General features: G+C 44.1%; 2 protein-coding genes across 5 annotated transcripts; both read right to left on the reverse strand.

The window, feature by feature from the left end:
• Window positions 1-1,125: 1,125 nt before the first annotated feature.
• LOC112642573 (nuclear autoantigenic sperm protein) lies at window positions 1,126-41,319 on the reverse strand. Of its 3 annotated transcripts, none has more exons than XM_025420272.3 (16): window positions 41,040-41,319; window positions 40,722-40,819; window positions 21,532-21,582; window positions 19,338-19,448; window positions 14,798-14,878; window positions 13,017-13,126; window positions 11,099-12,115; window positions 5,279-5,358; window positions 4,764-4,849; window positions 4,581-4,654; window positions 3,743-3,931; window positions 3,457-3,623; window positions 2,792-2,848; window positions 2,625-2,702; window positions 1,812-1,940; window positions 1,126-1,314 (listed from the first exon to the last, which is right to left on the reverse strand). In XM_025420272.3, exons 2-16 carry the CDS (start codon window positions 40,778-40,780, stop codon window positions 1,234-1,236), a joined length of 2,370 nt encoding a protein of 789 aa, XP_025276057.1. In that variant the 5' UTR covers window positions 40,781-40,819; window positions 41,040-41,319; the 3' UTR covers window positions 1,126-1,233. The 3 variants fall into 3 exon arrangements, with proteins under 3 accessions (XP_025276057.1, XP_035554816.1, XP_025276058.1); XM_035698923.2 differs by having other exon boundaries at window positions 40,722-40,857; window positions 41,040-41,310; XM_025420273.3 differs by lacking the exons at window positions 11,099-12,115; window positions 41,040-41,319 and having other exon boundaries at window positions 40,722-40,906.
• Window positions 41,320-51,769: 10,450 nt separating this feature from the next.
• On the reverse strand, window positions 51,770-68,289 carry AKR1A1 (aldo-keto reductase family 1 member A1). 2 transcript variants are annotated; one of them, XM_035698925.2, is made up of 9 exons: window positions 67,865-68,289; window positions 58,184-58,273; window positions 54,939-55,058; window positions 54,617-54,768; window positions 53,795-53,990; window positions 53,119-53,318; window positions 52,790-52,862; window positions 52,562-52,648; window positions 51,770-51,926 (listed from the first exon to the last, which is right to left on the reverse strand). In XM_035698925.2, exons 2-9 carry the CDS (start codon window positions 58,265-58,267, stop codon window positions 51,861-51,863), a joined length of 978 nt encoding a protein of 325 aa, XP_035554818.1. In that variant the 5' UTR covers window positions 58,268-58,273; window positions 67,865-68,289; the 3' UTR covers window positions 51,770-51,860. The 2 variants fall into 2 exon arrangements, with proteins under 2 accessions (XP_035554818.1, XP_035554819.1); XM_035698926.2 differs by lacking the exon at window positions 58,184-58,273 and having other exon boundaries at window positions 67,865-68,282.
• Between the last annotated feature and the right edge of the window lie 2,134 nt (window positions 68,290-70,423).

A 70,423-nucleotide genomic window follows, 5' to 3' on the forward strand; every position in this document is an offset into this window, starting at 1 on the left:
TTTTTTGTTTTTTGTTTTGTTGTAACGGGTTCTTAAACTAAGGGTCACGGGGGCAGAAGCAGTTCAGGCAAGAGGGGTCTCCCACTAGCCTTGCACCCTGAACAGGAGTGAGGTCTCAAGGGGATGGCTTTAATATCAGAATCCTGAGCAGCCCAGGTGGCTCAGCAGTTTAGCGCCACCTTCCGCCCAGGGCGTGATCCCAGGTCGGGCTCCCTGCATGGAGCCTGCTTCTCCCTCTGCCTCTCTCTCATAAATAAAATCTTCAAAAAATATTTTCAGAATCCTGAGCACCAGCACTCTTAGACTGGGCAGCCAAAACTGGTGGCCCAGTTTCTTTCAACCCCACATCCCACATTCAAATGCTTGAGATAGCACAGGATCTCACTGGAAAATCTTTAAACACAAGTCCAGACCAGCAACATTTTTTAGCATCTTTATTTGAGAAGTCAAAACTGCAGATGGGTAACAATTTGGATTCAAGTAATAAGATATATTTCAGCCTTTCTGTACAAAAAACAAAACTTCACCAGCCAGCCTCCCCACAGATTGTTCCAACTACATTCAAAGCATCCAGTCTCTTAGCCACTTTCAAACCAGAAAGCTCAATTCTCCACAGTTAGCAAACCGGTTTTCTTCAGGGGTCACCTTCCTCCACCCCTCCCTCACAAGTTTTCTTCAGAGTTCTTTTTAAACCAGGACAGAATTATTGACCCCCAGTTGGAGATTAGGTGCATAAAAATTATCACTTTAGGGCCTGGCTCAGGCAGGTAGGTTACCAGCTCACAAAGTCCATCAAACAGTATCAGCACCAAAGAGCAAAGATCTTAATCAAGTCTTGCTTCTATAGCCCCCATCAAAGGAAAGCACCAAAATGAAGGGGTTTTCAAGACAGCAGTCCGGTATTTAAAATGGGAAAAATATATAGCACCATTGGAAAACAAAGGGCCTATGGCTATGCTTGATTTGATCACCTCCACATTAGACAGGAACTTGGATGAGAATTTCCAACAGATCAGTACAGAAAGGGGGAGAGGGGTACACCTTTGACCACTCTATAAACCCAGAGTGCTCCAAGGCACAGTTTCAGCCAGTATTTAAGAAAAAAAAATCATCAAAGCCTCAACCTTTGCTTACAATCTTTATTGAAGTTATACAAAAAGAATCCCCCCAAAGTGAAAAAATACATTATATACAAAAACACTTTCCCTCAGGAGGAAGGCTCTGTGCCCTCTTTTAACATGCAGTGCTCTCAACTGTAGCTCCGGCCTCCACTGTCCCCTCCACTGCTGCCCGGCTTTCAGCCTGATTCTCAGCCTGGAAGATAAATAGGGAGCCTGGGCATAAATGACCCTGGTTTAAGCTATTGTCTTATACAATCAAGCAGGCCTCAGAGCAAGTGAACAGGTCTCCTAAACCCTGCTAGGCTCCCTACACTACTAACAGGACAATTACCACAAAATGTAAGGCCATATCCTAAATTCTCTATAGTAGGGCTGACAGAGCCAATGTTCATACATTACTTGGAAAGGGAACAAGCAGAAGTAACCCAATGGTCTTGCCAATCAAGTGCCTTCTCATACATTCATTAGAGTGGGACCTATGATATGTATATAGTTTCCATTCATCAATGAGAGAGACATCCTACATTCTATAACCAAAGAGTTCCCTGCATTGTTCTTATAAGGGTTACATTCAAGTAATCCAAACAGTCTCAAGGTAAGGAACATGCACTTAGGAGGACTAGCTTCCCCAGGGCCTGAGAACAAGGGGAAATAAGGCAAGAAGAGTCCAAGCCCTCTTTAACTGCCCACCTCCTCCTCCATGTTTTCTGAAACTTCATTTCCACTGGAGACGGCATCCCCACTGCCTCCATTGACCTCCAGCTCTTGTTTGGCTTTCTTTGCATCATCTTTCCGGGGACTCTCTTCCTCTGGTTTCCTCTAAAGATATAATTGTGAAGGCTTCACAAATGTGCTGAATGCTTTTTTACAAGAACTGCAAAACTTTAACAACCCCTTCACACCTCTCCTCCCCCACTGCTGCCACCCCATGGTGCAGATATCCTCAAAAGCGGGATCCATGGCTCTCAGGGCCTCTCTCATGGCCACAGGAAGCAGATGCCAACCTCTGCTCGTACAAGAAATTAGAAACCACAACATACCAATCCAGCCTCTCTCCTGGGAAGGGTGGAATAGATCTGGGTGAGTGTGAGGAATAGATCTGAACAGTAAGCCAACCCCAAGTTTGTGAATCCAGAAACAAAGGAATCAGTCTCCCACAAGAGAAAAAAACTACTGTAACCAGCAGGAGAAGGCAGACTCAGAAGTTTAACTATCAGCAGGTCTGCAGCTCAATGACTACTATCAAAGAAAAAGAGCCGACGTAAGCAATTCTCAGCAGCTTTCCCTGATAGTCCTGGGCCAAAAGAGGCCTGAAAAATTGTCAGAACACATATTCAAGTGAAAACTACCGTCACTCAAATCCTCACCAACTTCACAAAACGAATGCCTTATCACACCAAATACTAGGAAATGATTACTCATGTATCATGTGAAGCAAAAAACAAAACAAAACAAAAGCAAACGGAAAGAAAACAGAAGGGAAATGACCACATGTAGATTTACCTTCTTTCTGACAAGGTGGGAAATATCAGTCACACAATTTGATGAGGAAGCACCATCTGTTGGTTTTCTACTGGCAACCTGACAAAAAGGACTTTATTAACAATGTACAACTACACAGGACACAAATAGGCCTAATATTAAGTGACAAAAATAACCTGAATACTCACCATGGAGACTGAAGTGCTGCCTCCACTAGGAGTGAAACCTGAAGTAGAGCTCTCCACCTGTGTGAGAGGGGACAGACCCAAGTGGGCCCCAGAAAAGAACGTACCAGGATCACCCACACACCTACCACAGGTATCTACCAATTATGAAATAACTGATTAAGACCTCAATACTAGTGGGCCTACATATAATAGCAATTTCATCCATCCCCACTTTACCTGCACCTGCTACCCCCAAACTGGGGGTTTAGGCACAGTGTAGATGTTAAATTAACTCCTCCATATCATGTCATCACCTGTGGCATAGAAAGCTCCTTGATATTCCAGCAGTCAAAAGCAGAGCCAAAGCTAAAAGCCATCAATACCTTACTAATCTATACAGAGGAGTTCTCAAAGATGGAAGTAATAGCTTACATTTATTAAGCAAACACTAAAGTAACATGCTCATGGTCACATACAGATATATAACCCAGTCTGGCTCCAAAGTATATTTCTTAAGCATTATACCATTTGATAAGAATAATTAGATAAATGCTCACATTTTTTCGAACCACCAACTCCCTAGAAACCATGTCATGGTTCCTAGGCAAATGGAACATTAATGCCATGAGCCTTCCAACAATATCAAACATTCTATTATCAAAACTTTAAAAGGAAACCAAACCAACCAGAGTTGCTTTCAGAGCTAATTCAGCTACATTCCCACTACGCTGGGACTCCTTTGCATCTTCTATCTTCTCTCTAATTTCAGGAAGCAGTTCCTTCAGCTCTTCAATTTCTTTCTCATATTCAGTAGATGATCCTTCAGCCTCCTTCATCTGCTCACTCAGTACAGCTACAAAGAACAGGCTGAAGTGATCAGTAAGAGTTACCACCAAAGGATCCATTTTTTTTTAATCTTGTTGATTACTGGATCCAGTCAAGTTTATCAACAAACAGTTGATGATCACTCACCCATTCTCTTCTCAATGACTTCAATAGATTTGCTGAACTGTGCCACTGCCTCATCATACTGAGAGTTGTATCCATAGGCCAAGCCCAGCTGGTAGTGGGTCTCTGCAAGAAGACGATCATGGGCTTCCAGGTACTGTTCTTGCAGGTTAAGGCAAGCCTGGAACTCCTCCACAGCTTGGACATAATTTTCTAATAAAGAGAAAAAGAATAGCAAGCAAATGGATGGGATTTAATATATAATACTTCTAATTTTTTTTAAAGATTTTATTTATTCATGAGACGGGGGTGCGGTGTAGAGACACAGGCAGAGGGAGAAGCAGGCTCCATGCAGGGACCCCGATGCAGGACTCAATCCCCAGACCAGGATCATGGCCTGAGCCGAAGGCAAACACTCCACCATTGAGCTACCCAGGTGTCCTAATACTCCTAATTTTATTTTATTTATTTATTTTTTAATACTCCTAATTTTAGAGCACTGTACAGGAAACTGGGGGTGGGGGTGGGGGGAAATGACTAAAAAAGACTCAGAAGAGATTTTTCCACTATTCTATAGGAACCCAAACCAACTGCCATGTTAAAGCCAACTGCCAGGGTCAGTTAAGAGTCTGCCTTCAGCTCAGGGTCATGATCTCAGGGTCCTGGGATGGAGCCTGGTGTCAGACTCCTTGCTCAGCAGACAGCCTGCTTCTCCCCCGTCCCTCCCCCTGCTTGTCCTCTCTGTCTCAAATAAAATCTTATTCCAATTGCCCACAATTGATGATCAATTAAGCTGAATTTTAAGGAATTAGAGGAAGAATTGGGTAGAGGGGAACATTAAAGGAAAGAGAAAATGTATTACCAGATTCAACACTAACTTCTCCAAGTTTAAGATGTGCCTGTGCAGCATAAAGCTGAGCTTCTTTTGTTTCTTGCCTGAAAGGAAAAGATCAGAAATCCTAATAGCATTCATCCAAGCCTAACTGATATTCTACTTCCAACCTCCAAACTCCCAACCTGAGCCTAGAAACACTAAAAGTTTTACCTTTTAAAAATGATCTTCGCTAAATCCAGCATATCCCAGGCAAGCTCTAGATTCCCAATCTCCTCCTCTTCGTTTTCTTGAAGAGACTAAAAGGTATATCCAAATCATTGGTATTATTCAGAAGACAGGCATTTTTAGATCACAAATCTAAATGTATCATTTAATACAGCTTAAAAAAAAAAAAAAAACCCACAGGATATAGGATTCAAAATTTAGACTTTCTCCCTAAAACCTACAGAAACCTAAAACCCTATAATCTTTCTCCAAGTTATCACCTTATGTGAATGGTATCTAACAGTGACATGTTGGGTCCTATCTTTTTTTTTTTTTTTTTTTTTTTTTGGTGGGTCCTATCTTAATAGATAGGACATCCTGGGATTAAATGGATGTGTGGATTCTAGGCACAAATAAAGGGTCCCCAATCCCTAACCAAGAAATGGCTATGATAAGGCCTACCCTAGTAAGCTACAGTCCTACAATAAGAAAGCTGAAGATGATACTGAATAATAATTTACCTTGTTTTCAAGAAGTGATTCATTTGGTGTTTCTTCAGCCTTGTCATTTTCTTTATCCTCCTCTTCTGAGCCTTCAGTTTCTGTAAGCAAAAATTCCTCAGTATTGAGAATACTAAAGCTATCTTCTAACTAGTCAAGATTCCAATATATGCCAGTCAAATAACCTATATTCTGAGGTAGAACACGCCAGATGCTAAGTCAGTTAATATTTGAACTGCATATGAAGTCAGTGATTACAGTCTAATTCAAATATAATATAGATTTAGATTGTATATCCTATAGTGTCTGTTGTTTACATCTTCACTGATCAGAAGGCGGTCTTTCTTCTAAAAGTCAATCTGGATCATTCAGATCAAAAAGATTAGCTACTGTAGTCTCTTAGTTACTAGAAGCTCCCATCTATTTAGCCAGCAGCACTTGGGAGAACCCAGCCAGTGTTCCTGGTGTCTTTAAGCAGCCATTTGTTATGTAATACTAACAAGCTGAGAAAGTACAAAAGTTAAATTACTCCAGTCTATTCAGAACAAGAATGCTCAAGAGACTAGCTTTCCCACAACATAGCTGTGAAGAGAAAAGCACAGTCCTTAGCAACTCTAACCAATGAGCATGCCACAGACTCCAGCCAGCTCTAGCATGTACAGAATTGAGTGAGCAGTACCAAAACCAATTGTTTTACTCCACTATAATGTTAAAATTTGTAGCCATATTGACACTATATTTCACCATATTAACATAGACTCACAAGTCAACTGCCTTTAAGGACAGGCTGCTAATAAATAGCAATGTCAAGTGATTAAAAATAGGCTTTGGGGGGCACATAACAATGCATGAATTGGGTATAACGTGCCTACCTCTGCCATTTTTCATTAAGCATTCTAACACAAGCAAAAGAACTCAAATACGGTCTCCAAACAAGCTATTATGGGAACATAAATATGCAACTAGGCCTTAATGCCATGTCAGGTTAAAGGACTTTTATGTTTAGCAATATTGCCTCAGAATGGGAACAGGCACAGAAAATTCCTAAACATTATAAATTAATAAGACAATCTAAAGAAGTTCTCTAAGAAAGGTGCCTGGCTGGCTCAATTAGTGAGCATGCAACTCTTGATCTCAGTGTTGGGGAGTTCTAGCCCATGCTAGGTGTAGAGATTACATAAGAAATTAAAAAAAAAAAAAAATTCCTCTAAGAACCACTTACAGGCTAATTAACCTATAGCAAACTATTTTATCAAATGGCTCATTTTTCCCCTGTTGATGCTGACCATGTAATTTAGTACTTCTGAAATAAATATCATCATAATACACCATTATCTTTCTGTACCCATATTTCCAAATCATGTGTATACTCAGTACTGTTATACTAGATGGGTGGTTTTATTAACAATACAGTCCATTCTCAAGAATTCTCTAGAAAAGGGACGCCTGGGTGGTTCAACAGTTGAGTCTGCCTCCGGCTCAGGGTGTGATCCTGCAGTCCCAGGATCAAGTCCCGCATTGGGCATAGAGCCTGTTTCTCCCTCTGCCCAGGTCTCTACCTCTCTCTCTCTCTCTCTCTCTCTCTGCTCCTTCTACCTATGGCTCTACCTCTCTGTCTCTCATGAATAAATCAATCTTTAAAAAAAAATTCTCTAGATGGATGAAGTTTATCTATGAAACAAACACTTTTACCTTCCTAATTTGTAGGAAAATTTGACAAAATATGTATTGTTATTCTGTATTCTTAAATTATCTCGTATCTGTTCCTATTCATACCAGAATGCCAGGTGACATCTAATTTGACATAAAATCTTATTTTTACATCAAATTTTAAAATTAAAATTCTTTTTAAATTTTTTTTTATTTATTTATGATAGTCGAGAGAGAGAGAGAGAGAGAGAGAGAGAGAGAGAGGGGCAGAGACACAGGCAGAGGGAGAAGCAGGCTCCATGCACCGGGAGCCCGATGTGGGATTCGATCCCAGGTCTCCAGGATCGCGCCCTAGGCCAAAGGCAGGCGCCAAACCGCTGCGCCACCCAGGGATCCCTAAAATTAAAATTCTTATGATATCTGAAAAAAATACTGGTTTCCCTTGAGAAATCTGTACTATCCTCAAGGAATGGTGGAAAGGAAGCTAGGTTATGAGAAAGCCATTACTTTAAAACAACACTTTCCAACCTGGTAAGTTATACCCAGATACTGGAATGCCTTTATGTCCTCAGTAAAGTGATCTGTTAAATATTTTCCAAGCCTCTCTAAAAATGGCATCTTCTTTGTAGTATGCCTTGGAAAAAAGGGAAACACAGTTTTATACCATTTCTCTGATTTGCAGCCTGTTCAAAAGTTAATGGCACAGAACAGCACAAAGAAGAAAAATTCTTAAAGACAAAGTAAAGGCAATCTGCTGATTCTCTGGTTACTCTAGAACTCCCATAGGATTAAGTCAGGTAAACACTACAGATTGACCAGTATAGTCTGAGAATGGCCAAGCTCTGTGCCTAAAATTTAAAAACTTTGGGGACACCTGCGTGGCTCAGCAGTTGAGCGTCTGCCTTCAGCTCAGGGCATGATCCTGGGACCCAGGCTCGAGTCCCACATTGAGCTTCCTGCATGGAGCCTGCTTCTCCCTCTGCCTAGGTCTGTGCCCCACCACCCCCCTCACTCTTTCTCTGTCTCTCATGAATAAATCAATCTTGAAAAAAATGGGGATCCCTGGGTGGCGCAGCGGTTTGGCGCCTGCCTTTGGCCCAGGGCGCGATCCTGAAGACCCGGGATCGAATCCCACGTCGGGCTCCCTGGTGCATGGAGCCTGCTTCTCCCTCTGCCTGTGTCTCTGCCTCTCTCTCTCTCTCTCTGGGACTATCGTAAATAAATAAAAAAATAAATAAAAAAAAAAAAGAAAAAAATAATTTTTAGGCTTTGTTCACTTACCAATCATATCTAGCATGAGACTTAGAAAAGAACAGAGCAACTATCTTTATTAGGGATATGGACAGCCTGAGAGGTGGTAGAAAATGGGATTTTAAGAGAAAACCTATGGGGTGCCTGGCTAGCTCAGTCAATAGAGCACTGGACTCTTGATCTCAGGGTTGTGGGTTTGAGCCCCACATTAAGTACAGAGATCACTTAAAATCTTAAAAAAAAAAAAAAAAAAAAAAAGAGGAAGGAGATGCCTGGGTGGCTCAGCCAGTTAAGCATCTGCCTTCAGCTCAAGAGTCCTGAGATCGGGCAGCCCCAGTGGCGCAGCAGTTTAGTGCCACCTGCAGCCCAGGGCGTGATCCTGGAGACCCTGGATCGAGTCCCACATCAGGCTCTGTATGATGCCTGCTTCTCCCTCTGCCTGTGTCTCTGCCTCTCTCTCTGTCTCTATGAATAAATGAATAAAATCTTAAAAAAAAGTCCTGTGATCAAGGCCCACACTGGGCTCCCAGCTGTGGGAAGTCTGCTTCTCCCTTCTCCCTCTGCCTATAGCTCCCCCAGCTTGTGCTGTCACTCATTCTGTCAAATAAATAAAATCTTAAAAAAAAAAAAAGTGACCAGAGAGGCATGTTGGTGACCAGATGTTTAAAGGACTCTTGGGATCCCTGGGTGGCGCAACAGTGGTTTAGCGCCTGCCTTTGGCCCAGGGCGCGATCCTGGAGACCTGGGATCGAATCCCACGTCGGGCTCCAGGTGCATGGAGCCTGCTTCTCCCTCTGCGTATGTCTCTGCCTCTCTCTCTCTCTCTCTGTGACTATCATAAATAAATAAAAATTAAAAAAATAAATAAATAAATAAAATAAAGGACTCTTGGGGACAGCCCCAGTGGCGCAGCGGTTTGGCGCTGCCTGCAGCCCAGGGTGTGATCCTGGAGACCCGGGATCGAGTCCCATGTCAGGCTCTCTGCATGGACCCTGCTTCTCCCTCTGCCTGTGTCTCTGCCTCTCTATGTGTGTGTATCTCTATGAATAGATGAATAAAATCTTAAAAAAAAAAAAAATAATAAAAAAAATAAAGGACTCTTGGTTTTTGGCTCAGGTCAATTGCAGGGTTGTGAGATCAAGCCCCCAATCAGGCTCTGTGCTGAACATAGAATCTGCTAAAGTTTCTCTCTCCCTGCTTCACTTGCTCACTCTCTCAAATATATAAATCTTTAAAAAATAAATAAATAAAAAGAGTGACCAGATTAAAGTCACCTTCCTCACTGTGAGGTAGGCTTGAGAAGAATATACATTCATGTCAGATCTAGGGTCTGATTCTAGTTCTATGACTTAGTGTTTGACCCTAAACAAGTAACATAAGCCCTAAGTCTCAATTTCTTCATGATCTCCCCAGAGGAGTACTACCTACTGCATAGTATTTTTTTGGAATCAAAAATAATTGGGACGCCTGGGTGGCTCAGCGGTTGAGCGTCTGCCTTTGGCTCAGGGCGTGGTCCTGGAGCTCCAGAATCGAGTCCCACATGGAGCTCCTGGCATGGAGCCCGCTTCTCCCTGTGCCTGTGTCTCTGCCTCTGTGTGTCTCTCATGAATAAATAAAATCTTTAAAAATAATAATAATAATGAATGTGAGGGAACTCTAACAATGTTACTTATAATCCAACTGAATAGTTTTTGAACTGGAGAAGCAGGACCTCTCTACTATACTATACTTTATTATTCAAAGTCCAAATTAACAGAGCCAGCAGATCTTCTGTCTTTGATCACTATCATTAAAGATTAAGACACGGTAGCTTTTTAAAATTGAGGCATTCAGTTTTTTTCCATAAAGAACTCCTAAAACCCAATAAGCAGCCCAGTGGCGCTATCATTTAGCCAATTCACTCCTGGTTAACCATGCCTGTGCTGGCTGGAGTGCAAGGACCTGCACATAGGTAGAATGTAGTTTACCAGAATGAGCTGCAAATACTGATAGTGGGTCTTTGAAAATCTAAAACTGATGAGAACTCTTAAAGTAGTCTGTCAGTTATATGAACTAATAACTATTAACTGGAATATACCTGTAGTTATTAATATCAACGTTAGATAAGCCTTACAGACAGTAGAATCCTCAAATGATAGTACCACTCAAGTCAGACGTGCCAATTATGTAAATGCTAGAGACTTATACATCTTGATGGAATTGAATCAAAATTAAACCAGTAATACTACACAAAGCATCCCACAGTTTATGTTCTAAGTAATAAAAACTTCAGTTTAGCAGCCAAAGCAAGCATGAAATGAGGGGGAAAGCAGCAAGAGGGCTAAATGTTAATTTTTTTGTTATCTTTTGGAGGAGGCTAATTTAAAACTAATGCAAATAAGCCTCTGAACACTTCCTGAAGACTAAAAGTAAAAGAGAGTCACCAGAATTCTTTCACTGTGGTTAACTGCCTTCATTTAAATGGCATGCCTGCTTAAGTGTACCAATTCACTGGATTCTACTGCTCTAATCCTGCTTCCTAAAGTGGAGAATAGGAACCATGTGAACAGTAAATTAAATAATCCAGAGGCATGCAAGTGAACATCCATTCAGCATTCTCTGCCAGCCTAGCCCACTATTTCCCTACCTACTCCACCAGCCCCCATCCACCTTTATTGGCTAGTATGTACAAGTTACTGATAGCTAGCCAAGTCTCAGAAATCACAGAGAAGGCCTATTTTGCAGTTAGTAAAAGTGTTAGTTTATAAGCCTGCTGAAGACTTGCATTTTGACTTGCTCAACTTATCACAATCTTCTTAAGCTATCCCCATTTTCATTTAGCCCTTTTCTAATCCAAAGGCAGACGGAAAATCCTGAATGGAAGGCTGACTTTTACCCATGATTAGTGAGTCAAATCCAGAATGTACTCCACCCACTGCAGCTCTTGCATATCCCGGTTACCTTCACCCTCTTTCATCTGTTCTTCTCTTTCTCGTGTTTCTTCATTAGCAGCTATCTTAACTTTGTCTTCAGGCGATTTCTCAGGAGCCCCCCGGGCTACCTTGGTCTCAACCCCATCTCCAGCTGCCTCAGACTCTTCTATGGACAGCTTAGTTTCCTCCTCCTGGCTAGGAACCAACTCTGCCCTGACCTCCTCCTCTAGTCCTGAGCCATCTTTTGTTTCTGTCAGTTCTTCTACATTAGTCTGTTGTTCAACAGGAGTCTGATCTCCTGCAGCTGACAATCCATTGACTATACCATCCTTAGGGAGAACTGTGGCCTCCTGTCCAGGCTTCTCAGAGACTTCTGACCCAGCTTCTGCAGCTGAGGCCTCTGCAAGCTCTATTGTCACCTTTGGTGACTCTTCAGCAGGAGGCATTTCTTGCCCTACCAGCTGCTCAAGAACAGCCCTTCCTGGCTCATTTTCAGAGGCAGCTGCTACCTGTTCCTTTGGCTCATTCCCACCCCCAGCCACTGGCTTGACTGCTGAATCTATAGGCTCTGCTTCTGCCTCCACTGCAGTATCCTGCTTTTCAAGAGTTGTAACAGGTTGCTCTCCTGAAGCTTCTTTTGGCTTCTCCTCTATGCTCACAATTACTTCTCCCTGCTTCTCCTGACCTTTTTCTCTGCATTCATCTTGCACGTCAGTTCCACAAACTGATTTTCCTTCCTCAGCATCTGGGGCTTCCTGTTCTGGCTTCCCAGAAGCGACCTTGGCTTCATTCAGTCCTTCTGGTGCTGCTATTTCTTTTGCCTCAGTGGTTTCAGTTAACTGATCTGGAGTGGACTCAACTTTTTCCTGTAGTTCCTCTGTAGGCTCACTTATATCCATGTCTTCTCTTCCACCCTTCTCCATTTCATTTTCCTGCTCTTTATCAATTTCAGGCTTTACCAGAGACTGGTCTTCTGGTTTTTTTGCTTCTTCTTTTTCTCCCATGGCGTCATAAACCTGTTCTCTCAACTCTTCCCTTGCTTCCTCTACATGGTTAAAGAACATGAAGCATAAACATGTCTTCGAATTTAGTGATAAAGGCATAAATGGAAACTAAAAATACATTCCCTTTAAACCCTCAAACAGCCTGGCTTAAATTTTAGCAGATGGCCTAAAAAATTATCTGCCCCCTTGAGAAAAGCAAAGGGAATAGTCCCAGATAGCAGAGCAACTTATTGCAAAAGAAACCCAAGCTCCTTAAATATTATTTTTACTTGAGCATTTTGATTATCAGTTAGGTTAAGAGATGCCAAGCTTTATGCTCTCCTCTAAACATTATAAACCTCCAACTAATATGTAAAACTCTAGTAGCCATACTCCACTAAGAAGTTACTTTTCTTAGACAAAAATGTAAAAATACTCCAGAAGTACTGCTATTAAAATAACTGAGCTGGGGATCCCTGGGAGGCTCAGCAGTTTGGCGCCTGCCTTTGGCCCAGGGCGCGATCCTGAGGACCCGGGATCGAGTCCCGCGTTGGGCTCCCTGCATGGAGCCTGCTTCTCCCTCTGCCTGTGTCTCTGCCTCTCTATCTCTCTCTCTATGTCTATCATGAATAAATAAATAAAATCTTTTAAAAAATTAAAATAAAATAACTGAGCTGCGCAGACTTTTAAATATTTGCATTAGAAAAACATTTAAAGTTGCTATATATTTAAAATGTCAATTTAAATGACCACATTTATTGGGGAAATTAAGTTTTCCTTTTACAAAAGCCTGCTGTCAATTTCAGTAATTGGCTATCTCCACACTGTAGTCTCCACCAGATGCAGGTACGACCCAATGCAACTTAGGAGAAACCATCCAGGACAGGGAGAGACCTACTCCCATCACTTGTACACAAGAAATAAACGTCGCATCTCCTGAACGTCACACGCAACTCCACGTACCATCTATGTTATCATTATTTTCTACCAGAGATTCATCTTCTGTTTTTTCTCCTTCCTCCTCTTCCACATGCACACCTTCTAGGGCATTTCCCAACACACCATTCTCCATTCTAGAACAAAAGGACAAAGCACCAAAGGTATGATAGTTAGAACCTAACGGTTTTTCTACAACAGAAACTGTAGTGCTATATTATAAAAGCAACAGTAAAACAATCAAGTGCAGAGAATATAAACTTTTAAGTATTCATTGAAGAAAAGCAGTGAGCAAAACTAATATAAATTAAGGCCATAAAAGCACTCAGAAAAAAAAAAAGCACACCCCTCATCCACCTGCCTAAAAAGCACCAATGACTCTTATCAAAAGATCAATTTAAAAAAAAAAAAAAAAGATCAATTTAGGGATCCCTGGGTGGCTCAGCGGTTTAGCGCCTGCCTTTGGACTGGAGTCCCAGGATCGAGTCCCGCATTCAGCTCCCTGCATGGAGCCTGCTTCTCCCTCTGTCTGTTTCTCTGCGTCTCTGTCTCTCATGAATAAATAAAATATTTTTTAAAAAAGATCAATTTATATTCACTTTACCATAGGGCCATATTTCTCAAACCTTGTATCTACCCCGTATTCCTCTAGTTGGCTTAAAAACATTCTGGCAAGACTTTCCTGACAAATCATCAAAATGACCTACAAAATTAAAAAACTTACCAGAACTGGATTAAATGAGGCATAAAATATTTGCTAGTTTGTGTACCCTCAATAGATTTTATTTTGGTTAATAAACTCCAGTGAAAAATACACAACTTTCCAATAGTTAAGACTACCTGTTTTATTTACTAAACATTTTCATACGGTAGTGTTTCCAAATTGTCCTTCATTCAGTCCTTGTTGAGGATGACTGTTCTGAGAGTGCTTTTGAAAATTCTCGCTCTAGGGGATCCCTGGGTGGCGCAGCAGTTTGGCGCCTGCCTTTGGCCCAGGGCGCGATCCTGGAGACCCGGGATCGAATCCCACATCAGGCTCCCGGTGCATGGAGCCTGCTTCTCCCTCTGTTTATGTCTCTGCCTCTCTCTCTCTCTGTGTGGGACTATCATAAATAAATAAAAATTAAAAAAAAAAATTCTCGCTCTATATTGGACCTTAATAAATTATTGACCATCCTCTAATAGAAAGATCTCTGCTTCAAAAGACCCTAAAAGTCAAAACCCAAGCATAAGTTTACTCTGCATCAAGTGCCTTCCAAAACTTCCATCAATATTTTGCATTCCTTCTAAACCCCCTTAGTGAAACCAGCTCATATAAAGTTGCGAAGGTAGTAAATAATCTTGGCAAAAAACGAAACTTAAGTTTTTAAACAGACCATTAATGCGATTCAAAATACCCTACTTAAACACTGCAGTCTGAGGGACTCCTGGGTGACTCAGCAGTTAGGCGTCTGCCTTTGGCTCAGGGCGTGGTGACAGAATGCAAGGATGGAGTCCCACATAAGGCTCCCTGTGTGAAGCCTGCTTCTCCCTCTGCCTAGGTCTCTGCCTCTCTCTCTCTCTGTGTCTCTCATGAATAAATAAATAAAATCTTAAAAAAAAAATTGCAGTTTGAGGGGCACCTCAGACTCTGCTTTTGGCTCAGTTATGATCTCAGGTTTGTCAGATGGGAGCCCCACGTTGGGCTCCCCCCCTCAGCAGGGAATCTGTCTAAGGATTCACCCTCTCCCTTGCCACCCCAAATCCCGCACTTGCTCTCTCTCAAATAAATCTTAAAAAATAAAAACAGTGCAGCTTGAAAGACATACCTTGCCAACTCCAGAAGGGATTTCCCATAGAAAAAGAAGGCTTCTCCACACTCATTAGCTGTCTCTCCATACTTCTTACCTCTACAAAGAGAATAAACATGAAAGATCTAAATTAACATCTAACCTGAAATATTTCTAGTTCTTTAAATTATAAAATAACATTTCTTCAGGGACACATCCTTCTAGGAAACTAATACTTCCCCCTTCTCTTGCTTTCAATTTAAGGACAAAGGGACTTTAAAAATGTATGGGGTGCCTGGGCCGTTCAATTAAAGGTCTACTCTTGATTTCAAGGTTTTGAGTTCAAAGCCCCATGCTGGGGGGTGCCTAGGTGACTCAGCTGGTTAAGTTTCTGACTGGCTCAGATCATGATCTCAGGGTCCTCAGATTGAGCCCTGTGTGAGTGAGGCTCTGCACTCTGTGGGGAATCTGCTTGTTCCTCTCCCTCTGCCTTTCCTCCAGATCATGCTGTCTTTCTAAATAAAATCTTTAAAAACAAACAAAGCCCCACTGTGGGCTCCATGCTGGGCATGAAGCTTTTTTTTTTTTTTAAGATTTTATTTATTCATGAGAGAGAGAGAGACAGAGAGAGAAAGAGGCAGAGACACAGGCAGAGGGAGAATCAGGCTCCATGCAGGAGCCCGACGCGGAACTCGATCCCAGGACTCCAGGATCGCACCCTGGGCCAAAGGCAGACGCTAAACCGCTGAGCCACCCAGGGATCCCCTGAAGCTTACTTTATAAAAAGGGCGGGGGGCAGCCCAGGTGGCTCAGTGGTTTAGCACCACCTTCGGCCGCGGGCCTGATCCTGGAGACCCGGGATTGAGTCCCATGTCAGGCTCCCTGAGTGGAGCCTGCTTCTCCCTCTCCCTGTATCTCTGCCTCTCTCTCTCTCTCTTCTCTCTCCTCTCTCTCTCTCCCTGCATGGAGGCTGCTTCTCCCTCTGTCTGCCTGTATCTCTGCCTCCCTCCCTCCTTCTCTCTCTTTCTCTCTCTCTCTCATGAATAAACAAATAAAATCTTAAAAAAAAAAAAGTGTGCTCGTGCATGCACACATAGACACACACACAATGTAGAAAGTTAATATACTGCCTGGTCTTTCTCTATATATATGTATGTTCCAAGTGACATCAATTTGCTACAGTTATAGTATATAATCTAAGAGCCAAACTACAGGGATCCCTGGGTGGCGCAGCGGTTTAGCCCCTGCCTTTGACCCAGGGCACGATCCTGGAGACCCGGGATCGAATCCCACGTCGGGCTCCCGGTGCATGGAGCCTGCTTCTCCCTCTGCCTGTGTCTCTGCCTCTCTCTCTCTCTCTCTCTCTCTCTCTCTGTGTGTGACTATCATAAATAAATAATTAAAAAAAAAAAAAAAAAAGCCAAACTACATTAACAGGTGTTTTTCCTCCTGTAAGATGAATGTCAGCCCAGAACAGTAACGGGACCTTTGGCTGAGACCTGAAGAATGAATCAAAGTAGAGATGCCTGGGTGGCTCAGCGGTTTGAGCATCTGCCTTCAGCTCAGGGCGTGATCCTGGAATCCCGGGATGGAGTCCACATCGGGTTCCCTGCATCGAGCCTGCATCTCCCTCTGCTTGTGTCTCTGCCTCTCTCTCTCTCTCATGAATAAATAAAATATGTTTTTAAAAATGAATAAAGTATGTAGAAAGATATGTTATAGAGGTAACAGCTTATTCCCTGGAGTCGGACTACCTGGGTTCAAATCCCACCTCTAAACTTTTTTTTTTAAAGATTTTATTTATTTATTCCTGAGAGACACAGAAAGAGGGGCATACAAACAGGCAGAGGTTGATGCAAGCTCCATGCAGGAAGCCCGATGTGGGACTCGATCCGGGGACTCCATGATCACACCCTGAGCCGAAGGCAGGCGCTCAACTGCTGAGCCGCCCAGGCATCCCCTCACCTCTAAACTTTAGCTATATAAACCTTACATTTCGGGATCCCTGTGTGGCTCAGCGGTTTGGCGCCTGCCGTTGGCCCAGGGTGTGATCCTGGAGACCCGGGATCGAATCCCACATCAGGCTCCCGGTGCATGGAGCCTGCTTCTCCCTCTGCCTGTGTCTCTGCCTCTCTCTCTCTCTCTCTCTGTGACTATCATAAATAAATAAAAATTTAAAAAAATATATTAAAAAAAAATAAACCTTACATTTCATATGCCTTTACACATCTATAAAAAAAAAAAAGAAGTATTTTACAAACTGCTTAAAGATCTACTCTAAAAATTGAATAATTGCCTATAATAGTATTTATTTTTATTTTTTGAAAGATTTCATGGGCAACCCCGGTGGCGCAGCGGTTTAGCGCCGCCTGCAGCCCGCGGTGTGATCCTGGAGACCCGGATCAAGTCCCACGTCGGGCTCCCTGCATGGAGCCTGCTTCTCCCTCTGCCTGTGTCTCTACCTCTCTCTGGCTCCTGAATAAATAAAATCTTAAAAAAAAAAAAAATAAAGATTTCATTTATTCACTCATGAGAGACAGAGAAGAGGGAAGAGGGAAAGGGAAAACAATCACAAGTGTGCTAAGTAGGAAGGAGAAAGTTTTCTACTCTATGTAGAAAGAGATGAAAGTGACTCATGGAGTGAAAGACTCGCAGAAGTCATCCAAAGTCAGGCCAGCTAACAGCCATTAAGGTTTGGTGAGTATAACTAGACAAACTAAGCGCAAAGTATTATGAGGGTCATGTTTAAGTGTAATCTACTAGATTAGAATAGTGCACCTCAAATTTCCCCCCTAAATATCCTTAAAGGCAAGATAGTGAAAATGCTGATCTCTAGATATCTGGTAAGAAAATAAGCTAAGAAGTAGGTTTATTTGTGTTTATTCTTAGAAACTTATGATTTTGGCAGTTTACACTGTAAGATAAACCATATGTTTTTATTAAAAAAATACCTAAATACTTATTAGCATCCAATAAAATTTACACCCTATTCATAACATACCACGGGGTATGAGCCCCAGGTCTTCTGGCCCAAGTGATGACAAACTTAGACCAGAGGTCAGGAATTATGACAAGAGATTGATGCAGACACATCCAAGAACAATTCTGTTCTAGGTGTAGGGAGAGGGAGTAGGGTTGGGACAAGAATGGACAGACAGAACCCTAAGAAGGTATGAAGAAGCCAGAGGCTTTTAATCATAGTGAACCTGAAATCTAGTTTTATTATAAGCATTTCTTATGAGAAGATTTCTTCAATTCAACTGTATATAACATTAACTCATTAGGGATCATGGTTAACTTCAACTCCTACTGTTAACAGGATCTCAGAAGAAACTAACTAAAACCATCATAGGCTGAAAACCTATTGTTTGAAGACTTAACTCTTACTTTTTCTCTCAGCTCCAGAGATACATTAATAAAGTCTTTGGTTAAATCACATTTGAGGGACTAATGCTAACATGTTTCCTCACGATATAGATATATATGGCCACCTAGTGGTAGATGACAACTTCCAAACAACTGCAACAGAGAACAAAGATGCTAACAATCTGAAAAATGCTGTACTAACATCAGCATTAGTGGTAGGGTAACGGATCATTGTGGCCTGCTTGGTACTTTCAGGAGATTCCCCAGAAAGAGAACTTCAAGTTTTTGTTTTTGTTTTTTTTAAGATTTTATTTATTTATTCATGAGAGACACAGAGAGAGGCAGAGGGAGAAGCAGGCTCCATGCAGGGAGCCCGACGTGGGACTTGATCCCGGGACTCCAGGATCACACCCCGGGCCGAAGGCAGCATTAAACCACTGAGCCACCCAGGGATCCCCCAAGAACTTCAAGTTTTAAAAGTAAGTCCCAGAACAGGGGAACCTGAGTAGCTCAGTCAGTTGAGCATCAGACTATTGATTTGGGCTCAGCTCTTGATCTCACTTTTAAGTTTGAGCCCTGCACTGTGCTCTGCACTGGGCATAGAGCCTACTAAAAGGACTATAAAAAGTCCTTGGAAAACAAACTACCTTACTCAGTAAAAGCAAAGACTGAGTGAGATTTGCTCAGTGATATGTAAGTCTTATCATTAGTTACAGGAATAAACTTGTACGTGAAAAATATCCAGTCTTTTAAAACTCCTCTCCCTTCCCAGCCCCATAAGAAACTTTTTTTTTTAAGATTTTATTTATTTATTTATTCATGAGAGACACAGAGAGAGAGAGGCAGAGACACAGGCAGAGGGAGAAGAAGCAGGCTCCATCCTGGGAGCCTGACATGAGACTCAATCCCGGGTCTCCAGGATCACGCCCTGGGCCAAAAGCAGGTGCTAAACCACTGAGCCACCCAGGCTGCCCCATAAGAAACTTTTAACACATTGGGATGCTTGGGTGGCTCAGCAGTTGAGCGTCTGCCTTTGGCTCAGGGAGTGATCCCGGGGTCCAGGATCAAGTCTCACATCGGGCTCCCTGTGAGGAGCCTGCTTCTCCCTCTGCCTGTGTCTCGGCTTCTGTGTGTCGGAAAGGAAAAGGAAAAGGAAAAGGAAAAGGAACCTTTTAACACAACATAGCACATCATAGCAAAACACAATACTTACAAAAGACTAGCTGCTTCCTGGAATGCATTGACAGCTGCTGGAATATCCCCCATCACCAGATGTTTCTGTCCTAAACCCAACAGTTTCTTAGCTTCATTATCCACATCCAGGCTGCAAGAAAAAAATATTTTTTCAAGTATCAAATACTTAAAACAACAACAACATTTGTTGAATACCTGTTACATTTAAACCATTTTGACTTCTTTAAAACTTTGACCTCTCCAGCAAAGCTTAGTTAACTCATTTATTCATCACTATAAAAGCAAAAGAAACCCCAGGATGCCTGGGTGGCTCAGCGGTTGAGCATCTGCCTTCGGCTCAGGATAGGATCCCAGAGTCCCGGGATCAAGTCCCACAACAGGCTCCTCACAAGGAGCCTGCTTTTCGGTCTGCTATGTTTCTACCTCTGTATGTGTCTCTCGTGAATAAATGAAAGAAAGGAAGGAAAGGAAGGAAAAAGGAAAGAAAGGAAGGAAAAAGGAAAGGGGAAAGGAAAGGGGAAAGGAAAGGGGAAAGGAAAGGGGAAAGGGAAAGGAAAGGGGAAAGGGAAAGGAAAGGGGAAAGGGAAAGGAAAGGGGAAAGGGAAAGGAAAGGGGAAAGGGAAGGGAAAGGGGAAAGGGAAAGGAAAGGGGAAAGGAAAGGGAAAGGAAAGGGAAAGGAAAGGGAAAGGAAAGGGAAAGGAAAGGAAGAAATCCCAAAGCAATATTCTCAACAGCTTTCCTAGATTACTTTCTCTTTAAGGTTTATCTACTCACAAAGCCTATACTGTATGTCACTATAAACATTTGCTAATTAAGCAACAAACAAAAAAGGAATCTTAAATTCGTACAGGAAGCTGTACTACCTCTAAGAAAAATAAATGAAAAATATGTAGGTAGACAGAGCAAAAGATAATGTGGAATTGACATAAAAGGGCAAATAGATGAAATGGACCAGAACACAAAAACAGATACATGCCTACCACCACTTGAAATTTTGACAAAGGTACCAAGACAACTCAATGAGGGGAAAAAATCATCTTTCTCAACAAATGGTACTGGAATAATTGGATAGCCATATGCAATAAAGTAAACTTCAACCTTCTATCATACCACATACAAAAATTAACTCCAATGGATTAACAGACTTTCTAAACGTACAACTAAAAGCCCTAAAAATTGGGCACCTAGCTAGTTCTGTCCACAGGAGACTCTTGATCTCAAGCTTATAAGTTTGAGCCCAACACTGGGTGTAGAGATTATTTTAAAAATACATAAATAAAAAAATAATAAAAATACATAAATATAGGGGATCCCTGGGTGGCTCAGCAGTTTGGCGCCTGCCTTTGGCCCACGGCACGATCCTGCAGTCCCGGGATCAAGTCCCACCTCGGACTCCGGGCATGGGCCTGCTTCTCCCTCCTCCTGTGTCTCTGCCTCTCTATGTCTATCATAAATAAATAAATCTAAAAAAAAAAAAAAAAAAACATAAATACAGGGAGGCCTGGGTGGCTGAGCAGTCGAGCGCCTGCCTTTGGCTCAGGGCGTGATCCCAGGATCCAGGATCAAGTCCCACATCGGGCTCCCTGTGAGAAGCCTGCTTCCCCCTCTGCCTGTGTCTCTGCCTCTCTCATGAATAAATAAAATCTTTTAAAAAGGGGAGGGGGGGATCCCTGGGTGGCTCAGCGGTTTAGCGCCTGCCTTTGGCCCAGGGCTCGATCCTGGAGTCCCAGGATCGAGTCCCACCTCGGGGTCCCTGCGTGGAGTCTGCTTCTATCTCTGAGTGTGTGTGTGTGTGTGTGTGTGTGTGTGTGTGTGTGTCTCTCTCTCTCTCTCTCTCTCTCTCTCTCTCGTTATGTCTACATGAATAAATAAATATTTTTTAAAAATCTAAATCAGCAGAAATATTCAAAAAGAATAGGCAAGTAACGAATGAGGAGCAGAACTAAGTAACTTTCAATTATGATATTTTACTCAATATGAAAAACCAGGGTGCCTGGGTGGCTCAGTTAGTTCAGCACCTGCCTTCAGCTCAGGTCATGATGCCAGGGTCCTGGGATGGTGAACCTCATCAGGCTCCCTGCTCCATAAACTACAGACAAGTATCTTAATATTCAGTCTCAACTGTTATCTATTAATAATAATACTGCCCTTAAGTTATATAGTTCTTACTTTATAATCCAAACATCAATCTACTGTACTGTAAAAAATCTTACCTCTCCACTTTATCTGCAGAGGTAGAAGGAGCAGGAGCATCTTCTTCAACCCTGTAATGAAAAATCAAGAGAAAAAAAAATAAGATGAAAGCTATTCTAAGCCTGGAAATTAAAAAAATTAAGAAAAAAATAAAGCCATAATAGAACTACCATTTATTAAGTGCCCAATAGGATATTAAGATCTCAAAAGTATTACTCACCTACATAATCAAATTTAATCTTCACTCAAATATCTGTTAAATGCCTATTTGCTAGCATGAGAATACTACAGTAAACAAAATGGTCACATCCTAGCTTTGAGTTTAGGATCAAGTGGAAAAGAGTGAAATATGTTATAATCTAACATATGCATTCCTAAAAACCTCACATTCTGTTAAATTGCTCACTAAAAATAAAGTTCTTAAAAAAAAAAAAAGCCCATAGTTTCCATGAATATTCAGTTTTGAAAAGTTTTAATAAAGATCTTTAAAAAATTTTGTAGGGGATCCCTGGGTGGCGCAGCGGTTTAGCGCCTGCCTTTGGCCCAGGGCGCGATCCTGGGGACCCAGGATCGAGTCCCGCATCGGGCTCCCGGTGCATGGAGCCTGCTTCTCCCTCTGCCTGTGTCTCTGCCTCTCTCTCTCTCTCACTGTGTGCCTATCATAAATCAATAAAAAACCCCACCCCCAGACACTCAGACTATACTCCAAAAAATATATTTCTCACTAGAAGGAACCAAAATCCCATTGAAAAATAATAGATTCAGGATGCCCAGGTGGCTCAGCAGTTGAGCATCTGCCTTCAGCTCAGGGTGTGCTCCTGGCGTCCCAGGTCGGTGTCCCAGGATTCAGTCCCATATCAGGCTCCCCTCAAGAAGCCTGCTTCTCCCTCTGCCTATGTCTCTACCTCTCTCTCTCTGTCATGAATAAATAAAATCTAAGAAAGAAAAACGAAAGAAAAGAGAAAAGAAAAAAAGATTCTAAGCCAAGGCACAGAAAGTACAAAGGTGAATTTGGCTTTCATGCCAGAAAGCAACGAAGGTGCATCCCAGTCGTCATATATACTTACATTCATGCAAAAAGAATTATAAAGTAAATTATGAGGAATCCAGGGAAAAGCAATGAAAGTTTTCTTTATAGAAGTTTTACAACTTTTCTCTAAGTCTGGTATGTGTAATAATAACGTACAAAAATAAAAATAATAATAAAGTACAAAAATATTACAAAAGTACACTCAAGAGTCAGCCTAAATAAAATCCCACTGGTCAAAAAGTGTCAATCTGAGCATCAACAAAAATAATAGCTACAATGGATTAAAAGCTCCAAATATTTAAATCAATGAGTTCTCAATGATACAAACAAGGGAACCCTGGGTGGCACAGCGGTTTAGCGCCTGCCTTTGGCCCAGGGCGCGATCCTGGAGACCCGGGATCGAATCCCACGTCGGGCTCCCGGTGCATGGAGCCTGTTTCTCCCTCTGCCTATGTCTCTGCCTCTCTCTCTCTCTGTGACTATCATTAAAAAAAAAAAAAAAAAGATACAAACAAAAACAACTTACTAGTTTTCTTTGGAGAATGACAGGAAACCACTGCATTATTTTGAAAATTGGTAAATAAGAGTGTCTTGGGTGGCTCAGTTGGTTGACCATCCAACTCTTGATTTTGGCTAGGGCCATGATCTCAGAGTCATGGGATCACCGGAGTCAGGCTCTAGGTTCAACAGGGAGTCTGCCTGGGATTCTCTCTCTCCCTCTGCCTCGGCCCTTCCCCCTGTCACACCTCCCTAAAATGTTTTTTTAAAGATTTTATTTATTTATTTATTTATTTATTTATTTATTTATTTATTCACAAGAGACACAGAGAGAGAGGCAGAGACATAGGCAGAGGGAAGAGAAGCAGGTTCCATGCAGGGAGCCCGATGTGGGATTCAACTCTGGGATTCCAGGATCACACCCTGAGCTGAAGGCAGACGCTTAACCACTGAGCCACCCAGGCAATCCCTAAGAAAAATTTTTAACTGGTAAATAAAGTGAAAGAAAAATGTACAATCCACTTGTATTTTTTTTAATTATTTTAAATATTTATTTATGATAGTCACACAGACAGAGGAGAGAGAGGCAGATACACAGGCAGAGGGAGAAGCAGGCTCCATGCACCGGAAGCCCGACGTGGGATTCGATCCCGGGTCTCCAGGATCGCGCCCTGGGCCAAAGGCAGGCGCTAAACCGCTGCGCCACCCAGAGATCCCTACAATCCACTTGTATTTGCAATTTCTTCATAATACAGTTGTACTTTATTTAAGATAGGTTTTAAGACATGGTTGTTTAAGTTACTAGTAGGAACCCTATAGATTGACCCCCATGCACTTGCTATTAATTTAAATCCTTGGCATTTGTACCTGCTCTAATCATCAGTTTTCAAATATACCCCAAAGGCAATATCCAGATAAGGACATACATCATTTCTAAATGTGCCCCCCAAAGCATGCCAGATCTCAAAAAAAAAAGCTAAGAATTCTGTTAACTGGTGAAATGGAGAAGGGCACCTGGGTGGCCAAATCGGTTTAGTGTCCTACTCTTGATTTCAGCATAGGTCTTAATCTCAGAGCTGTGAGCTCAAGCCTGTGTTGGGCTCCATGCTCGGCATGGAGCCTACTTAAAGAAACAAACAAAACTGGTGAAATGGAGAAAAGAATAGTAGGAAAAGAGGCAACCTTACTACTAGGTACTTTACAACCAAGTATTACCCAGAAGCAATAAATCAGAATTGGGAGTACATATAGCAAGAAAGCTAGAACTATGAGAACAGAAGCTATAGAAGATAAAAGGGCTCTCCTATGTAGACAATAACTGAAAACTCTCCAAAAGTTTAAAAACACAAATAGAATGTAGCCTATTAGTTTTTTAAAACTGGACTTTGTTTAGCTATAACAAATTTATGAAAAGAGATGAGTAACATATGCAATATGTTAAACAGATAAAAAGATAAATGAAAAAATAGCTTGCTCAATTCAATAGATATTTAAATCCAATAGATATTTTAATTTTAGTACCTACTGTGTGCCTTGGAGACAGACAGTCTCCAACCAAACAGTTAAAAAAGCAGAAGGGACAGGGAGGCATCTGGCTGGCTCAGTCAATAGAATACGGGACTCTTCATCTGGGGGTTGTGAGTTCAAGCCCCACGCTGGGTGTAGAGACCACTAAAAAAAAAAAAACTTAAAACAAGACAAAACCAGCAGAGGGGACAGCTTATTTAGAAGCACAGAGAAAGGCAGAAGAGATTATAAATGACAGGTGAGGGCAGCTCCGGTGGCTCAGCGGTTTAGCGCCGCCTTCAGCCCGGAGTATGATCCTGGGGACCCAGGATCGAGTCCCACATCAGGCTCCCTGCATGAAGCCTGCTTCTCCCTCTGCCTGTGTGTCTCTGCTTCTCTCTCTCCTCTCTGTGTATTCTCATGAATAAATAAAATCTTAATAAATAAATAAAAAATAAATAAATAAATAAATAAATAAATAAATAAATAACAGGTGAGAATTATATTGGGAGTCTGAGTCTTAGAACATACTTCAAAGATTTAAATTTTAATTTTAAAAATTTGCCAGTTACTTTCAGGAGAATTCAAACTCTTTGCTTCCAATTCCTAATCCTTCTGTGAATTAGCAATAATCTTGCCTCGGATATAATATACCTCATTCATTGGCTACGATACTGCCACTGCACAAAGCTAATCCTTCTGTGAACATTATATTGATCAACAAGTTTAATGAAAAGCCCCGAGGAATGGGGGAAAAAACTGGGTTGAAAATAAGCAGACACTTTATAGCTAGATCTATAGGAATGAGGAATAGTTTAAAAGGCAGTACACTTCAGGGACACCTAGGGAGCTCAGCAGTTGAGCATCTGCCTTCAGCCCAGGGCGTGATCCTGGAGTCCCGCATCGGGCTCCCTGCATAGAGCCTACTTCTCCCTCTGCCTATGTCTCTGCCTCTCTGTGTCTTTTAAAAAAATAAAAGGCAGTACTTCTAGCTGCAGGTAAGCAAGCAGATAATCTGCCCAGAATCTTGGAATGATGACTGTGGATCCTCACCTACAAACATTTTGTCATAGGTGGTTATGTTCAAATAGCTTCACTAATGGGTTATTTTGGCCAGATTCTAATAAAACCTTCTCAAATTACCTGTGGTTGAAGGACCAGATTTTTATTTTTTTCAAAAGACTTTATTTATTCATGATAGACACACAGAGAAGAAAGAGAGGCAGAGACACAGGCAGAGGGAGAAGCAGGCTCCAAGCAGGGAGGAGCCCGATGTGGGACTCAATCCCAAGACTCCAGTATCACGCCCTGGCCCGAAGGCAGGCGCTAAACCGCTGAGCCACCCAGGGATCCCCAATGTACAACAAATTTTGTTTTGTGTTTTGTTTTTTTTAAACAGTCACTCCTAGAGATGTCTGCTTCTCCCTCTACCTGTGTCTCTCATGAATAAATAAATAAAATCTTAAAAAAAAAAAGTCACACCTTGCTGGGTTTTTTAGATTTTTTTTTTAAGGAATCAAATCCAACATGGGGCTCAAATATAAAACCCCAAGATCAAGAGTCCCATGCTCTTCCAACTGAGCCAGCCAGGCACCCCATTAGATGAATTTTTATAAAATAGTACTCCAAATTTTTATACTTCTCTCTTTGTAGACTAGTAACAACAGATCACAAACCAGTCTAGGATCACCCAATGTGATAGTAACACAAATATCCAAATAGAATGGAATATGAGCACAAAAACAAACACATGAGAGAAGCCTGGGTGGCTCAGTGGTTGAGCGTCTGCCTTTGGCTCAGGTGGTGATCAAGTCCCTCATCAGGCTCCTTGTGGGGAGCCTGCTTCTCCCTCTGCCTATGTCTCTGCCTCTCATGAATAAGTACATAAAATCTTTAAAAAAGTAAAAATAAAGGGAGATACTCCCTAACATTAAACACACACACACACACACACACACACACACACACACACAGGAATGCTGTATATAAATGCTACAAATACTGAGGCACTCTACTGGCAACAAAAATACACAAAATGTTTTATACCCCACATAGATGAGGGTCAAAGTACTATATTTTAACTATTAGCCGTAATGGAAGTTAACAGATACCAGACTCACCCTCCCACCTCAAACAACTAAAAAATGGCCAAGAACATGAAATATCAGTTTTCAAACAATGAACTGCTAGTAGCACAGAACACTGACCTGAAAGAAGGGAAATAAATGAAATAAGCCCTGTAAATGTGCACAACTTACTGTGTACAGAATTTTGTCCATAGCACAGAACCCAAAAGAGCTCTGTCTCATAGAACTGAGACAAGAGTTTGGGGTTTGGAGGTCGAGGTGGCTAGAATATACAGGATTGAGACAGCAAGCTCCAGTTATCTACAGAAGGTTCTCTCCAGTCTTTGGCTAACTGCTAATCAGCTTCTCCATGAGGAAACTTAGGTAAGAGTTACCAAAAAAGAGATCAATCTTCAGAGATCACACAGGGTTGACAATAGTTCACATTCCCAATAGCCAGGGTACAAAGACCTGCACTACAGAGGGCAAGTACCCCTTTAGTAACAGAGTTTTAAATCCACTAAGGAGGGATCCCTGGGTGGCACAGCGGTTTGGCGCCTGCCTTTGGCCCAGGGCGCGATCCTGGAGACCCGGGATCGAATACCATGTCGGGCTCCCGGTGCATGGAGCCTGCTTCTCCCTCTGCCTGTGTCTCTGCCTCTCTCTCTCTCATTGTGTGCCTATCATGAATAAATAAAAATTAAAAAAAAAAAAAAAAAAAAACTTAGAGGCAATCCTAACAGGACTGAACTGTTTCCAAGTAACTGCATCCCAAAATCAAAATATAGCCAAAGGAATTAAAAAAACAAAACACAAAAACCATCACTCGGCAATAAACCTCACAATGTCTAATAAGTTATGTAACTAAAAAATTATCAGGCAAACAAAGAAGCAGAGAATTAAAATTCATAGTGAAAAATATAATAAATTAAATAAAACAAAACAAAAATAAAATAAAATAAAAAATAAAATAAAATAAAATAAAATTCATAGTGAAAAAAAGGTAATAATAGAAACAGACCAGAAAGGACAGATGATAGAAATAGATGAGGACATAAATGCAGTTATTTAAATGTATTCCAAATAAATAAATTAATTAATTAATTAATTAATTAATGTATTCCACATCTTCAAGAATGTAAGGAAAGCAGGACTAAAAATAGGTATTTAAAAAAGAAAAAATTGGGATCCCTGGGTGGCGCAGCGGTTTGGCGCCTGCCTTTGGCCCGGGGCGTGATCCTGGAGACCCGGGATCGAATCCCACGTCGGGCTCCCGGTGCATGGAGCCTGCTTCTCCCTCTGCCTGTGTCTCTGCCTCTCTCTCTCTGTGACTATCATGAATAAATAAATAAAATCTTTAAAAAATAATAATAATAATAATAATAATAATAAAGAAAAAATTATATTTTTCTCAAATCACACTTCTGGAGACAAAAATATACTTAATAAGATTAGCACTGATCAGACTAAACAAGATTATTATTAGGAATTTAAAGACAGCAGTGAAAATTATACAAAACGAAAACACAAAGGCTTAAAAAACAAAAACAGAACTTTCGGGCACCAGGATGGTTCAGTCAATTAAGCGTTCTGAGTCTTGATTTTGGCTCTGGTCATAATCTCAAGGTCATGATATTGAGTTCCATGACAGGCTACATACATGCTCAATGCAGAGTCTGTTTTCAGTTCTCCTCCCTCTGTCCTCTCCCCCAGCCCCTCTAAAATAAACTTTTTTTAATAGAACTTCATGAGTAGGGAAGCCCAGGTGGATCAGCAGTTTAGTGCCGCCTTCAGCCCAGGGCCTGATCCTGGAGATCCAGATCAGGTCCCATGTCAGGCTCCCTGCATGGAGCCTGCTTCTCCCTCTGCCTGTGTCTCTGCCTCTGTGTGTCTCTCATGAATAAATAAATAAATTCTTAAAAAATAATAACTTCATGAGTTTGGGGCACCTGGATAGCTCAGTGGTTGAGCGTCTGCCTTTGGCTCAGGTCATGGTCCCGGAATCCTGGGATTAAGTCCCACATATCACGCTTCCCACAGGGAGCCTGCTTCACCTCTGCCTAGGTCTCTGCCTCTGATGAATAAATAAATTTTAATTTTAATTTTAATTAAAAAAAATAATTTCGGGATCCCTGGGTGGCTCAGCGGTTTGGCGCCTGCCTTTGGCCCAGGGCCCAATCCTGGAGTCCCGGGATCGAGTCCCCCGTCGGGCTCCCAGCATGGAGCCTGCTTGTCCCTCCTCCTGTGTCTCTGCCTATCATAAATAAATCTTTAAAAAGTAATAATAATTTCATGAGTATGAAACACTAAACAGACTAACAAATGTGGATTAGAGGAAAGGATAGGGGTGGGAGAGGAAAGATTTAAAGGAATGGAGGAAGGGCGCCTGGGTGGCTCAGTTGTTGACCGTCTGCCTTTGGCTCATTTAGAAATCCTGGGGTCGGGGATCCCTGGGTGGCTCAGCGGTTTAGTGCCTGCCTTTGGCCCAGGGAGTGATCCTGGAGTCCCGGGATCAAGTCCCATGTCAGGTTCCCCACAGGGAGCCTGCTTCTCCCTCTGCCTGTGTCTCTGGCTCTGTGTGTCTCTCATGAATGAATGAATGAATAAATCTTTTTTTTTTTTAATTAAAAAAATAAAGGAATGGAGAAAATACTTAAAGAAATGATGGCAGGGTTCCCTGGGTGGCTCGGCGGTTTAGCGCCTGCCTTTGGCCCAGGGTGTCATCCTGAAGTCCAGGGATAGGGTCCCATGTCGGGCTCCCTGCGTGGAGCCTGCTTCTCCCTCTACCTGTGTCTCTGCCTCTCTCTGTCTCTCATGAATAAATAAAATATTTAAAAATAAAAGATGGCAGAAAACTTGCCAATTTTGATAAGCATAAATCCACAGATCCAAAAATCAACAAACTCCAAGCAAAAGAAACACGAAAAAAAAAAAACACACCAAAGCACATAATTATCAAGTGCTAAAAACCAGTGATAGATAAAAAACCATAGGGGTGGTGCCTGGCTGGTTCAATCAGTATAGCATCCAACTCTCAATCTCAAGATAGTCAGTTCAAGCCCCATGTTGGGCATGGAGCTTATGTTAAAAAAAAAGATATAAAATCAGGCAAAGGAAAAAAGATACTTAGTCATAATAACAAATATAAGAATGATAGCCAACTTGTTAGAAACGCAAGCCAGAAGATAGTAAAGCATTATTTTTAAAATACTGAAAGAGGGCAGCCCCAGTGGCCCAGCTGTTTAGCACGAGGCCTACAGCCCAGGGCGTGATCCTGGAGTCCTGGGATGGAGTCCCATATCAAGCTCCCTGCATGGAGCCTGCTTCTCCCTCTGTCTACCTCTCTGCCTCTCTGTCTCTCATGAATAAATAAAATCTTTAAAAGTAAAAAATAAAATAAAATACTGAAAGAAACTATCAACCTATTCTTTTTTATTTTTTTTTTAAGATTTATTTATTCAGAGAAAAAGAGAGAGGAAGCCTGCTTCTCCTTCTGCAGGTCTCTGCCTCTGTGTGTCTCTCATGAATAATTTTTTTAAAAAGAGAGGATTTACACCAGTAGCCAACTATGAGAAAAAAAATATTAAAGGAAGTCTAGGCAGGGCAGCCCCAGTGGCTTAGCGGTTTAGTGCTGCATTTGGCCCCACGCATGATCCTGGAGACCTGGAATCCAGTCCCAGGTCAGGCTCCCTGCGTGGAGCTTGCTTCTCCTTCTGCCTGTGTCCCTGCCTCTCTCTCCTTCTGTGTCTCTCATGAAAAAATAATTTTAAAATCTTTAAAAAAATAAATAAAATAAAGGAAGTCTAGGTAGAGAAAGTAACACCAGGTAGAAATTTGGATCTACATAAATAAAAAGCACTGACAGGGATCCCTGGGTGGCACAGCGGTGTGGCGCCTGCCTTTGGCCCAGGGCCCGATCCTGGAGACCCGGGATCGAATCCCACGTCGGGCTCCCGGTGCATGGAGCCTGTTTCTCCCTCTGCCTGTGTCTCTGCCCCTCTCTCTCTCTCTCTCTCTCTCTCTGTGTGTGTGACAATCATAAATAAATAAATAAATAAATAAAAATTAAAAAAAAAGCACTGACAATGGTAAATGAGGGTGAATGTAAAACATTCTTTACTTTTTTAATCACTTTCCGTTTTAGGATTTTATTTATTTATTCATGAGAGAGAGAGAGAGAGTGAGCACGCGCCGCAGAGACACAGGCAGAGGGAAAAACAGGCTTCATGCAAGGAGCCTGATGAGGGACTCGATCCCAGGTCTCCAGGATCACACCCTGGGCTGAATGAAGGAGACGCTAAACCGCTGAGCCACCTGGGATGCCCCTTTAATTGGTTTTTTGAACTTTAATGAACATTTGTCTCATTTTTAGTTTTTGCCTATTATGACAACTTAGCTGTATGTATTCTGGTGCACAGCTGCACATTTCTTTTTTAGTACAGAGAACAAGCTACAGGTGTTTAGATGATTTTAGAGGTGGGACACCTGGGTAGCTCAATGGTTTGGCACCTACCTTCGCCCCAGGGCATGATCCTGGAGACCTGGGATGAGTCCCACATCAGGCTCCCTGCATGGAGCCTGCTTCTCCCTCTGCCTGTGTCTCTGCCTCTCTCTCTCTCACTCTGTGTCTCTCATGAATAAATAAATAAAATCTTAAAAAAAAAAAATAAAAAGCTTTCCCCTATGGGAAACCCTAGTTACACTGTTGGTGGGAATGCAAGCTGGCACAGCCACTCTGGAAAACAGCATGAGAGTTCCTCAAAAAGTTGAAAATAGAGCCACCCTACCACCCTGCAATTGCAGTTACTATTTACCCCAAATATACAATGTAGTGATTTGAAAGGGGACCTGTACCCCAATGTTTATAGCAGCAAAGTCCACAATAGCCAAACTATGGAAAGAGCCCAGATGTCCATGGACAAATGGATAAAGACGATGTGGTCAACACACACACACACACACACGGATACTACTCAGCCATCAAAAAACAAAAAAAAAAAAAACAAAAAAAAGAGGGATCCCTGGGAGGCGCAGCGGTTTGGCGCCTGCCTTTGGCCCAGGGCGTAATCCTGGAGACCCGGGATCGAATCCCACATCGGGCTCCCGGTGCATGGAGCCTGCTGCTCCCTCCTCCTGTGTCTCTGCCTCTCTCTCTCTGTGTGACTATCATAAATAGAAATTAAAAAAAAAAAAAAAAAAAAAGGAAATGCAATTTAAAAAAAAAAAAGGAAAGAAAGATATCTTACCATTTGCAATAAGGACAGAACTAGAGGATATTATGCCAACTGAAATAAGTCCATCAGAGAAAGACAATTCTATGATCTCACTCATATATGGAATTTAAGAAACAAAACAGGAACAGAGAGGAAAAAAAGGGGGAAAAAAAAGACAATCAGAAAGGGAAACAAACCATAAGATTCTTAATCACAGTAAATAAACTGAGGGTCGCTGGAGGGCAGGGATGAGGGGATGGAGTAACTGGGTGATGGACCTTAAGGAGGACACATGATGGGCAGCCCTGGTGGCCCAGCGGTTTAGTGCTGCCTTCAGCCCAGGGCCTGATCCTGGAGTCCCAGGATCGAGTCCCACGTCAGGCTCCCTGCATGGAGCCTGCTTCTGCCTGTGTCTCTGTGTCTATCATGAATAAATAAATAAAATCTTAAAAAAAAAAAAAATTTAAAAAAAGGAGGACACATGATTTAATGAGCACTGGGTATTGTATGAGACTGATGAATCAATCACGTTTACCTCTGAAACCAATAATGCATTTTATGTTATTGAATTTAAATAAAAATTTTTAACCATTAAAAAAAAAAAAAAAAAAAAGCTTTCTCCATAGCATGTTTCTTTTGAAAAGCAGGTACTTTCCCACTGTTAAAATACCAAGTTTAGGGATGCTTGGGTGGCTCCCAAAGGTCTGCCTTTGGCTCAGGGCGTAATCCCGAGGTCCTGGGATTGAGTCCCACAACAGGCTTCCAGGATGGAGCCTGCTTCTCTCTCTGCCTATGGTCTCTGCCTCTCTGTCTCTCATGAATAAATAAATTTTAAAAATATAAATAAATAAATAAATAAATAAATAAATAAATAAATAAATAAATAAATAAATCTTTAAAAGAAATAGACTTTATCTTAAATAGATTATTTTCAAGTATCTGCTAGTGGGTTATTATTACTGACAGCCCTGGTTTTTAACTTCCTAATATGGCTAACAAAGAGCTAGGAGTACAGGCTATAAACACAAGTGCCAATTCTGCCATCTTCTTGCTATTTGTGCTTGCATTATCACCTTCAATCCACCGTTTCCAAGCAGGAATCTTTTTTTTTATTATTATTATTCATGAGAGACACAGAGAGGGAGGCAGAGACACAGGCATAGGGAGAATCCGGTTCCCTGTGGGGAGCCCAGCCCGATGGGGGACTCGAGCCCAGGATCACGCCTTGAGCCGCAGGCAGAGGCTCAACCTCTGAGCCACCCAAGCATCCCTAAGCAGGAATCTCTTAGGGATCCCTGGGTGGCGTAGTGGTTTGGCGCCTGCCTTTGGCCCAGGGCGCGATCCTGGAGACCCGAGATCGAATCCCACATCGGGCTCCCGGTGCATGGAGCCTGCTTCTCCCTCTGCCTGTGTCTCTGCCTCTCTCTCTCTATCATAAATCAATTTAAAAAAAAAAAAAGGAATCTTTTAAACACATTGACCATTTTGTAAGAGCTAATTTAAACTGGAAAAAGCCCTATCAAGACTTATTGTAGCAATCATTTAGCCATTATATACACAAACATTGGATCATTACGTTGCACACCTGAAACTGTCAATTAGATCTCATTTTTAAAAAACCTAATGTGGGTAGCCCTCGTGGCGCAGCGGTTTAGCGCCGCCTGCAGCCCAGGGCGTGATCCTGGAGACCCTGGATCGAGTCCCACGTCGGGCTCTCTGCATGGAGCCTGCTTCTCCCTCTTGCCTGCGTCTCTGCCTCTCTCTCTCTCTCTGTCTCTATGAATAAATAAATAAAAATCTTTTGAAAAAATAAAAATAAAAATAAAAAACCTAATGTTGGGCAGCCCCGGTGGCGCAGCGGTTTGGCGCCACCTGCAGCCCAGGGCGTGATCCTGGAGACTCTGGATAGAGTCCTACCTCGGGCTCTCTGCCTGGTGCCTGCTTCGCCCTCTGCCTTGTGTCTCTGCCCCCCCTCCTCTGTATCTCTATGAATAAATAAATCCTTTAAAATAAATAAATAAATAAATAAATAAATAAATAAATAAATAAATAAATAATAAATAAATAAATAAATAATAATAAATAAATAAATAAATAAATAAAACCTTATGTTGGGCAGCCTGCGTGGCTGGGCGGTTTAGCGCCGCCTTCGGCCCAGGGCGTGATCCTGGAGAGCCTGGGAGATCCCATGTCAGGCTCCCTACCTGGAGCCTGCTTCTCTCTCTGCCTGTGTCTCTGCCTCTGCCCCTCTGTCTCTCATGAATAAATAATAAAATCTTTTAAAAAATAAAAATAAAAATCCTAATGTTTAAAAATAAGTCATGAATAAGGCAAGTGTCATACAGTGTCAATCTCTGTATCATTATTAAAGCTTAAATCTTCCCTATCTTGGAGAACACTTCCTTAAACTAGAATGTAAATTCCAAGCACTAGACTTTTTTTTTTTTTTTAATTTATTTTTAATTTATTTATGATAGTCACAGAGAGAGAGAGAGAGAGAGGCAGAGACACAGGCAGAGGGAGAAGCAGGCTCCATGCACCGGGAGCCCGACGTGGGATTTGATACCGGGTCTCCAGGATCGCGCCCTGGGCCAAAGGCAGGCGCCAAACCGCTGCGCCACCCAGGGATCCCCCAAGCACTAGACTTTATCTAACTTTCCTTGTCCCACTTTCCATTTAGAAGATATTACAAGGAGCAAGTGGATGAGTTTATAGGAGCCAGATTATTTTGTTTTAATGCCATGTAAGGCTTTAAGTTTTTATTCTGAAGTGACTCAGGTATAATATAATCAAATTTATATTTTATATACTCTAATTGTAGTACAAAAAATAGTTTGAAGTAGATAAAATTAGAAACTAGAAAATCAGTAAAACCATTATAAAAATAACATTGTAGGGGCACCTGAGTGGTTCAGTCAGGTAGCTGGCTGACACTTGGTTTCAGTTCAGGTCATGTTCTAGTGATCATGACATCAGGCCCAGTGTCCAGGTATGCTTCAGATTCTTTCTTCCTCTCCCTCTCCCTCCAGCTTCCGTACACCTGTATGTGCTCTCTCTCAAATAAATAAAATATTGGGGTGCCTGGGTGGCTAAGTTGGTTAAATATCTGCCTTCCACTCAGGTCATGATCCAAGGGTCCTGGGACCTGGCCTGCTAACAGGGAGCCTGATTCTGATTCTCCCTCTCCCTGCCTGCCTCTGCCTAATGATCTCTCTGCTTGTGCTGTCAAATAAATAAAATCTTTCAAAAACAAATTACTTAAATCTTTTAAAACAATACTTTAAAAAATAACATTGTTAAGCACTCACCAGTGATAAAACTTACTTCCACTGTTTATGGCCTAGACAAATAAAAAGGGCCTGAACTAAGGTAGCACTGGTATAGTCTGAAGAAGAGATGGATTAAAGCAGTGGTTCACAAACTTCAGTCAACCTGAGAATTACTTGGAGAACTTGTTTTTTGTTTTGTTTTTTTTTTAAGATTTTATTTATTTATCCACAAGAGACACACAGAGAGAAAAAAATTACGGAAACTATGCCCTGATGAGGAATGATCTCCAACATGTATTGCTAAATGCCTAAAAATGTGTCAAATAGGCTATCATCTATACAATTTAGAATAACTATACACAGAAAAAAAAAAAAAACTATACAGTTTTGGTTTTTTTAAAGATTTTATTTATTTATTCATGAGAGACACACAGAGAGAGGCAGAGAGAAGCAGGCCCCTGTGAGAAGCCTGATGTAAAACTCGATCCCAGGACCCCGGGATCATGACCTGACTCAGGCAAATGCTCAACCACTGAGCTACTCAGGTGCCCCTAGTTTGCTTCTATATGCATGCATAAGGTTGTCATTAAGGGATACATAATAAATTCCTAACACTGGTTCACTGTGAGAAGAAAAACTATGTGAAAATTAGGAAGTAAGGGGTAAAGGACACTTCACTGTAAAACCAACATTCTGGATTTTGAATCAGGAATGTATTTTCTAGGGCAGCCCGGGAGGCTCAGCAGTTTAGCACCGCCTTCAACCCCAGGTGTGATCCTGGGGACCCAGGATTGAGACCCATGTCAGGCTCCCTGCATGGAGCCTGCTTCTCCCTCTGCCTGTGTCTCTGCCTCTGTGTGTGTGTGTGTGTGTGTCTCTCATGAATAAATAAAATCTTTAAAAAGTAAAAAAAAAAAAAAAGTAAATCTTAAAAAAAAGAGAAATCAATGCAAACATCTGACTGCCAAAAACACATGCAGTACCTATTCATTTTCATTTAATCCTCTCACAAATTTTGTGGTAGATGGCAATACTCCTCTATTTTACAGAGAAATAACTTACTCCATTACACAAATGATTTAGTAACATGTATGACCACATCACATTTCATACTATACTTCAATTGCCTACTGACTTTCTGGGTTGCCCAAGAAGATTAAGCTCTAAGGAAAAAAATCCTATCTATCTTATTCTAGCTGTATCCTAGCACCAAGCACAAGCCCTAGTACCTAATCAGTATTTGTGAAAATAAGTGACCAATTCTGAATCACTAGGAGAGGGCAAGTGACTGCCACTTGGCTTGTGAGGTGCCTCAGTTTCATCAACTATAATTAATAGTACTTATCTCACAGGATTTTTGAAAATCAAACAAGAAAGTTGACAAGGCACTTTATTCAATGAATCAATAGCAATTATTAACAAAGATAGGAAGAAATGGAGATAAGAAAAACAAAATTAGGAGGGAGTGACCAGTATTAGATGCAGCAAAAAGGTTAAGAACTAATTAGAAAGCTAAGAATAAGAACTAATTTAGCATGTAGACAATCAATGATTATTTTTAGTAATGTTGCTTAGATGGCATGAAAGGAAAGAAGCCAGATTGATACAAGCTGAACAAATGTGTATACTTAGTACACACCTGCCCTATTAGATTATGATCTGATGACCAGAAACTGAGACTGAATTCATCTTTGTATCTCTAAAACCTAACACATTAAATATATATTAAATACATTTGGGCAGCCCGGATGGCTCAGCAGTTTAACGCCACCTTCAGCCCAGGGCCTGATCCTGGTTCCCTGCATGGAGCCTGCTTCTCTCTCTGCCTGTGTGTCTCTGCCCCTCTCTCTCTGTCTCTCATGAATAAATAAATAAAATCTTAAACACATACATACATACATTTGTTTGCAGGGCACCCGGGTGGCTCAGTGAGTTAAGCATCTGCCTTGCACTCAGGTCATGATCCCAGGTTCTGGGATCGAGCCCCGTATCCTCCCTAAGTGAGAAGCCTGCTTCTTCTCCCTCTGCCTCCTGCTCTGCCCTTGTGCTGTCAAATAAATCAATAAAATCTTTTTTAAAAATTGCTGGGGCACCTGAGTGGCTTGGTGGGTTAGGCATCTGCCTTCAACTCAGGTCATGACCCTAGTGTCCTGGGATCAAGCCCCACATTGAGCTATCTGCTCAGCGGGGAGCCTGCTTCTCCCTCTTCACTATCAAATAAATAAAATATTAAAAAAAAAAAAAAAAAAAAAAAAAGGATCCCTGGGTGGTGCAGCGGTTTATTTAGCGCCTGTCTTTGGCCCAGGGCGCGATCCTGGAGACCCGGGATCGAATCCCACGTCAGGCTCCCGGTGCATGCAGCCTGCTTCTCCCTCAGCCTGCGTCTCTGCCTCTCTCTCTCTGTGTGACTATCATAAATAAATAAAAATTAAAAAAAAAAAAAAAAAAAAAACAGAAAACAGGAATCCCTGGGTGGCTCAGCAGTGTAGCGCCTGCCTTCTGCCCAGCGTGTGATCCTGGAATCCTGGGATCGAGTCCCCTGTCGGGCTCCCTGCATGGAGCCTGCTTCTCCCTCTGCCTGTGTCTCTGCATCCCTCTCTCTGTGTGTGTCTCATGAATAAATAAAATCTTTAAAAAATAAAAAATAAAAAAATAAAAATAAAAAGATTTTTATGTGGGATTCGATCCCGGGTCTCCAGGATCGCGCCCTGGGCCAAAGGCAGGCGCCAAACCGCTGCGCCACCCAGGGATCCCAAATAAAAAGATTTGAGAGAGTGTTTGTGCATGCCAGCAGGGGGAGGGGCACAGGAAGAGGAAAAGAGTAGACTCCCCACTGAGTATGGAATCTGATAAGGTGCTGATATCATGAACCAGAGATCATGACCTGAGCTGAAACAGAGTCAGACACTCCTCCACATCACTTGCCATCATGGAAATACAAATCAAAACCACAATACATACCCCTTACACCCATGGGAATAGCTAAAATTAACAAGACAGGATGTTGGCAAGGATGTAGAGAAAACGGAACCCTCTTGTACTGTTGGTGGGAATGCAAGCTGGTGCAGCCACTCTGGAAAAGTGTGGAGGTTCCTCAAGAAGTTAAAAATAGGGACACCTGGGTGGCTCAGCGGTTTAGCGCTACCTTCAGTCCAGGGCGAGATCCTGGAGACCTGGGATTGAGTCCCACACGTCGGGCTCCCTGCATGGAGCCTGCTTCTCCCTCTGCCTGTGTCTCTGCCTCTATGTCCATCACTTACATATATATATATATATATATATAATCTTTTTAGAGATAATAACAAGTCATTTTCTTTACCCTCCCCCTTAAACACCTTACCTCTGAATACCACACTGAGAAATGCCATCTTTACTGTTCTCTCAGACTAATTAGGTTTTCATGTAATTTACTCTCAACGTAAGCTTCTTCATGGGTAATGAAAGTATAAAATCAAGGGGCATCTGGGTGGCTCAGATGATTAGGCATTTGCCTTCAACTCAGGTTATGATTCTGCGTCCTGAATTGAACCCCACTTTGTCTGGCTCTCTGCTCAACAGGGGAGTCTGCTTCTCCCTCTCCGTCTGCTTGTGTGCTCCCTCAAATAAATAAAATCTTTTAAAAAAGTATAAAATCAAAATACTGGGATTTAACCCAGACTGTGCCATTTATGAAGGTAGACATTATTTGACCACTCTAATCTTTATTTTTACCTATAAAAGGAAGATAACTACTTCATAGCAAACTCATGTGGATTAAGTAAAAACACTCAAAAAAGCACTTGATACATAGAATTGGCCGGTTTTAGTTTGCACCTTATGGTAGAAGGCACTTAATGATTTTCCTTTCTGGAGGCACACCAGTACTTTCTCTGTTTATGACCTGCCAGGAAGCTGGAGACTAGTTCACTACTAACTTTAGCTATAGAGGGCAGGGGGCCTGGTTCAGCGATTTAGCACCGCCGTCAGCCCAGGTTGTAATCCTTAGTCCAGGATAGAGTCCCACGTTGGGCTCCCTGCATGGCGCCTGCTTCTCCCTCTGCCTGTGTCTCTGCCTCTTGTTCTCCGTGTCTCTCATGAGTAAATAAATAAAATCTTAAAAACACACACAAATCAATGAAGTCTGAAAACGGAACTTGAAACTAAAATTGCATTTTCTAGGAGTTCCCAGGTGATTCTGAGGGTGGTTTGAGAACCAGTGCTCAACATGAAACCCACAGGGAAACGAACCAAAAAGTGGTGGGTAGCACAGGTAGAGATATGTAATTCTCTAGTAATTGTCAATCTAGGGATCACTGGGTGGCGCAGCGGTTTGGCGCCTGCCTTTGGCCCGGGGCGTGATCCTGGAGACCCGGGATCGAATCCCACACGTCGGGCTCCCGGTGCATGGAGCCTGCTTCTCCCTCTGCCTATGTCTCTGCTTCTCTCTCTCTCTCTCTCTCTCTCTCTCTATCATAAATAAATTAAAAAATAATAATAATAATTGTCAATCTATTGACCAATCATAAAACTTCACAGTAACCTTTCTCTTTATAGAGGAGGAGGCTAACTTCTGAAGTGCAGAAGATAAATAAGCAAAAGCCCCTAAAAAACAAGGGACGATTGGGAAGTCAGACCCACCAGAGGGAAAGAGCACTTGCTTCCTCAAATTAACGGAGTGTTCCCTCTCACTCTTCAAGAAATACCTTCCGTTTGACGAGCATTGTGGCGCTTTCAAAGCAACTGTTTCTACCCCATCTTCCTAAGACACTTTGTGCACACATACTACTACCCATTCGCCTAGCAACCAAACACTGCTGGAAGTAATCGGAGCTCCAAGCAACCCTAGGTGAAGATGCTTTGCGTCTCGATAAAACGCCTCCGAAACAGTAAAGTCTCTCGCCAACAGTCCCAAAGCCTAAAGAGTCACTATTCTCTCCACTAAGAACGAGGACAGCTGAGAACTGGAGGTTAGGAGATGCGCGAGGAGACGGTGGAAAACCAGCTTCACCGCGCCACACCGCGGAAGTCGGAGAATCTCCGCGAGCCGCACAGCCCCAAACAATGGAGTTTTCCCGCCTCCTCAGGACCCCGCCCCCTGCTCCAGAGCTGGCGGAGGAAAGCGAACACTCGAGCGTACGGCCCCGCCCCCTGGAGGCCCCGCCCCCTCCCGAGCCCACCGGGCCAGCCTCCCTCCTCGTGGGTTTTTTTTTTTTTTTTTTTTTGGCGCCAAATCTCTGTTAATTATTTTCCTAGGTTGTTTGGGAACGCTATTGGAGGTGCAAGAGGAGTGCAGGGACTGCAGGGGCACAGAGACGGACAGGAGCCCTGTGGCCCCGCCTCCTCGCGGATAGCCCCGGGCCGGGGGAGGAAGGAGAGGGGCAGGCGATGGAGGAGCCGCCGCTGCCCCCGGCAAGATGGCGGCCGCGAAAAGCGGGGCAGGGGGCGCCAGCCGAATAGTGTTACTGCTAATACGCGAGGTTCTCTGCAAAGGTGGGTTTCTACAGTCCAGGCCTCCCCGAACTGCGACGGTTCCTCGGTAGGAGGCAAGTCCTTCCTCTCACCGGTCTCTTCCTCCCGGGGTTCCCGCGTCCACCACCCCCCCTCCCCGTGGACTGGCCAGTGCCTCAAGCGCTCCACAGTCCCGCTTACTTGTCGGCGGAAACCAGCTCCGCAGCGATGGCGGCAGTAGCTGTGGACTCTGCGGCCATCGTTCCCCTGAGGTGGTGGGCCAGCGGGCAGAATACAGTCTGTGAGGAAAACAGAGGGAATTTGGGAAGCCAAAGACCTATTCAGGGACAGAAAATGGCAGATTGGAGACCCCGCGCGGCTGGGCCCCTATATATACCAAAGCCCTTTGCCCCGCCTATCCACTTCCGGATCCTCCCCCTCGAGTTTAAAGGGCCAGGACTCTGCCCCAGTCCAGCCCAAGGACACCCCCCGCCCTCGCCGACTTGCTCTGCGGGGTACCTTCCCTGCCTGGCCCGCCTTCCCCAAAAAAAGCAACTTCCTGCTTCTCTAGCAAGTCGCGTAAGAACTGGAATTTTGGTACTACAACTCCTGACTGGGCGTCGGCCAGCGGCTTCCACAGAAGGGGAAGCTGGTGCTGGTCTGCATGTTTGGAGCAAGTAGCCGAGAGTCTCTTTCCGGCCCTGATACTCAGGGAGGTGATCCGAAACTTTCTGCCCTTCCTCTCAGTCCTAACGGATGGACACGTAAGAGCCGAGCACGGGTACAGCAGCAACGGCTAGAACTGATTTCGGTGAGACTCGTGGCTCTGAGCCTCAGCAACAATTGACGCAAGAAAATGCTACCCTAGGATTGGCTACCGCTGAAACTACCGCGCTTGATTCAAAGTCAGTGCTGCGGCGGGATGCGGCTAGCTCCTCCCCCTGGGCCCGCCCCCTTCGGCTCGCCCAATCCGCTGGCGCCATCCTCGTAGGCCCTACCCACACTCCAAATCTAGCTGGTCTAGTGCTCCCAGCTCTTTTCCTCCACTCAGAGGTACCGTTTGTCGTTTGCACAGTACGTGCCAGAATCCTGTGCTTAGACACTTTAAAGATGTTAGCCGTTTTATTTAATCTCAACAAAGCTACTGGTGAGGTCGAGATTATCAGTCCCATTTGGTAGAAACAGAAACCCAGGTTTAGGGAAGGTGTGACTTGTTCAGAAAGTTGCAAGACAAGTCGGTTTTGGAAAGCAATGTGCTTCATTTCCTGCAACTGGCAGAGTGGAAGATAACTGGCAGGCTGCAATGGTCGCATTTTCTCACACCTGGAGCATCTTCCATTGCCTTCAACTATGGCCTTCCATACAGTGATCAGAACAGGAATTTAAAAAAAAAAAAAAAGAACAGGAATTTTATCTCTGTCCAGATTGGACACAATGGGAAATATTTCTGCAAAGGATTTTTCCTCCAGTCTGTAAAGGGTCAGGCAATTTGAAATCTGGGTAGCATAGAACTGGACCTGAAAATACCAATTCCTGTGGCAAACACGTGGGATCTCCATTATTAGGAGGGGGCCTGAGCCAAGTCATGTAATCTTTTAAGATTATATGTAAGATGAGGACAATATTGGTATCACTCCTTAAGAATATTGAGAGAGGGACGCTTGGGTGGCTCAGCAGTTGAGCGTCTGCCTTTGGCTCAAGGCATGATCCTAGGGTCTGGGATCCAGTCCCACATCGGGCTCCTTGCAGGGAGCCTGATTCTCCCTCTGCCTATGTCTCTGCCTCTCTCTGTGTGTCTTTCATGAATGAATAAAATCATTAAAAAAAATAAGAATATTGAGAGAATTAGAAGTAATGCTTATTTCACAATCAGCACTGTACCTGGCTCATGCTAAGCACTCATTAAATGACTACTATTGTCTGATTACATGATAACTGGAGATTTGGTTTGGAGAAGGGGAGGTCTCTGAAGAGACCTTGCAGCCAGGGCTAGGGTCTGAGAAACACGTCTAGTACTTTGTGTGACCCACTTATCTGTTAGACTAATATTCACAGAGCAACTATGATGTGCAAGGCTTTGTACTAGGTCCTAAGGACAAAAGATAAGGTTTCTTTTTTTTTTTTTTTAAGATTTTATTTATTTATTCATAGAGACAGAGAGAGAGAGGCAGAGACACAAGCAGAGGGAGAAGCAGGCATCATACAGAGAGCCTGACGTGGGACTCGATCCAGGGTCTCCAGGATCACGCCCTGGGTGGCAGGCGGAGCTAAACCGCTGTGCCACCGGGGCTGCCCAAAGATAAGGTTTCTGACTTTGAGGAACTTGGCTGTATGAAAAATAGATTTTAGGGCACTTGGGTGGTTCAGTCAGTTGAGCATCTGCCTTCTGTTGGGGTCATGGCCCCAGTCCTGGGATCAAGTCCTGAGTAGGTCTCCCTGCTCAGAGGGGAGTTTGCTTCTCCCTCTGCCCCTCCCCCTTGCTCATGATCTCTCTCTTATGCTCTCTCTCTTTCTCGAATAAACATGTTTTTTTTTTTTAAGATTTTATTTATTTATTCATGAGAGACACAAAGAGAGAGAGAGAGAGGCAGAGACACAGGCAGAGGGAGAAGCAGGCTCCATGCAGGGAGCCGGATGTGGGACTCCAGGATCTCGCCCCGGGCCAAAGGCAGGCGCCAAACCGCTGAGCCACCCAGAGATCCCCTAAATAATATGTTTTTTAAAAAATAGATTTTAGGGGGTATCCCTGGGTGGCTCAGCGGTTTCGCGCCTGCCTTTGGCCCAGGGCGCGATCCTGGAGTCCCGGGGTCGAGTCCCGCGTCGGGCTCCTGGCATGGAGCCTGCTTCTCCCTCTGCCTGTGTCTCTGCCTCTCTCTCTCTCTCTATGTCTATCATAAATAAATAAAAATAAATCTTTAAAAAAATAGATTTTAGGGATGCCTGAGTGGCTCAGTGGTTGAGTATCTCCCTTTGGCTCAGGGCGTTATTCCAGAGTCTGGGGATCAAGTCCCACATCAGGCTCCATGCAGGGAACCCGATGTGGGACTCCATCCTGGAACTCCAGGATCATGCCCAGGTCCAAAGGCAGACTCTAAACCGCTGAGCCACCCAAGGATCAAAAAAAAAAAAAAAAAAAAAGATTTAAAAATAGATTTTAAGGGGCGCCTGGGTGGCTCAGTTGGATTAGCATTTGATTCTTGATTTGGGAACAGGTCATTATTTCAGGGTCCTCAGATAGATCCTGACTGGGGCTCTGCCACTGCAGAGCCTGCTTGGGACTCTCCCTGCTTTTCCTCTGCTCCTCCCCCTCCTCAAATAAATAAAAATCTTAAAAAAAAAAAATTCTCTCTCCCTCGGCCTCCGCTCTTTCCCCTCCTCCTCTCTAATGAGAAAAAAAGATGTTTTGAGCTCCTTACCATTCCGTGCAAGGCTCTACATGATCTGGCTCCAATCCACCTCTCCAAATTCATCTCCTACTGTTCTCCTTCCTTTACCATCCTAATACTATGTTAATCTTTCTGTTCCTCAAAACACCCAAGCCCTTTTTCATATCCAGGAGCCTTTGCACTTGCTACCTGACTGCCTAGAAAGCTCTTCTCCCAATGACTAGCTCTTATTCATCCTTTAGGCCTCATCTTAAATATTACTTCCCCAACGAGGCCTTCCTAGGCCACTCAATCAAAATTAGCTTCCTTTTGTTTATTTCTTCCATTGTGCTCATCAAAATCTGAAGTTATTTACTTGGGTGTTTTGTTGTTGTTGTTTACTCTCACCCAGCTTTTAAGTATAGGCTCCATGTGACCTTTTCAGTTTTGTTCTCGGCTAAATCCCCAATGCATATAATAGTAGCTGACTTGGGACACCTGGGTGGCTCAGCTGTTGAGCCTCTGCCTTCCGCTCAGGGCATGATCCTGGAGTTCCGGGATCAAGTCCCACATCGGGCTTCCTGCGTGGGGCCTGCTTCTGCCTCTGCCTGTGTCTCTGTCTGTCTCTCTGTGTCTCTCATGAATAAATAAATAAAATCCTAAAAAAAAATAGTAGCTGACTCATATTAGGTATCCAAAATGAACTTGTTAGATGAATGAATGAATGAATGAATGAAGCAATCATAGTATAATCATAAATAAAACTGGAAGAAATTTCACTCAGAAACTCAGAATATATCTGCTTAAGGGTGTCTGAGTCGTTCAGTCAGTTAAGTGTCTGCCTTAGGCTCAGGTCGTGATCTGTGTCCTGGGATTGAACCCTGCATCTGGCTCAGTAGGGAGTCTACTTCTCTCTCTGCACCTCTCCCCTCTTCATATTCTCTCACACTCGCTCTCTCTCAAATCTTTAAAAAGAAAAGAAAAGAAAAGGAAAGGAAAGGAAAGGAAAGGAAGGAAAGGAAAGGAAAGGAAAGGAAAGGAACGAAAAGAAAAAAGGAAGGAAGGAAGGAAGGAATGAAGGAAGGAAGAATGAGGGACGGAAGGAAGGAAGAAACGCAAGAAAGAAGAAAGAAAAAAGAAAGAAAGAAAGAAAGAAAGAAGAAAAGAGAAAGAAAGAAAGAAAGAAAGAAAGAAAGAAAAAGAAAGAAAGAAAGAAAGAATCTACTTAAAATAAGAACCAAATTTCATAGTAATGAAGGTAATGGGACTTTGAAGGGAGCAGGAATCTTATATTTAACAAGATTTAAGGAAGACTTCTAGTTAAAGATGGTGGGTTGAACACACATTTACATCCATCCAGTCCCTTTTGAAGCCTGTCTACATAACAATAAACGAAATTCTTTTATTTGTTTTTTGTTTTGTTGTTGCTGTTAAGGTAAAAAAGATTAAATATAATGGGCCAGGAAGCCACATCATTAAAATTTTAAAAGCTGGAAAAGTGACGGACAGGTAGTAATTGACCTAGCTAAGAAAGGAGAATCCCAATGGGGGAAAGCCAAGAGGCAACCAGATTGACAAGAGAAACCGTGAAGGTTTGCAGCAGTTACCTTTAGGAATAGAGGATGGAGATAAGGATGTAAAAAGGTTAGGCTGGATCCCTGGGTGGCGCAGCGGTTTGGCGCCTGCCTTTGGCCCAGGGCGCGATCCTGGAGACCCAGGATCAAATCCCACGTCAGGCTCCCGGTGCATGGAGCCTGCTTCTCCCTCTGCCTGTGTCTCTGCCTCTCTCTCTGTGTGTGTGACTATCATAAATAAATAAAAATTTAAAAAAAATAAAAAAATAAAAAGGTTAGGCTGAAAAATTTTAAGCAGCAGTTAGACTGGGACGCCTGGGTGGCTCAGCAGTTGAGCATCTGCCTTTGGCTCAGGGCGTGATCCTGGAGACCTGGGATCAAGTCCCACATTGGGTTCCCTGCATGGAGCCTGCTTCTCCTTCTGCCTGTGTCTCTGCCTCTCTCTCTCTCTCTGTTTCTCACAAATAAATAAAATCTTAAAAAAAAAAAAAGCAAAATAAATAAATAGAAGTCAAAAATTGTAGTTGAGGGGCGCCTGGGTGGCTCAGTTGGTTAAGCGTTGCCTTTGGCTCCTGTCATGATCTCAGGGTCCTGGGATCATGCCCCGAGGTGGGCTTCCCATTAAGTGGGGAGCCTGCTTCTCCCTCTGCCGATGTCTCTGCCTCTGTGTCTCTCATGAATAAATAAAATCTTAAAAAAAAAAAAAACTATACTCAAAACAACAAATACACATTATATTCAAATATTACAGATCATTTATAAAAATGGACCATATATTAATTAGGCTACAAAAAAAGTCTTAATAAATTCTAATGAATCATCATCATTATTATTATTATTATTATTATTATACAGACTATCTTCTCTAAATAAAGCTTCTCTAAGCTTTATTGCATTGCAAATTGACATTTATACAATTGACCCTTGAACAACAACATGGGTTTGAATTGTGTGAATCCACTTACATGTGGATTTTTTTCTAAGATTTTATTCACTTATTCACGAAAGACAGAGAGAGAGAGAGAGAGAGAGAGAGAGAGAGGCATAAATATATGCAGTGGGAGAAGCAGGCTCCCTGTGGGGAGCCCCTTGCGGGACTCAATCCCAGGACTCCAGGATCAGGCCTTGAGCCAAAGGCAGATGCTCAATCACTGAGCCACCCAGGCGTCCCTGGAATACTAAAGTTTCACTGCAAAAAAAGAAACCCTGGGGCAGCCTGGGTGGCTCAGCGGTTTAGCACCGCCTTTGGCCCAGGGCGTGACCCCGGAGTCCTGGGATCAACTCCTACATTGGGCTCCCCGTATGGAGCCTGCTTCTCTCTCTGCCTGTCTCTATGCTTCTCTCTCTCTCTCTCTCTCTCTCTCGAATAAAGTCTTTAAAAAATAAAATAAATAAAAATAAATTGTAAAGTCAGTTAAAAAGGGATATCCCTGAGGTGCCTGAGTGGCTCAGTCAATTAAGTTACCAACTCTTGGTTTGGGCTTGGATGGTGATCTCAAGATTATGAGATTGAACCCTACATTGGGCTCCAACTGAGCATTGAATCTGCTTGGGACGCTCTCTCTCTCTCTCTCCTTCTGCTCCTTCCCACCATGTGCACTCTCTTTCTCTCAAAGAAATATATAATTCTCTTTAAAAGGGATATCCGGGGATCCCTGGGTGGCGCAGCGGTTTGGCGCCTGCCTTTGGCCCAGGGCGCGATCCTGGAGACCCGGGATCGAATCCCACGTCGGGCTCCCGGTGCATGGAGCCTGCTTCTCCCTCTGCCTGTGTCTCTGCCTCTCTCTCTCTCTCTGTGACTATCATGAATAAATAAATAAAAATCTTTAAAAAAAAAAAAAATAAAAGGGATATCCCAAGAGGGGTGGGGGTGACTGGGTGACAGGCACTGAGGTGGGCACTTGACGGAATGAGCACTGGGTGTTATTCTATATATTGGCAAATTGAACACAAATAAAAAATAAATTTATAAAAAAATAAATAAAAAATAAAAGGGATATCCCTAAAATTATTATTATTATTATTTTTTTTTATGATAGTCACACAGAGAGAGAGGCAGAGACACAGGCAGAGGGAGAGGGAGAAGCAGGCTCCATGCACCGGGAGCCCGACGTGGGACTCGATCCCCGGTCTCCAGGATCGCGCCCTGGGCCAAAGGCAGGCGCTAAACCACTGCGCCACCCAGGGATCCCAACAAATAATATCTTAAAACAAAAATAAGATAGAGTAAAACCTTGAGAGGCCAAAGGCCCAAGTGTTAGAGAAACAAAACAAGTATTTATATCCGAATGGGCATATTGATAGTTCCAGATGTATATACAGGTATTGGAAGTGTGGATGATCCACTGAGAGAAATGTAGAGAAAAAAAGCAATAGAACTTCTCATGAACATTCTAGAAGTTAACATCTCAACCAAGAAAGGGATTTTCAGTGTTTTAGTACTTTGAACAAATGTCAGGGCTCCTTCATAGATATGCTCCTAAACAAATACTGTGATCTTTCTTTTTTTTTTAAGTTTTTATTTATTCATGAGAGATGAGAAAGAGAAAGAGAGAGAGAGAGAGAGGGAGAGAGAGGGAGAGAGGCAGAGACACAGGCAGAGGGAGAAGCAGGCTCCAAGCAGGGAGCCCAATGTGGGACTTGATCCAAGGTCTCCAGGATCATACCCTGGGCCGAAGGTGGTGCTAAATCACTGAGCCACCCAGGCTGCCCTGTGATTTCTTTCAAATGCAAGTTATCCGTCCCTTTTTATTCAGTCCCTTTTTTAAGTATCCTTTTTTAAGTTTGCCAATCTGACTACAGGGTTCACAGTCTTCTCCTACACAATGCCGCAAAGTCTCATTTTTCCTACTTGAGTATGAGACATACCCTCCTCTCTTGCAGACCCAAGGCAATTTCTGAGAGGTCTTAGGTTGTACTTATGTATAAAAAATCTTGATATAAGAAAGCATAATGTAGGGCAGCCCTGGTGGCTAGCGGTTTAGCACCACCTTCAGCCCAAGGTGTGATTCTGAGGTCCTGTAATCAAATCCCACATCCGGCTCCCTCTGGAGCATGGAGCCTCCTTTCCCTCTGCCTGTGTCTCTGCCTTTCTCTCTCTCTCTCATGAATAAATAAACAAAATCTTTAAGTGGCTCAGTGATTGAGCTTCTGCCTTTGGCTCAGGGTGTGATCCCTGAGTCCTGGAAGTGGGTCCCACATTGGTCTCCCTGCATAGAGCCTGCTCTTCTCCTCCCTCTGCCTATGTCTCTGCCTCTCTTTCTCTGTGTCTCTCATGAATAAAATCTTTAAAAATAATAATAATAAAGGAGAGTGTCCTCATCTTTGCTTTTCTTTTTTGGTTAACTCTCAGATCTTCACTTTTCAGTGGCTTTGGGTATGGTGTATGAAGTTCCCCAACACCATTTTCATGGTTTCAAATAATACATCTTTTACAAAATTTGCAACTTCACTTTGCAGTGAATGCATGCTGTGTTATCCAGTGACTAGACAAAGATGTCAAGAGAGCAATGCTAAAGTTAAGCAGCGTGAGATGTTTGAGTGAGGAATAATTTTTAGGCAGTCAATTTATTAGGGAATAATTTATTTACTTATTTGTGAATAATTTAATGTTATGATAACTTCTGCTTCCTGATATCGGCTGAATCGTGTCCTCTCCAAATTTATATACTAAGTCCTAACTCCCAATACCTCAGAATGTAGCTGTATTTGGAGACAGGCACTACAACATGGTGCTGGAGAATGTGAAACTGATGTGGAGTGAGGTCCCCAAGAGTGGCTAAGGCAAAAAATCTTAAGTCAATCAACAAGGACTGTTACATCTCCAAGATGCTTCTGTGTGAGGACTTGGCCATCGTGGTCCTATGGAACCTACTCATCACCAGCAAGTAGGGGCCTCCTCCCTGCTGTCAGAATCCCCTCCCTCATCTTACGAAGACCTGCCCTTTATAACTGGAATAATAAAATCCTGTTTTTTCTAGTGCCAAAAGAAGGAGAAAGAGGAGGAAGAGAATAAGAAGAAATTTGGATGTAGATACAACAAAGAGAAAAGAAAATCTAGAGGCACAGGTTGATAGCCACCTATAAGCCAAGGAGAAAGGCCTGGAACAAATCCTCCCCTCATGACATTCAGAAGGAAGTGATCCTGCTGATACCTTGATCTTGGACTTGTAGCTTTCCAGAGAAATCAATCTCTTTTCTTTAAGTCACCTATTCTGTGGTACCATTAGAGTAGGCCTAGCAAATTAATATGCCTCATACTCAAACTACTTCATAACTGTAGAAACTTAGATCATCAAAGTCTGTCAAGGAGCTATGGAATTGTATAGCAAGCCACCTGAGGAGGGTGAGGTCAGGAAAGATGTCTCAGAAGTGACAGCTAAACTGAACATTTAAGTAACTTTTAACTGTATAATGGGCTAAGGTGTGGGTTGTTTCAGGTACAAAGGACGAGAGAAAAGACTAACTTCCATCATGCTTCCCTTTATCTACTTTTTATCTGTTTGATCCATTCTCTCCACTACACCAGTGTTGTGCTGCTAAGACACAAATAAAACCAAATTAATTCTGCTCCAAACTCTTCCTTAGCTTTTTTTTTCTCCAGATATTATTTATTTGAGAGAGTAAGCACAAGTAGGCAGAGTGGCAGGCAGAGGAAGGGGGGGAAGCAGGCCGCTACCAAGCAGAGAGCCCAATGCAGAGCTCAATCCCAGGACCCTGGGACCATGAACTGAGCCAAAGGCAGATGCCCCACCAACTGAGCCACCCAGGGGCTTCTCTTCCTCGGCCTCCTGCTGCATACAGGATAAAAGTAAAATCCAACTCAGTTTCCTAGGCTATCATCACCAGGCCCTACCTAATTTTAGCATTCTTCCATGCCATTCCATCCGCACTCTTTCAGGTGTTTTTGTTGTTGTTGTTGTTGTTTTTTAATTTACTCATGAGAGACATAGAGAGAGAGAGGCAGACACAGGTGGAGGGAGAAGCAGGCTCCACACAGGCGTCCTATGTGGGACTCGATCCTGGGACTCCAGGAGCACACCCTGGGCCTAAACACTAGGCAGGCACTAAACCACTGAGCCACCCAGGGATCCCCTCACTTTTAGGTTCTATCATGGAAGACTTTTTTGTTTATTTTTATGGAAGACTTCTTTAGGTTTTTCCAATAACTTCTAGTTTCAAGGCTTTTCCCCCCTAAGCTATCCAATTTGCAGGGAAGACTATTCCCACTCTCACCTTTTTAAACTAATTAATCCCTATTCCTCCTTCATACCTCAGCTGATTAAATCAGTAGGCTCCTCACTCTGCACTTTTCATAGCACTTCTTCTAAGTGCAATTAAACTAATTATGCAATTAAAGTCTGTCTCCTCCTTCAAACCATAGGGACCTATGTGTCTTGGTCTCCTGGGTATGGTATTGTGCCTAACTCATAGAAGTACTCAATAAATATTTGTTGAATGAAGAGCAATGGTTCCACTGGAAAACTAAAATTAGTTTTGTGTGACCTAAGTTTAGTTTTTTAAAAACTCTCCTAAAGCCTCAGTAGCCTTTGGTGGGACTATAAAATACATAAGATAGAACCTTAAGATGGTGCAGAGTGACCAGTTTTCAGACTCACTCACTCACTTCTTCACGGAGCCTATGCACACTGACTGTAGCATCTGAGACAAAGCCCCTATCCCTATCTTTCCTGATTTTGTAAGCTGGGATTCCTGAACTTCTAAATATACAGGTATTTTTGGCTCTTCATAGACCTAAACCTAGGCACTGAACAAGGTGGTGGTGGTCGTGGTTGGGAATCCAAGACCCAGGCCCAGCAGTGCCAGGAAACCACACAACTCTCCCTACCTTTTTTTTTTTTTTTTTTTAATTTTTATTTATTTATGATAGTCACAGAGAGAGGCAGGCAGAGACACAGGCAGAGGGAGAAGCAGGCTCCATGCACCGAGAGCCCGATGTGGGATTCGATCCCGGGTCTCCAGGATCGCGCCCTGGGCCAAAGGCAGGTGCCAAACCGAGGCGCCACCCAGGGATCCCAACTCTCCCTACCTTGATGGCACCCTGAGAAGACTAATTTTGGGCACTCTAGGACAGTATGTAGTGCTGTGAGCTGCCACTAGATGGCAGTACTACATCAATGTACCTAATTCAAGAAAGTAGAACTGGAATTCAGCCACATACTGGTTTCTCCAGAAACAAAAAAGAAAAGAAGTCCGAGCTTGGGACAGGTGGCATCCAGCATCCCTCAGCTCAGCAGCTCTAAGGGAAATAGTTTCCATCTCAGGTCTGACCAGACAAATAAGCAAGTAGTGTGGCTGCTCTAATGGCTTTATTAACTCCTTTCTGGGGGTGGCAGGACCTTGTAGTTGAAGAGCTGGAAGGAAACCAGGAAGTGGTGGTCTCAGTATGGATCATTAAAGGGGTACAGAGGGTGCCCTGCATCTCTCGGGACCCTCTTCCCATCCACCTGGAAAGAGAGAGACAAATGACTCTATTAGCAGGAGTTGACATTCCAAAGACACAGGGCCTTTCCCTGAATCCTCTTGAACATCACCTATAAACAGCACTATGCCAGATGGCAGTGGCAGGACCCTGAGCACCAGAGAATGCCCGTATTGACATTCCAGCAATCCATAGCCTGGTGTATACCTGTCCCTGCCCCTAAGAGTTCATAGTCTCAACTGGAATAAGGAACTATTTATTTCCCTACCTGTAACAGGCTTCAACCCAACCTCAATTCCTCTACCAAGACTGAGAATGCCTTAAAGCCTCCTCTCATTTATACCATATACTGAGAACTTGCAATATATCAAGAACTGGGATCCTTTTACAGATAGATTGAGGCTTGTAAAACTTAAATAACTTGTTCTAGGTCACAAGATATCGAAGCTGGACTGGGACTCAAAGGCTATTGCTTTATCCCCAAGCCTTATTACTTTCCCAAGCTTAATAAAAAGAAAAGAACCCACTGTGTTCAGGACAGCAATCCTACCAACAACATCCAGCTCCTCCTCTGACCAGCAAGGCCGAGAGGCTAGATCTGGGCCAGAATTCTGCCCCAAATCTTATATTCCCTAACTCTGGCAGGTGATATATACTCACTGTGAGCATGGGCACAATGTATCGCCAATTTTTATTCAGGGCATCTAGCTGCTTCATCTCGTCTGGGCTAAAGGTGAAGTCAAACACCTGGGGATAAGACGTAGGGATCAGGAAAATCAGCTTTGTGTGTGGAAGCCAGGATTCTTCTTGCCAGGCAGAGTCGGAGCCAAACTATGTCCCAACGGGCTAAAGGTTGAGGCCAAGAAGACAGGACCCATCACCAAGTACCTGGATGTTCTGGAGAATACGTGAAGGTGTGATACTCTTGGGGATGCAGATCACTTTCCGCTGGACCTGCCACCTAAGGTGGGGGATTGAAGTAGATTAGGAAGAGGAGTCAGTACTCACAATCATTGTTTCGTCCTCCACACAGCCTTCTCTAAACTCCTGGTGTCCCTGAGCCCCAATACAATGGGGAACATGCCTCAGAGTAGCTTCCCCTAGATTATACAGCAAGATTAGCAGCCTCACTCAGGTAGTTGGATAAGGAATCACTCAACCCTTGCCTCCCAACCCAGGTGCCCTCTCCCCACTTCTTTCCCCAAGATTGCCCACACCTGAGCAGGATCTGAGCTGGAGACCGGCCATACTTTTCAGCCAGTGCCAAGACTACCGGCTCCTCAAGTAGGACAGGCTCATCAGGATCACGCCAAGCTCTATCAGAGGATCCCAGAGGGCTATAAGCGGTCACCTCCAGGCCACGTGCTTGGCAATGAGCAATCAGCTCCTTCTGAGCCAAGTATGGGTGACATTCCACCTGAAACAAACAAAAAAAACCCATCACTATTGGCTGATCTGACCCAGCTTGTGGGGCCCCCACATCTCGGCCAACTTTGCATTGCTGACTCCCCAATTCCCCTCAGCCCACTTTCCCCACTCTCCACCTGCCACTCCAATTCATTCTCTTCCCACACCTCAATGTCTTTATTTTTGGTTTTCTAACATTCTTGTGTTTGATATGAACCAATACATAGTACTTCTTCTTACTGACAGAACCTTACTTTACACGTACATTGTTCACATTTATTTCCATTGTGCTTGAATCAAAGACTTTTTAGTTTTTTTTAACTCCAGTGTAGTTACCTCAATGCTCTCCTTTATGCAGACAATTCCTACGCCAACACTTCTGAAAACTTGCTAGCCATCTCCATGAAGTAGACCCATCATCTGCTCACTTATGTTCCCGCACACACATATGCCCTCAAAGCAACAGATCTGTGTTGCTGTGCTCACCTGCAGGACAGCTGGGCGTACAGAGGCCACACTGAGCACATCATCGATCTGCCGACTGCTGAAATTGGACAGGCCCAGTGCTCGTACCAGTCCCTTAGCCACCAGTGCCTCCAGAGCTTTCCAGGTCTCCTTGTAGTGGGTAGAGTCATAGCGGATTGTCCCATCGGCATTTTTAGGGAAAGGGTTGTCTCCCCGCCTAAGTAAAGACAGCCCCCGCCATGAGTGGGCACAAATGCAAGGCTCCTGCCTTATCTGCCCATCCAGCCACTCTGTGTCCCCATACCAAGCCCAGAAAGGGCAAAAGGCCAAGAATAAAAAAACAAGCATGCTCTTTCACCCTCTCAGGTCATGACCCAGGTGTTAACTCTATATAGAACGCCCATTCCCTCTCCTCTTCTTCCTAGACACAAATTGTATCTCCTCTCCTCTGGGAAGTCTTTCTGAACTCCTTCCTCCTCAAAGAGTTTCATGTTCTTGCAACCTTCCCCTAGGACTGGCACAGAGCTCCTGGTAGGCTCCTCTCATACCCTCTGCTGGAGCTGATTCTCTACTGCAATCCTAGGCCTAGCTCAGCAGAAGCCAGTAGTTTCCTGAATGAATAAAGGGAGGGGGAGGGACCACCCATGTATCCCTAGGATCCACCTCATGTGAAGCTACACTCCTTTGCTGTAGCTAAACTCTTGGCTGCGATGGCATAAAAGGCTGAGTTCCCATGGCAAGCTGAGGAGTGTTCCTCTCCTGCCCTGCTCCTGTGCCTTACAAGTTACTACCATAACTCCCCCAACACCTGACTCCCTGGATGAAGACCCTGGCAAGACTCACTCAAAGGCATAAGGCCAGTGCATCAGGTACAGGTCCAAATACTCCAGCTGGAGGTCAGCCAGTGTCTTCCGGAGGGCAGGCTCCACATCCTTGGGGTGGTGTTTAGTGTTCCACAGCTTAGAAGTCACAAACAGCTCCTCTCGAAGCACCACCTGGTACAGGGGCAGGGCCCATAGTGAGAAGAGCCATGGGCACCCGATACACAGGTAAATAATTTCACCCACCCTCACCTCTGGGCGAGGAATTAGGAGGAAGACACTGCCAGATCCCTCCAGCCAGGACTCCAGCCCTCACCCCACCCCTCCGTCACCCTAGTCCTCACCTTGCCAGGTCCTACATTCTCCTTCAGGGCCTCCCCGATCTCAGCCTCATTGCCGTAGATAGCAGCACAGTCAATGTGGCGGTAGCCTACACTCAGGGCATACATAATAGCTGCTTTTACCTGCCAGGTGAGATGCAAAGGTTTCAGTTCTGTTGGCCTAGGCCAGAAACTGCCCTCCTGAGGGTCACTAATGGGGAAAGGGGCAGTTATCCATAACGTAGGAGTGGGAAGATGAAAAATGGTTCTAGTCTAGGGGACTAGAAGCCTCTTCAGAGACCCCAAACCCTTTGCGCTGGCCTAATAATCCCCTAGATTCCCTCCTACCCAAGCAATCTCAGTGGGGCCTAGTAAAAAACTAACATTGGGGCAGCCCGGGTGGCTCAGCGGTTTAGCACCACCTTCAGCCAGAGACATGATCCTGGAGACCTGGGATGGAATCCCACGTCAGGCTCCCTGCATGAAGCCTGGTTCTCTCTTTGCCTGTGTCTCTGCCCCTCTCTCTCTGTGTGCCTCTTGAAAAAATAAATAAAATCTTAAAAAAAACAAAAAACAAAACCTAACATTGGTACTCTCAGACGCTCAGTAGATGGATGGATACATTAAAAGAAAACAGAAGTTTAGGTCATGGAGACTGGTTCTCTAGGTCTGAGGAGCGGATTAGGGAAACACAATACACAGGTAAATAATTTATAGGCCAGTGCTACACTGAGAGATCTTTATGGAGCCCTGTAGATCAAGTGAGCTCTGGGAGTTCGAAGGAACAAAAGAGCTCTGAGAGGGGGGAAAAAATTAAGGAAGGCAGAGAAGTGAGATGAAGCTGGGCCCAGAGCCCTCTGTTGGGAGAGAAGAAAGCAGACACAAAGTAGGCGGACAGGTCAATTTGCTAAAAAACAAACTAGAAACCTGGCATCAGAAGCAGAACCAGGGCAGCCCCGGTGGCTCAGTGGTTTGGTGCCACCTTCAGCCCAGGGTGTGATCCTGGAGACCCGGGATCGAGTCCCAGGTCGGGCTCCCTGCGTTGAGCGTGCTTCTCCCTCTGCCTGTGTCTCTGCCTCTCTCTCTCTGTGTCTCTCATGAATAAATAAAAATCTTTAAGAAAAATAATAAAAATACAGCTATATTAAAAAAAAAAAAAAAAAGCAGAACCAAGGGTGCCAGGGCCTTGCCTTTTAAGATCCCCATCTAGGGTGCCTGGGTGGCTCAGTCGGTTAAATGTCTGCCTTCAGCTCAGGTCATGATCCCAGAGTCTGGGATCAAGTCTGGGATCAGGCTCCCTGCTCTGTGAGGTATCTACTTCTTCCTCTACCCCTTCCCTCTGCTTGTGCCCTCTCTCCCTCAAGCTCGTTCTCTCTCATTCTTTCAAATAAATAAAATCTTAAGGGCAGCCCCGGTGGCGCAGCGGTTTAGCGCCGCCTGCAGCCTGGGGTGTGATCCTGGAGACCCGGGATTGAGTTGCACATCGAGCTTCCTGCATGGAGCCTGCTTCTCCCTCCGCCTGTGTCTCTGCCTTTCTCTTCGCTCTCTGAATGAATGAATAAAATATTTTTTAATAAATAAATAAATAAATAAATAAATAAATAAATAAATAAATAAATAAAATCTTAAAAAAAGAAATCTCGGGGCAGCCCCGGTGGCGCAGTGGTTTAGTGCCGCCTGCAGCCCGGGGCGTGATCCTGGAGACCCTGGATCGAGTCCTACATCGGGCTCTCTGCATGGAGCCCGCTTCTCCCTCTGCCTTGTCTCTGCCTCTCTCTCTCTGTGTCTCTATGAATAAATAAATAAAATCTTAAAAAAAATAAAATCTCCATCTAGGTACAGCTCTTACTATCCAGACGTACTCCCCTCACCAGTCTTGGCCCAGGTTCTGATTTCCACCCTTGCCTTTACCTAGCTCCTAGACCTGTCCTGGGCGGTGTCAGCGACTGCCTGGAGTACAGACACCCTGGCTCCAGGGTTCTAGGCAGCTAGAGGAAGGAAAACAAAGGAAAAAGAGGCAGAGCACACCACAAATACCAGCCTAATTCCAAGAGAGAAGAGGCTCTTCTTTCTCCCTGCCAAAAGTCCTTCTCAAACTTAATCCCCAAACTTCTCTAAACTCTGACTCAGATTTCCAAAGCAGGAAGAAGCCCTGAGAAGATGCCCCACCCCAGGTGGGAGCTACATCTCTAGTTCCAACAACCCTAGGAAAGCTGGTCTCGATTCCCACACTCCCCTAAATTGGAAGAGTCTATATACTAGGGTTAAACTCCAGCTAGCCTTTTGTTTTTTTCAGCTAAGAATGGTTGTTACCTCTTTAAAAGGTTACTTAAGGATATAATTGCCCCCGGGATCCCTGGGTGGCGCAGCAGTTTAGCGCCTGCCTTTGGCCCAGGGCGCGATCCTGGAGACCTGGGATCGAATCCCACGTCAGGCTCCCGGTGCATGGAGCCTGCTTCTCCCTCTGCCTGTGTCTCTGCCTCTCTCTCTCTCTCTCTCTCTCTCTCTGTGCGACTATCATAAATAAAAAAAAAATAAAAAAGGATATAATTGCCCCCATTTTGCAACTTGTCCAGCAAAATCTCAACCATTAAGCATCTGGTTCTTTAAGAAAAAGTTTGCTGTGATGCCTGGGTAGTTCAGCGGTTGAGCGTCTGCCTTAGGCTCAGGGTGTGATCCCAGGTCTGGGGATTGAGTCCCACATTGGGCTCCCTGTGAGAAGCCTGCTTCTCCCTCCACCTGTCTCTGCGTCTCTCATGAATAAATAAACAAACAAATCTTAAAAGAAAAGAAAAAGTTTACTAACCCTTGGTCTCTACAGTTGACAGCTATTCTTCAAACCCTGACACCTATCATGTGCCTACCTCTGGACTGAACACTAGGGAGTGGCCCAGCCCTTGAGCCCTGTGTGGGAGAGGAAGATATGATCACAGCACATAAATGCCGTATTAGGGATCAGCATAGGGCCACAGTGGGGTCCCATGTCTGCCACAGCACTCCGTACAGATCTCATTAGGGAAACGGTTCCTTCCTATTCCCTTAGCCCTTCTGGGCCCCGCAGCCATTCCTCTGAGTTAGCTGAGGAAGCCAAGGGCTCACTGCTGGCCTCTTCTTCCCTTGTTTCTTCCCAGTGCCTTTCAGGCTCATCCCTACCTGAAATAGAGTACCAGGATGGGGCTGCTAGGGAAAATTCAGGGGCCCTCTCTCAAATTCTCCCTTTTCCCTGGCAGAGGTGCAAGAAGCCCTCCTCCCTGTCCTCCATTTCTCACCTGGCCAGGATCACTCTTCCAGGTGCCCAGCCCAATCAGGGGCATCTTCTGCCCAGTGTGCAGGAGGACACATGAAGCCGCCATCGCCCCCTGAAACACCAATGGGAAGAGAATGGTATGGGGGTCAGTGTTGCTGCTTGAGCCTCTGCTACCCATTGGTCAAGAGTCCCATAAAACATGGGTGGTAAAGGGAGCACAGATGTGAGACAACAAATACATGATTGTGCATACATGCCTGTAAGCAGAGGGCAGCTAAAACAGCATAACCAGAACCAACCGAAGCTAGTAGTTCCTGGACAAACATTAACTGGACCACCAGCCTGGCTGTCCTTCCTTCTACTGGGCTAAAGATCTGTGTCAGAGAGCTCTAATACCTAAAAACAAAGGTGGGTGGCTCCCTGAAGTACCCAGACTTGACAACATAAAGTCTCAAGCCACCGTAAGATAGCAAAGGCCACGATAAGTCAAAGTGAGACCAAGTGACAGAACAGATTCAGGAACAGGTCACCTCCCTGAGGATGAAACAAACATTCCCAGGAGGCTCTCAGAAACTAGATTCTCCTAGTCCCGCACAGACTGGTCTGATCTGCACGCTGCTAGGCCAGAGTGGAGTCTTACAAGGTAAGCATACATTTATTTATTTATTTGTTTGTTTGTTTATTTTTATGTTTATTTATTTATTTATTTATTTTTATTTATGATAGTCACACAGACAGAGAGAGAGAGAAAGGCAGAGACATAGGCAGAGGGAGAAGTAGGCTCCATGCACTGGGAGCCTGACGTGGGACTCAATCCCAGGTCTCCAGGATCGCGCCCTAGACCAAAGGCAGGCGCCAAACTGCTGCGCCACCCAGGGATCCCCTTTTTTTATTTTTTTAAAGATTTTATTTATTTATTCATTCATGAGAGACACACACAGAGAGAGAGAGAGAGAGAGAGAGAGAGGCAGAGACACAGCAGAGGGAGAAACAGGCTCCATGCAGGGAGCCCGATGTGGGACTCGATCTCAGGTCTCCAGGATCACGCCCTGAGCCAAAGGCAGGTGCCAAACCGCTGAGCCACCCGGGCTGCCCCGTATACCATTTTTTAGATGAAAAAATCAAACTCAGGGCAGCCCCAGTGGCTCAGCGGTTTAGCGCCGCCTTCAGTCCCGGACATGATCCTGGAGACCCAGGATCAAGTCCCATGTCAGGCTCCTTGCATGGAGCCTGCTTCTCCTTCTGCCTGTGTCTCTGCCTCTCTCTCTCTCTCTCTCTGTGTGTCTCTCATGAATAAATAAATAAAATCTTTATTAAAAAAAAAAAAAGAAAAAAGAAAAAAGAAAAAAGAAAAAAGAAAAAAGGGGATCCCTGGGTGGCTCACGGTTTAGCACCTGCCTTCAGCCCAGGGTGTGATCCTGGAGTCCCAGGATCAAGTCCTACATTGGACTCCCTGCATGGAGCCTGCTTCTCCCTCTGCCTATGTCTTTGCCTCTCTGTGTGTGTGTGTGTGTCTCTCATGAACAAAATCTTTAAAAAAAAGAAAGAAGAGAAAAGAGCAAACTCAGAGAGGTGAAGTTATTTGCCCCCAAATCAACAGCTGAGAAGTAGCAAAGCCAAGGAACCAAGGAGGAGCCAATGGAAAAAGACAAAAAAAGCCAGGTAAACAGACTCCTAATATTCACGTGTTGTGCCTCACAGTAGACACCTATCACAATGTGCTACAGAAAAGCAAATGACGTCTGTAGGGCAAGGACCAGGGAATATAGACATTGGCTTTTAAGTTGGACTTCCCCAAGGGGAGTCAAGAGGAGAAGGCTTTCCAGGAAGGGGAATCAGATACAGCAGAAAGCAATAAATTATAGACACAAGAAAATTTCCAACTGAACAAAACAGGTGTTACTGGAGCAACCCTCTTTGGAGAGCTTTGAAAATCAGAAGTCTCCAAAGGGCCCACGAATACTCGTTCAGTCAATAAAAGATGAATACTCCAGGTCTTGTGCTGGGCCTAAGAGACCCACATATTCAGAGTCCCTGCCCTCTTGGAGTTTATTATGGGCTGGTATAGTGAGGACAGAGGGTAGTACAATGTATGAGATAGGACTAAAATCTGCACAACTGCTACAAGAAAAGAGTAACCCTGCTAGGATGGCTTCTTGGAAATAATATTTGATTCTTTTTTTTTTTTTTAAGATTTTATTTTTGGGGCACCTGGGTGGCTCAGAGACTGAGCATCTGCCTTGGCTCAGGATGTGATCCCAGGAGACACACAGAGAGAGGCAAGACATAGGCAGAGGAGGAGAAGGAGGCTCCCTGTAGGGAGCCTGGCACAGGACTCAGAGTCCAGATCCCGGGATCATGCCCTGAGCTGAAGGCAGACGCTCAACCGCTAAGACACCCAGGCATCCCAAAAGACTTCATTTTAGGGATCCCTGGGTGGCGCAGCGGTTTGGCGCCTGCCTTTGGCCCAGGGCGCGATCCTGGAGACCCGGGATCGAATCCCACATCGGGCTCCCGGTGCATGGAGCCTGCTTCTCCCTCTGACTATGTCTCTGCCTCTCTCTCTCTCTCTCTCTCTCTGTGACTATCATAAATAAATAAAAAAATTAAAAATAATAAAAAAAATTAAAGACTTCATTTTATTTTATTTTTTAAGATTTTATTTATTCATGAGAGAGAGAGAGAGAGAGAGAGAGAGAGGCAGAGACACAGGCAGAGGGAAAAGCAGGCTCCATGCAGGGAGCCTGACATGGGACTCGATCCCAGGTCTCCAGGATCACACCCTGGGCTGAAGGCAGGCACTAAACCGCTGAGTCACCAGGCTACCCAAGATTTTCTTTCCTTTTTCTTTTTTTTTTTAAGACAAATTTTTATTTTATTTTATTTATTTATTCACGAGAGACACAGAGAGAGAGAGAGAGAGAGAGAGAGAGAGAGGCAGAGACACAGGCAGAGGGAGAAGCAGGCTCCATGCAGGGAGCCCGACATGGGACTCGATCCTGGGTCTCCAGGACCAGGCCCTTGGCTGAAGGTGGCGCTAAACCGCTGAGCCACCAGGGATCCCCAGATTTTCTTTTTTTAAGTAATATCTACATCTAATGTTGGGGCTCAAACTCACAACCCCGTGATCAATAGTTGCATGCTTGGGGCGCCTGAGTGACTCAGTTGGTTAAGTGTCCAACTCCTGATTTCAGCTCAGGTCATGACCTCGGGATCCTGAGACTGGGCTCCGAGCTGGGTGTGGGGCCTACTTAAGATTCTCTCTCTCCTGGGATCCCTGGGTGGCGCAGCGGTTTGGCGCCTGCCTTTGGCCCAGGGCGCGATCCTGGAGACCTAGGATCGAATCCCACGTCGGGCTCCCGGTGCATGGAGCCTGCTTCTCCCTCTGCCTGTGTCTCTGCCTCTCTCTCTCTCTCTGACTATCATAAATAAATAAAAATTAAAAAAAAAAAAAAAAAAAAGATTCTCTCTCTCCATCCCCCTTCCCTTTGCCTCAATCCACCAATCTAAAAAAAAAAGAAGGGACACCTGGGTGGCTCAGCGGTTGAGCATCTGCCTTTCTCTCTCTCTCCCTCTCACTTCTGTTCTCTCTCTCTTTCTCTCTCTTAAAAAATAAATAAATAAAAGGTGCATACTCTACCACTGAGCCAGCAAGGCGTCCCTGAGTCAATCAAGTCTTGATGAATAGGAGTTATCCAAGCGAAAGGGAAAAGAAAAAGAATGCTCAACCTAAGAGCCAATAAGCTTGAAATAACCTTTTCCCTTGATCTCCTCAGTACTATAGATATCACTTCCTTGGGATTGATTTCATTGCCAGCAATAACTTTATAAATATAACCTTTGTTTCTAAGTTCTGAAAAGACATCAAGAATATTATGGTAGAGCAGGAAATAAGACAAGTTGTAAATATAACTGACATACCAAAATTGTTTTTCCTAATACTTCCAACTCTGGAAGATTTTTATAGTCTAGCATACTGTGGTTATGGGTACCTTTTTCTGCTGAAACAGAAACAAAATTATTCAGTCTGGGCAGCAAACCACAGATCACTGAGGGTAGTATTGTTACCAAACTTCCCAGGGATCAGGCAAGTTTGTCTGGACCTCACAGGAGGAACTAGTCTGCCAGTTGCCACCAGTGTCTGTGGCTGGTGTCCTGGGCTTGATCCCCAAACAGGTGACCTGCTGGCCCCTCCCAGATTTCCTAGCACACATTGGAGAACTCTGAAATTACACATGGACTTAGGCTGAGAGCTTGAACAAAAGCCTAGTCTAAGGCAAAAAGGAAGAAACCTGATGCTTGCTTCTCCCTTTTGATGGTGAAACAGAAAACCCAAGAGGAAAAAAAAAAAAAAAAGAAAGAAAGAAAACCCAAGAGGCCGGGAGGTGGGGCGTCGGGCGAGGGGGGGGTGCGGGAAGGGGGGTGTCATAGAATAAGGAACACCTAACAAAGAGGTTCAAAGAACAAGAGCTCCAAAGGAGAGAATGGAGGGGCACAGAGAACAAATGTTTTTCTCTAGGACAGGAAATCATACTTTGCCAGCTCCTGACTTCCTTATCTTCTGCCTCGGGGATTTGCTTTCCAGCCTTCTCCTGCATTAACAGGCTCTGAAGCTGTCAGGAACTGCCTAGCTTGGGCTCTAGCAGCAATCAGAAACCCTTATGTTAACTTGGGAGACGTTTGGGGCACCTGGGTGGCTCAGTCAGTTAAGCATCTGCCTTTGGCTCAGGTTGTGATCTCAGGGTCCTGGGATGGAGCCCCGTGTTGGGCTCCGTGCACAGTGTCTGACTGTCCCTCTCCTCCCCTCTCTGCTCTTCCCCTCCTCACAGGCTCTCTCTCTAATAAATATAATCTTTAAAAAGGGGGTGGTGGGGGATCCCTGGGTGGCTGAGTGGTTTAGCGCCTGCCTTTGGCCCAGGGCATGATCCTGGAGTCCCGCGTGATCCTGGAGTCCCTGCTCGTCGGGCTCCCTGCATGGAGCCTGCTTCTCCCTCTGCCTGTGTCTCTGCCTCTCTCTATGTCTATCATGAATAAATAAATAAAATTTTAAAAAATAAAAATAAAATAAAAATAAAAAGGGGGTGGTGGTGAACCTGGGTGGCAAAGTCAGTTGAGGGTCTGCCTTTGGCTCAGTCATGACCCTGGGGTCCTAGGATGGAGCCCTACGTCAGGCCCCCTGCTTGGCGGGGAGGCTGCTTCTCTCTGTCCCTCTCACTCCCCTCTGCTTGTGCGCTCTCTCTGTGTCTCAAATACATAAAATCGTAAAAAATAAAAATTAAAAATGGGATGCCTGGGTGGCTCAGTGGTTGAGCGCCTGCCTTTGGCTCAAGGTGTAATCCTGGATTCCCAGGTTCGAGTCCCACATCAGGCTCCTTGCATGCAGCCTGCTTCTCTGTCTGCCTGTGTCTCTGCCTCTCTCTCTCTCTCATGAATAAAAAAATAAAATCTTTTAAAAAATTAAAAAAAAAGAACTTGGGAGAGGATTTACACATAAAAAAGAAAAGCTGCATGGTGGGGAGGGGGGCATAGGTGGTATCAGGACTCAGGTTTTTTTTTTTTTTTTTTAATATGTATCCTGTGGGTGAGGAAAAATGTATCCTGTGTAAATACTTTTGATATATTTTTTAAATTTTTTATTTATTTATGATAGGGACACAGTGAGAGAGAGAGAGAGGCAGAGACACAGGCAGAGGGAGAAGCAGGCTCCATGCACCGGGAGCCCAACGTGGGACTCGATCCCTGGTCTCCAGGATCGCGCCCTGGGCCAAAGGCAGGCGCCAAACCGCTGCGCCACCCAGGGATCCCAATACTTTTGATATTGATGGAGGGAAGGGATTTTTTTTTTAAAGATTTTATTTATTTATTCATGAGAGACACAGAGAGAGAAAGAGAGAGAGAGGCAGAGACACAGGCAGAGGGAGAAGCAGGCTCTATGCAGGGAGCCTGACATGGGACTCGATCTCGGGTCTCCAGGATCACACTCTAGGCTGAAGGCGGCGCTAAACCGTTGAGCCACTGGGCTGCCCAGGACTCAGGTTTTAGGGGCACCTGGCTGGCTCACTTGGTAGAGCACACAACTCTTGATCGTGGGGTTGTAAGTTCAAGTCCTATGTTGGGTGTTCAGATTACTTAAAATCCTTAATAAAAAAAAATCCTTAATAAAAAATAAAAAAAGGACTCAGGTTTTATTATTCCCAAGTCAGCATCTACATTCCTTCTGTCTGGGGCTGTCTTCCCTTCTCATAGGAGGACTCTATAGCTGCTGCCTGGATGCAGGAAACAAAAACACAGGAAAAAGAGGAAGCAGTATTTACATGAGTGTTCCCAGCTGCATGGGCCTCTCCTCTATCTCTCACAAATGTTAGTGTCCCTCAGAGTTCTGTCTCCAAACCTCCTCCCACTCCCTAGTTAAGCTCATGTCTTCACTTACCACGTTAAGCACTGATTCTGCCCAACCCAGTCCTGGACCTGCAGCTCCCTCTGGACATCTCTACCCATACATCCTATAGGTATCTAAGACTCAACATGTCCAAAACTCTACTCATCATATCCAGCAGCAAACCACAAAGGAAATGGTTCAAGGCCTGCGACTGCACAGACCTGGATTTGAATCTCAGGACCCTCCCCCATTTTGAAGAGAAGCCCTATCAAGTACTTTGCATAGTGCCTCACCAATGCTCTTCATTCGGTATATCTCTCTCAGCAGGGACTCAAGGCCCTGGATAATAACTGTTAAACAATTCATAGTACAATCCACAGGGTCTTGAAAAAAATATCTAAATAAATTATTTCAGTTCATTTGGCATCTTTTAGTATTATCTATCAGATTATGGTTTGACAGGTGATGGGTAGGAGAGTATATCCTTGCCTGTACTTCTAAGAAGCCAGCATAGAAAACTACTTTAAATATGTAACAGTGACCAAGATTTGGTCAATTTGGCTGGGTTAAAAATCCTATTAATATTGGTCAATATTTTTTAAAAAGATAGTTTGCTCTAAACTGTAATATAAAACCTAAGACTACAGTAACACTTCACGTACTTCTTGAGGTATGTGAAAAAGATTTCAAAATATCTCTTTTTTTCTTTCTCCAGTCCATCCATATCTGTCTCCACTGCCACTGCTCTAGCTTGAACCACACCTACCTGAACCACCAATCTCCTGTTTCCAGTGTAGCCCCTCTCCCTATAATCCATTCACTAAATCTGACCATGTGACTCAGAGGCTCATCTTTCAGCTGTTTTTGCCTACCTTCGGTATGAAGTCTACACTCCTTAGTAACAGCTTTTATAACCTGGCCTCCACCTTCCCATTTTCCCACTTTTTCATGGCAAACTCCAGGTTTCAGACTTTACAGAACCAGCTTTCACTTACGTGACTCCAGGTACACTTTGCTTCCCCAAGTCCTACCCCTGCCTGGCTAACTGCTGCTCATCCTTCAGCTAGCACTTCTCCTCCCACGCACCAATAGCTATGCACATGGTGGCAGTTTTTTGTTTATATTGGTTTCCCTCACAAACCAAGGTACTCCTTGAGGTCAGAGCATACCTATCTGAACCCCTCACTCCTAGAATGCCTGGCCCATACAACACATAGAAACACACATGTGTTGGGAAGTCTGGGTGGCTCAGCAGTTGAGCACCTGCCTTTAGCTCAAGGTGTGATCCTGGAGTTCCAGGATCGAGTCCCACATCAAGCTCCCTGCATGGAGCTTGCTTCTCCCTCTGCCTGTAACTCTGCCTGTGTCTCTCATGAATAAATAAAATCTTAAAAAAAAAAAAAAAAAGAAACACACATGTAAGCATATACAAACACACATACACAACAAAGACACACAAAGGCAAATGTGTCAAGGGGGAGAACTTAACAGCTGGGGGGGGAACATTTGAGGAAGTCACTGCCTTCATCACCTTCTTTCTTTACTTCTTGCGTAACCTGGAAAGAATAATCTCTGAAAGATATCAAAGCACTTTACCATTTTCAGAAAAACAACAACCATGTTTTCATACAGGATGATACTGGAATCGCTACTGTGTAAATAAGAAAACTGAGATCCGGACGCCTGGGTGGCTCAGCGGTTGAGTGTCTGCCTTCGGCTCAGGTCATGATCCCGGATCCCGGGATCGAGTCCCGCATCGGGCTCCCTGCATGGAGCCTGCTTCTCCCTCTGCCTGTGTCTCTGCCTCTCTGTGTGTGTCTCTCATGAATAGATAAATAAAATCTTAAAAAAAAAAAAAGAAAAAGAAAAGAAAAGAAAAGAAAGAAAACCGAGATCTTGGGGAAAGTAACAGGTCTGATCAGAACCATCAAGACTCTTTTAGGGAGGTCTTGCAGCCTGTGTATGGGTAGGCTGAAGAGCCGAATTAATAGTAACCCCATCTGGTGACAGTTCAGATTCCAGTCTCATTGTAACAGAGGTCTGAAGCAATGGAAAAACATGCCCCAGCTTTCCCAAACCCACCACAGTTACCTAAACTAACTTTACCCATTCCAGCCACTTCCAGGAAATATCTATGCAATTCCATAGAAAGGCCAGAGTTTAAAAAAAAAAAAAAAAAGAAAAGAAAGGCCAGAGTTCCTGCAAAAATCGTGTTGGTAAGCAAACAAAAAGAGGAAGGAGGCCTCTGGGTGGCTCAGTTGGTTAAGCATTTGCCTTTGGCTCAGATCATGATCCCAGGACTGAACCCCCGCTCAGCAGAGAACTAACAGTTACAGTGACCAAGACTTGGTCTATTTGGCTGGGTTAAAAATCCTATTAATACTGGTAAATTTTTTTAAACAGATATAGTTTACTCTGAACTGTAATGTAAAACCTAAAATTGCAGTAACACTTCATGTACTTCTTGATGTGTGTGAAAAGAATTTTATTTTTTATTTTTTTAGAATTTTAAAATATATTATTTCATGGGACGCCTGGGTGGCTTAGAGGTTGAGCATCTGCCTTTAGCTCAGGGCGTGTGTGATCCTGGTTCCCAGGATCGAGTCCCACATCAGGCTTCTTGCATGGAGCCTGCTTCTCCTCCCTCTGCCTGTGTCTCTGCCTCTCTGGTCTTTCATGAATAAATAAATAAATAAAATCTTAAAAAGTAAAATAAAAAATATATTTCTTAAGTCTTTCTCCAGTCCATCCATGTCTGTCTCCACCGCCACTGCTCTAGCTTGAACCACACCTACCTGAACCACCAATCTCTCTGCTTCAGTGCGGCCCCTCTCCCTACAATCCATTCATTAAATCTGACCTTGTGACTCCAAGGCTCAAAGTCTTCCAGCAGTTCTAGGCTACCTAAGCGCTCCTTAGTAATATCTTTCATAACCTGGCTCCCTCCTTCATTTTCCCACCTCTTCATGGCAAAGTCCAGGTGTCAGACCTGTCCTCAGAAAGAGTTCAAAAAAAAAAAAAAAAAAACAAAAAACAAAAAAATAAAAAAAAGAAAAAGAAAAAAGAAAGAGTTCAACTAAAACTTCCTGAGCAACCTAACAGTGGACACATGCTTTTAAAAGCTTTATCTCACTTAACTCTCACCGCAGTTGCGATGTAAGAACTCATTTCATGGGTGAGAAAACTGAGGTCCAGACAAACTGAGAATTTAAACATCACCACACAGGGTTCAAATGGGAAACCGAGTCAGACTGCCTCCAGAGCCTGAGCTCTCTGCTCTATTCGGGGGGGCAGGAGTTGATGGGAGCAGCAGCAGCAACTCACCCCGGCTGGAGCGCAGAGCGTCAACGAGGCAGTGTGATCTCTGCTCGGTTCTGTGCCCTGCCCACGATCCAACACGCCTCAGCTCCGGGAACTGCTGGGCTGCGAGGGAAGATGGCCCGATGCTGAAGGCCGGGACCTGGCTTAAGTCTGGCAGCGACGAGGAAGCTCCTCCCAGAGGGGAGAGGGCCGGGCTTTCAACGTCAAGCGCGGCGGCGGACCCCACCCCTGTCCCCCGTGAGGAGCTGGCGGAAGCCAGAGCGGGCAGCCTGCACCTTCCCCTCCTCTAGGGGCTAGCGGTCGGATTGGCTGGAGTTTAGACACGCTTCGCTGCGCAAGTTTGGAGCACGCGGGGCTGGCGGAACCCCGAGCCGCCTGCCACGTGGGGGCTCCGGCGGCGGCGGGCTCGCGCCTCTGCTGGCCCACAGTGCACCGCGCGCCGCCGCTCTAGGCCGCGCCGCCTTCTGGGGAGCGGCCGCTGCGGGAGCGGGAGGGCCCCGGGGTCACGTGGCAAGTGCTCCTCGGGCCGCCTCCCCCTGGATTCACCGAACCAACGCCTGCTGGTCCCGCGATCCCGGATCCAGTCCCACGTCGGGCTCCTTGCGGGGAACCTGCTTCTCCCTCTGCCTGTGTCTCTGCCTCCATCTCTCTCTTTCTCTGTCTCTCATGAATAAATAAATAAATCAAATTTTAAAAAAAAGAAAGAAAGAACCAGCTCTCGCCCCTTTCCCTTAGAGTCAGCCAGGTTCCCGGCGTCTACCTGAGGCCGGCCCGCTTACCTGGTCAGATAAACAGGCTCAGAAAGTAGCCGCAGCCTAAGAGTTGTCTGTAACGAGGAAGACCTCAGGCCTATGGGCTCCAAGAGATAGAAAGTGCATGGGCCCCGTCCCTGGACTGTGGACCTTGGCTGCGCGTTAATGCGCCAGGTCTCGAGCAGCCCGCTGGCGCAGCGGTTTAGCGCTGCCCTCAGCCCGGGGCCTGATCCTGGAGACCGGGGATCTAGTCCCATGTTGGGCTCCTTGCATGGAACCTGCTTTTCCCTCTGCCTGTGTCTCTGCTTCTCTCTCTCTCTCTCTCTCTGTGTGTCTCTAATGAATAAATATATCTCTTAAAAAAATTTTTTTTAATGTCCCAGGTCCTGTGTTAGACTTTATAAACATGTTTTTTTTAAAAAAAGATTTTACTTATTTATTCACGAGAGACACAGAGAAGCAAAGACACCGGCAGAGGGAGAAGCAGGCCCCACGCAGGGAGCCCAATGCGGGACTCAATCCTGGGTCCCAGAATCACGCCCTGAACTGAAGGCAGACAGATGCTCAACCTCTGAGCCACCCAGGCGCCCTTATAAACATGTTTTTACTGAATCCTCACAACAGTCTTGTAAAGGGAGTGTTCTTTTTTTTTTTTTTTTTTAAGATTTTACTTATTTATTCATGAAAGACGCAGAAGGAAGAGAGAGGCAGACACAGGCAGAGGGAGAAGCAGACTTTGTGCAGGGAGCCCGACAATCCCCGGTCTCCAGGGTCACACCCTGGGCCAAAGGCAGGCACTAAACAGCTAAGCCACCGGGGCTGCCCCAAGGGAGTGTTCTTTTTAAATTTTTTGCGAGCTTTTTTTATTTTGTAAGCTTTTTTGTAAGCTTTTTTTTTTGTAAGCTTTTTAATTGAAGTACAGTATAGCATACATACAGAAAAATGCAACAATCTTTTTTTTTTTTTTTTTGCAACAATCTTTTTTAAAAAAATATTTTATTTATCATGAGAGACACAGAGACAGAGACATAGGCAGAGGAAGAAGTAGGCTCCATGCAGGAGCCCGATGTGGGACTCGAGCCCGGGAATCCAGGATCACGCTCTGAGCCAAAGGCAGGCGTTCAACCTCTGAGCTACTCAGGCGTCCCAAAATGCAGCAATCTTAAATGTACAGCTCTGTGATTCCCAACCCCCCCCTATATAATTGTTATCGAAGTGAAGATACAGATGTTACCAGCACATTGGAAGTCGCCTGTGAGGGAGGTATTCACCTTCTGGTTTTACAGATTGCACAGACTCACCGAGGTAAAGTAGCTTGCCCAAAGTCACACAGCTATTAAGTTCACGGATTTTATGGTTGAAATAGCCCTTGCCTGAGAGGTGACTTGCATTTTACATTTTCGGCTCTGTGTAGCTCTGCCTTTTTCTCCCCACACCTCCGAGTCCCCTGCTCCTTTATTCTTTCCTATTGTTTTTTTGCTCCCTGGATTACTCCGTTTCCTCAATATAGGTAGTGTCCTGATAGAGCAAATGTCCAACGTTTGATGCTAACTATCCTCATAAAGACACTCAAGATTCCAGCTTCTGTGATCAGAATTTAATACCCCTCAGACTCATGTTAGGATACCAAAGACTTTAAAAAAAAAAAAAAAGGGGGGGGATACTAAAGACTTGGGCAGCCTGGGTGGCTCAGCGGTTTAGTGCCGCCTTCAGCCCAGGGTGTGATCCTGGAGACCTGGGATCAAGTCCCACGTGGGGCTCCCTGTATGGAGCCTGCTTCTCCCACTGCCTGTGTCTCTGCCTCTCTCTC

Source organism: Canis lupus, chromosome 15 (assembly GCF_003254725.2).
Source record: "Canis lupus dingo isolate Sandy chromosome 15, ASM325472v2, whole genome shotgun sequence".
In the NCBI taxonomy this organism is placed as follows: Eukaryota; Metazoa; Chordata; class Mammalia; order Carnivora; family Canidae; genus Canis; species Canis lupus.

What these genes read in the sequence shown, in the direction of transcription:
- LOC112642573 (XM_025420272.3), bottom strand. Translation starts at nt 40,780, where the DNA reads ATGGCCGCAGAGTCCACAGCTACTGCCGCCATCGCTGCGGAGCTGGTT. An exon ending in AGTCATTGAGAAGAGAATGG is followed by an intron (nt 3,624 to 3,742) that starts GTGAGTGATCAT and finishes TGTTCTTTGTAG; the next exon opens with CTGTACTGAGTGAGCAGATG. An exon ending in GCAGCACTTCAGTCTCCATG is followed by an intron (nt 2,703 to 2,791) that starts GTGAGTATTCAG and finishes CCTTTTTGTCAG; the next exon opens with GTTGCCAGTAGAAAACCAAC.
- AKR1A1 (XM_035698925.2), bottom strand. Translation starts at nt 58,267, where the DNA reads ATGGCGGCTTCATGTGTCCTCCTGCACACTGGGCAGAAGATGCCCCTG. An exon ending in AGAATGTAGGACCTGGCAAG is followed by an intron (nt 54,769 to 54,938) that starts GTGAGGACTAGG and finishes CCCCTGTACCAG; the next exon opens with GTGGTGCTTCGAGAGGAGCT. An exon ending in ACATTGTGCCCATGCTCACA is followed by an intron (nt 51,927 to 52,561) that starts GTGAGTATATAT and finishes CTCTCTTTCCAG; the next exon opens with GTGGATGGGAAGAGGGTCCC.